Source organism: Xyrauchen texanus, chromosome 12 (assembly GCF_025860055.1).
Source record: "Xyrauchen texanus isolate HMW12.3.18 chromosome 12, RBS_HiC_50CHRs, whole genome shotgun sequence".
In the NCBI taxonomy this organism is placed as follows: Eukaryota; Metazoa; Chordata; class Actinopteri; order Cypriniformes; family Catostomidae; genus Xyrauchen; species Xyrauchen texanus.
In genome coordinates, this window is record NC_068287.1 from 12,006,146 (window position 1) to 12,078,234 (window position 72,089).

The window sequence follows — 72,089 nt, forward strand, 5'->3', positions numbered from 1 at the left end:
TTGGCCAAATTCTTTTCAAAATGACGTCCCAACCATTCTTTCTTCAATTTCGTTAAAAGTAAGTTGGAGCCTTAACCCTTAAACGCATACCTTGGGTCTTTAGAGACTCGGGACCTTATTCCACCCCCTGTAACTTATAAATTTTTTGGAGTTGTGACCTCTTTAGTATTCTTCAATCTATCTCTTCTAAATTGTGTGACACAAAAATGCCAAAAGAGCAAAACATATATTTAAGTACCAAAAGTGTCTCTAGAGACCTGAGGTATTATCTATTTAAGTTTACTATCACAGGATATCACAGGAGATCTACTTCTTTGTGTATTACAAGAGAAATTAGTATTATATTCACAATACAAATCGATGCTATATCATATTGACTTTCTGTGACATAATGAACTATCAACAATAGTGAATTATCAGTATTTTATATGCCTGTACACATACATCATATTCATGTTATTTCTTACTCAAGGTGGCACTGCTGTTTCAATGATTGACTTGATTTACATTTGACGTTGCTGTTTGATGAAGAAACAACATTGAAGTAAACTATAGGAAGTACAACACATGAAAAGTATGATTTGGCTATTGTCATTTGGGTGTACTAATGAAATAATGTACAGTAAGTTGTGCATCTATTTAGACTCAACAAGTGTCTGGGAAAATACACATAAGATACACATAAGCTACACTTAAGTTACACATACATTACACATGTGTAGATGATGTGTTATGTGTAGCTCAATATGTGTATATCAGCCAGTTGCATCTCATGAAATTTCTGTGTGAAAATAATTAACTCTGTTCTTGATTTGTCCTGATTTGTTGCATTATCGCTTTAATTTATGAAAAAAAAAACATAAAATATATTTTATTTAATTGTTTTTTAACTATCTAGGCATTTTGTAAATACATTTTTGATAGATATAAGTGTATGTAAGAGTGTTTGGGAAAATGACCAAGCATTTAAGGGTTTAAACAATCATTAGTTTTTTTTAAATGTCATGTATATGCTTTAATCTGACTGAAATTGACTTCCATGCCTAAGAGAATGTGATACACGACTGCATGACAACGAAAGTCGAACACAACAAACAAACAAGGTAGGAAAGTATTTTTGTACAAATGAGGAGAGTCGGCATTCATGTTGTTGCAGCTCAAGGAAATTTGTACATAAGAAATTCACAAAGATGTAAAGATTTTCATTTTGTGTCGGTTGTTTGGGTCTCACATTTTAGAAGCTAGATAGCTGACTTTTGCTTTTATTTTGAGCACTATAATGGTCAACAAGAAAACTTCTATGTCACTCCCTCAGCTGACGTCCTTCCTTTAAATATTCGATTGTGCATTGTGCCATGTAAACTTCAGAACAGATGGAGACTGTAGCTTGACTATTCAAAAACCCACTATAGCTCGATTGTACCAGTGCATATAAACATACTGACTGTTGCAATCTCTACTGAAGCTCCAGAGAATACATGAGATTACTAGGGTATTTTTCACAGGAGACAAACCTGAGATGCTGGAGACTTTTAAGTCTCCATTTAAACTCAAAAGTCTCCATTTAATCTCCATGTAATCTCCTTTCTGTTTAGGAGCAACGATTGAGGTTTTAAAGAGATTTCTTTTTTATGATTTTTCTTTCCTTCAGGCAAACCCCAGTCTTTGAGAGTAAACTGAGACCTTCCAAATCACACCATGACCAAAGGGGAGATGGCTTAACTCGACTGCCCACCCCATCCAACCCTAAGCTCGGCCCCTCTGCCACGGCCCCCTTCCAGAGTAACAGGCGTATAAATCACAAACATGCACCATGACGAAGCCCAGACCTCAGCGCTCCAGCCATCCCAACCATCTGTGAATCATTAGCCATGGCTTCCTGTTTGAAACTATGTCTTCAGCAAACACAAACCTATCACTGCTTCAGGCTGTCACGCGGCTGCAGAAATTGGTCTGACAGTGCCTTAGGACATAACAGTGAACCAATGAATGGTTTGGAAGGGGTCAGATTCACCCAGACTCATCTGGGCTCAGTGAAATGCTAGCTCAAATGGTGTCAATTGAGACCAGCTCTGGCCTGAAGTCCACTCGGATTACATAAAATGTTCCCTCCCATACCCAAATAACACATTCCTGCTGGTTTGACAGTACTATAAACATTGCTATCTCTTTCTAGAAATCCTATGGAATTTATTTAATCTCATTTTAGGAGGCGATGCAGCATAGATAGAAAAATGACAACAAATAGCTGATCTGAGAATGTTTTATACTCAAATTGGGTATGTTCCAATTACTCAGAAACCACCTTGACTTGGAGACCACATTGACAAATGTTTTATTCCACAGTTTTTGCAGTAAGCAGAATTCCGAAAAGTCATTTAACAATAACACAGATTTCACCAATTAAGAGAAAGTAGTTTAACACACCTAGGTTTCTCCTCGATAACGTGGCTTAATGGTAATGTTAACACATAAGCTATGTTCTGATGGATGTCTGAAGAGTGTGCATGTCTGCAATAACTAATGACATAGGATGAAGCCCAACAACAAGTCACCACAGCACAAATAATTCAACAGTCCTGGGAGTACAGTGGGAAAAGCTCATAAACTGTACCCATTTATGCACACAATGTAAAATAAATATCGACGGCCCCTCACTTTTGGATATATGCGCTAATACATTGGGGGAATCCCAGAATTTTAAGTAAGAGGTAAACCCCACTATTGCAGTGCAATTCCGCTGCAGGTCACAATGCAAAGTTAAGGAAACAAACAGCAACAACTCTGGAATTGTTTTGCCCATTGCCCTGATATTGCTCTGCATGTAAACAACTTTAAGGGTGCTCTTACTGGCTTATGCAGTGTGAACAGGGTTAGGGAGTAACTGAATACATGTAATGGCATTAGGTATTTAAAATACTTAATATTAGTAACTGTATCCCACTACAGTTACAATTTAAATAGTTGGTAATCAGAATATAGTTATATTCAAAAAGTATTTTGAGTACTGAATGAATTACTTCACAATTTATTGTCATTTGATTAATTTGATATTTAGTCTATTCGGTTGAAAAACATTTATCCATATAAATTATGCGATCTGAGGAGAGTTTGAACAGCTGTGAAACATTCATACCAGCAGACAGAGGGTGCTTTCACACTGATATGCGTGAAAAGGTGGATATGAGTTCATTGAACAACTTTCTCTTTGGAGCTTAATAGAGGAAATACAGCATGTAACTTTATGCTAAGCTAAAATGTTATTTCTAGCCATTACATGCACCTGTTACCAGGTGTGATATTATTTTCTAAAAAAATCTATCAAGAAATTCCACATTAGATCTATTTTGTTTTAGTTTTTTCTCTCTAGTAAAACCTTTGATATTAGGGCAAATATGTACAGCAAAAATCTTATTCTAAATGAGAGTTTTTGTTTTGTTTTCCTGTCAAATATCTAATAAATCCTTCCTTGAGAGCTAAACTTTATAAGGTATTTAAGCTTTTTGAGAGAATGTTTTTTTTTTTTTATTAAGTGTATAATTTTCTTCTTTTATTCTAAAGCAGAGAATAATCCAATAATTTCAAGTCTCAGGTAAATGCAGTTTTCTTGAGTTGTCAGTGATTCTGAATAAGCTGAATTTTGGTAGTTATAAGCAAATTGGTGAATAAGCATATTGGCACTAAATATTGCCCTGTGAAGTGAATTTCACAGGGAATTCATCCACTTCAAAGAAATAATTCACCCAAAAATCTACTGTAATAACTGTTATTTGCATCAGTACTTTTTACTTTTTAAGCTTTAAAGTGAGTCACAATCAACTGATGTTGAATTAAAAAAGAAGACTGTGATATTCATAAAAAATATTTATTTTAATTTTGTTTACCCATAAATTATATTATGATAGAATTTAAATTTATGGGTAAACAATTCCTTTGAGTTTCTAAATTGTAGGGAGTGTATAGTCTAAGTCTGAAGGGTACTCCAAACAGCAAAGGGAACAAATGGACATTGATATATTACATCATAGGAAGTGGATTATTGTACACATCATTTATTGCTCATTACCTCAGTACTACACAAATTTGGCTAAAATGTTGGTGGGAGTGCCATCTCCCGGCAGTCATCTTTGCATCAATTGAAATGTGTTTAGCTTTTTAAAAGTGGCGCTACTGATAGCACGTTGCATCATTAGCCTCAGAGACACATGTTCTGGTCCCACATGGAAACCAGGAAGTCATCGGGAAATTGCACTCACCTATTTAATAATAAGTGTGATTCACAGGTTGCATTTTTGCTCTGAGATTACATTTTACTCCATTGATGGTTAGGTTTAGGGTTGGGGTTTGTGTTAGGGTGTATGGTAGACAAAATATGCATTCCTTTTAACTGTATTACATCAACAATAACTAAACTGAAGCTCCAATGTGCCCATAAGTTTTACAACGCTTCCTACTTTGGCCACTGGGAGCAGTGGTTCGAATTTTGATCAAAAGATGATGAAGAACTTTCAACCTAGTGTTGCAGAATTCACAGTGATATCAGTCTGGTTACAATGCCAACATCATGCTCACATCATGGGTTATATAATAGTTAAGGAGACGCATGTAAATGATCCAAATCACATGTATTTTCAATAAATATGGGGATTTCCAAAATGGCCACTTATACTATTTTTATTCATTTAAATAGATATAACTATATTATTTATATAATAAATAAACTAGGAGGTATTATATTCATGAATATATTAAAGGTCATTTCTATTATATTATATTATTTATATTTACTTACACAAGTATATTATGTTATCATACTCAAATGAACAACCCAAATGTTTGTGACTGAAGTATTGTTTGTGTTTGATGACATTGCAGGACATTCCAACTGAGTTACTTTTGCCTAGCATAGTGAACTTTTACAAAAATCCTCGACTTAGTGTGTAGGAAGCCTTGTAAATTCCACCCTGTTGCACAGAGGCAATTGCACCTTGGAGATGAGAGCCCAGCCATTAAGAGAGGCTACGGCAGCTGTTAGCACTAACGCTCTCTGGGTTTCAAGAGGGATGGGGTCAGGACAGGTCAGACGAGAGACCTCTGTGGGAAGCATTTCCTGCATATCTAGTCTGTGTTGTCTCTGAATGTAGAGAGGTCAGGGTGTGCAGTTACCACTTCCCAGGGTGTTGCCTTGGTATGTTAAATGCGTTGACCCCAAATGCTTTTTGCCCTTAGAAAAGCAACAGAATAAGAGGAAAATAAAGAGTATAATTTCCCAAGGAATGCACATACTGATAAAATCTATATCTTGATTGTAATGTAAGTTGTTTTGTAAAATTGTCAGTCCAGTGCATGAAATCTGAATGTGCTGAAGAATGTGCTGAAATCATTACTGACTCCACGTTATTGCAGACACTTTTACATGGTGTATGTTTCTGGTATAGTCTAAGGGTGTGTTCACACTTTGCAGGTTTGGTTTGATTAAAACTAACTCTGGTTCGATTGTTCTGTTAGTGCAGTTCATTGAACAAGTGTGAACACTGTCATCCGAACCTTGGTGCGCACTAAACAAGAGGACCGAGACCACCTGAATAGTGGGTCTGGGTCCACTTCCAAACGAACTCTGGTGCGGTTCGATTGATATATGAACGCAACATGGACCAAAGATGTCTAAACGGACCAAAAACAGGAAATCATTAGCCTAATACTGACCTCAAGCATACCTGGCTGTACTCATCACAGGAGCTATGTTGCCCATTACAGTTTGGTAAAGGCGTCAACTGCCATCAGCGTCCTTGCAGCATATCTTTGTTTGTGTATGCAACAGAGGAATTCATGGCACTATTTTGACACCTATACACATTTTAAAAGCTCTTCGTTTGTTCGACTAAATGTTTCATTTTCTTCTTTGGTCCAGACCAAGAGAACCATACTACAAGTGTGAACACACCCTTAGTCACACAGTGAGCTTGGCTAGGACAATGAAAATAAGACAGGGTGTTTTCACACTGGCAGTTTAGTTCGAAACAGAGCGCGGTTCACATACAAAATTGGTAATGTGAAAGCTGTCATGTGGAGCAGGGTGCGCACCATGGTACTGAACCCGAGACTACCTGTAGAAGGTGGTCTTAGTTCGGTTACAATGGAACTGTAGCGGGATTCACGTGAATGTGAAAGCAACTTGGACTCTTTCAGGAGGCAAAGTAACCTGCGCATATAAATACTATTATAGGTTATAAATATAGGGTATAATAGGAGATGACAGTGGCTATAACTTTACCAAATGAATTCCTTGCAGTATTACACTTGTCTCCTCAAAAAATGCAGTTCGCGAGCAGCAGCAAGCCGCCTTCCCCTGGACATCTGATGAGTTACGCCATGAAGTGCACATATACACAGTTGTCGTTCACTCTGTTGTGCATAACGGCACCAAAATAACAAAACAAAAAGTATGATGAGTCGCATTGTGTTCACTATGCGTGTTTGTGATGATGTAAGATTAACGTAAATGGACCAGGGTTCGATAGAATCAAGTGAGTGTGAAACCAGACCAACGCTCGGGGTGCACTCGGAATCGGACCGCAGCAAACGTGCCCAGTGTAAAAGCCCCCTAAGCATGTTGTTTTCCTCTTACTGTGCAAGGAGATTCTATCCCATTTTTATCTTTGTCTGCATCTTCTGGGATGGAATATGTGAGCCATTGTTTGTGAACAACAGGATGATTCAGATCTTGCTTTCAGTGCTAACAGGACATTTTAGTTAATCCGTTAAGCCAGCTGTTTACAACACACATGCAAAGATGGCCCTTGTAAAACCCTGGGTTTCTAGGCCTTTAAACAAATAATATAATTTCATTTAAACTGACTGATCTCAGTTCAGGAGACTCTGTGCTGTCATTAAAGAGTTAAACTTTCGATGTGTGACAAAACAACATGGCGCTGATCACAGCGGAGGGAGAAATGCCAAAAAAACTACATCTGGTAAGAGATCTAATTCAGTTTTTACGTTGAAACCTTTTTGAGTCAAAAGAGCAGAGTCTTTCATCCGACATGCCTTTTTTTTATTTTAACTTTTATCTCGAAACGCCAAGCTGGTAAACACTATGTACATTAATTTGTATATAGAAGCCTTAATAGAAGCTTTTATTTTTGTCACACTTTATACATTTGCACATATACACTGAAATTATTATTTTTTTCATATATCCCAGGTAAGCTGGGGTCAGATCGCATAGGGTCAAGAGCCTTGCTCAAGGGCCCAACAGTGGCATCTTGGCGTTCCTCAGGCTTGAACCCCCGACCTTCTGGTCAGAGCCTTATCCGCTGAGCCACCACTGCCCAAGGTTTAGAACAAGATTTTCATTAGAAATCCTATATTTACTGTGCATTGAATGACAATATGGTGCATTTCGAACTGTTCTGAGACCAGTGCAGACAGACAGTACTGGAGGTGAAGTCATTCACTAAATAGGGAGCAAGGAAGCATGCTACAGCTGTCCTATGAAGCCAAATGGATTAAATCCAAACTTTTTATCAAAAGTTCAGTTTCACGCAGCAGATGATGTTTGGATCACTCAACATTTTTGGCAGACATGGAACAATGATAACATAGATACAGAATGTATAATGTATAATTTTATTTTAACATGGTTGGCTGTGATTGGATGATGCTGGGATTATTTTGAATCAGAATTAATTAGTATAATTTCTGATTACTAAAATGCTTCAGCACTGACTATCACTTGTTTGTTGCCAATCAAATGTGTATTATGTGTATAATGTTTTATCTGTGCTTTTCCCAGTTTACCTTGTTCCAAAGCAGCTTTACAGAAAATCAGCTGTGATGTATGTTACGTCTCAAAAACATGAACAATCAACATAAAATCAGACTTTTTTAACTTAGTATTATTAAAAATTTAGTCCCACTGTCTACATATGTGGACATCAATTGTTATGAATTGTTATTTTTTTGCATGTTTATTAAGTGCAAAATAAAAAGTATACTAAAAATGTACTAGATACAAATCAAAAAGTGAAATGGAAAATGCACACAGCAGGTTTAAGAGAGTTAAATATAATTAAGAAAGTATATTAAAGTCAATATCTGAAATTAAATGGAAATATTATTTTTTTATTTCCTGTCAAATATAAGCAAGCCTAATGGTAAACCAGCACACATGACCAGCAATCGAAACAAAACATATGCTGATGACCAGCAATAGTGGTCTTTTCTGCAGAGTGTGCTCTTAAACAGGGAAAACTTTTGTCAATAATGTAGTAATGGTGTGAAACACTCTGCTCAGTGTCTTCCTGTAGTCTTTCCTTCAGTCCCAGGGGCCAAGAGAGGAGTGACATCACCCTGTCTCCACCCTGTCCCCCTCTGCATAATCCTCTCTGCAAAACAAACTCTGCTGCTGGTGAATCATTAAGTAGTGATTAAAAGCACAACAACTTTTCCACACAGATCTTGGCAACCCACACCCAGGGTTTGACTGGTAATGTGGCATACCCGGGCATTTCCCCGGTGTGCCGACGCACTTTGGTGCCGATCAGGGGTGGACTAGCAATCAGGAGAACCGAGCGGGCCGGTGGGTCGCCCCCACCCTCAACAATTTTAGGCTAACCAACCCCCATCCACCCCCCACCCCCCGCTCCGCAGTTGGGCCAGATGCCATGTAAAATCCCTCAGTCATCCTTCTCAGTCCAGTCCAGCCCTGCCCTGCCCACACCCATAAACACAGTAAGGTGAGAGAGAGAGAGCATGAGACAATTAAGACTCACTTTTGTCTCTGCAAATACATTTGTTCTCAAGCTGCGCTGATAAAATATTTTAATGTTGATTTCGTTAAGCATTTCTGTGGAGATTAAATGTGGGGAAAGAATGTACTGGAGAATGTATTTTTCATCACCACATATTTTTCAAGGTCAAAATGAACACACCCGAGACACACCCGAGATCAACCTCCACATATGAAAATAAATGTGCCTGTTTAAACTTTTCCCCCTCTACTTTGTATTTATACTTAAACAAAGGAAGGTTTCTTGATTGAACTTGCATCCCTTCATGGTTAAATTAAGTTGAAAACATGATTTGCCTCACATGAGAGATAATCAAGAGTTAAGAGTTCACAAAATGTTTGTATTTCAGACAAAGCTCTTCATCACTGATGCATGTAAATATACACAGCAGAAATATTAAAGAGGCCATGGAAAGGATCTACAAAACAAGCCTAGATGGAAATTGTGACAGAAATCAAGTATTTTTCAGCCTAAATAAGGCTCATTTGAATTACTTCAGAAGCACGCCAATTCTTAACAATCACCAAAACGCAGAATGAGATGTTTTTGTCTGTTTCATGTGGAGTTCAAAGCTGTTCTTGATGCTGGCGTTGACACTCTGATGCGAATCATGAATGCAGCTTCATGATTGCTGTAACAAAGTGGATAGCCACAGTCTACCAGCAGATTAATATTGTGGAGGATGAGAGTTTAAAAGATTGAATGCCCTTTGCAAAATGCAAGCTATGTGGGGACTAGTTCTTTCAATTAGTCAACTTCCCAATTAGACTTTGGGAAATATTTAATGCTAATTGGTGCAATTTTTGGGTATTTCTATCTTTAAACTGTGGAAGGCTTTGTTTGGAAAATGTTAATAAAGCATAATATTGTTACATATAGTTTTTTTTTTGTTGTTTCCTAAGATGGAAAAAAATGCATTTTGACAGGAAAATTATTATATTAAGTCAAATTTCAGCACTTCCAAAATATGTGATTAATCGCAATTAACGTCAGAAAAAGGTATTAGATTAATCGCGATTAAAAAAAAAATATCGACTGACAGCACTACATTTAAAAAATATATATTTTGCATTTAAATGTTTAATTTGGGAACTATGGTGGATGGGGAGAAAGACTTGGAATGTAGAGCACACAGTCATATGGTATCTTTGTGGGGGAGAATTTTGGATTACATTCTTGTGACTACATTTTATCCGGTATGTGTTTTATGAACCCTTGAACCCTTAACTATGGTTTTTTGCATCTAGGGCTGAAACTGACAGAATGAGGAATCTAAAAGACAATCCATCTTGTTGTGTGAAATCTTGGAGCAAGGACCTGAGAAGCAGAAATAAAACAGGACAATACAAAGTCCATACTGTTCAGAGCTTAGAGAGTTGACATGAAGAAAGAAAAGAAGAAAAATTCTGTCGTCATTTTCTCACCCTCATGTTGTACCAAACCCCTTCGACTGCTTTAGGGCTTCTCATGCTTTTGCACGTAAGAAGAGTCTCAGATATAAAAACAACATCCTTTGATTTGCCCAATGGGAGGAGAGTTATGGAAAGTGTAAATTTGAACTAGCCATCCACCCATACAAAAGCCTGAGAAATGTCACATGGATCAAAGACAGAGTCGGGCAGGAATTCTTCTGTTAGGAAAGTATATAGAAAGTAGATTTTAAAAGATTAAAAAAAAAAAAAAAAAGTGGATTTATATTCAGTATTCCTTTGTTGAACACACTTTAATCCCAGAATATGACTGTCAAGTTTGATATCCAGTAGAAAACCAAGACAGGCCATATTTGTCGACAAGTATGGTTATGTTCGAAATAGCATACTAACATACTTCTTGAATTATTTATGCAGTATGTATGTTGTGCACACTATGCTGTATGTGTATTATGTACATTTTCTGTTTGCATGCAATACCCGGATGAACTTCTGTACAACATTTGCCAAAAAAAGTTTAGTATGCACCCAAAGCACACTGCACAGAATGCTGTATCCCACATACCATGCATTTAATTTGACTTTTAATTTTCTGTATACATGGAATAATTAGATGGCCTACTATATTTGTGAAAATGTGCAATACACAGCAGACAAGACTGCACAATGCACTTGACTTGACCTCAGTGTGACAGATGAACTGGAAGTGATATCAGCCTCAATTTGAACTCATTATTTGACCAGTCAGCCAAAAGTTTACAGTACACAAGATATGTTTACCCAAAACTGCTATTTCAAGCCATTTTACATGCACATGTTACCAGGCACGATCATATTTTTTAACCAGAAAATTCAAGCTGGATCATAATTTCTTTTTTCTAGTAAGACCTTTGATAATAGGGCAAAAATCATATTCTTGATACTAATTCTAAAAATATCTAATCCTTAAAACAACTGCGTCCATACTCAAGAATAAATAAAACTGATGGTGCTCGAAATGTGTTTAAAAGGAGGTGGAAGCCTGCAAGGGTAAGAGTTTAATTCATGCCAAATGCATGTGACCCCCCGTGATCCCCACTTCCTGGCCAGATCTGATCCCCTCGTCAACTTACATGCTTTTTCTACATAGGAGTATATACCACAAGCCCAGTGCTGAACAAAACCAGTGTGGGTGTTGTATATAGGAAACCATACACGTATTGGGGTGTTGCCTTTTTATTGGTGGAAACTTAAAGCTCATGAGGGAAATCTCACAAATCATAAAGTTTGCAGCAGAAAATAATCATAAATGAATGAGAAGAACATTGAAAAAGATGGTAGTGGAATAGATGGATGGATGTGCATTGAGCTCACAGTTAAGGTGTGTGTGGAGGAAGGAGGAATGAATGAAAGGGAAAGGGGAAGTATTTACTGGGCCCTATCAGCAAAATCTCTGGGAGGGGACTGATATCAATATCCAGACTGTCAAGCACATGTGCAGAGTCTGGAAATGATTTGAAAGCCAGTTTTGATTCAGTTGTCTTTAAAGATTTAAGGTTGCTTTCACATTCTGGTGTGGAACTGAATCTTTTTTAATTCAGAGTTTGGGTCATTTGTTTAATGTAAAAACAGTTTTGCATACCAGAGAGACAAGCTTGAAAAGCTAGTTTTGATGCGGTTCATGTGAGCTCTGATTCAGTTTGCAATGCGATTTATGAACACAATTCAGCCTAAGGCTTGAAACATGTTGCTTGCAAGTGTGCTGTCCCCAACATGCACTATTGAATTGGTCTGGCTGTAACACACCTCAGTACTCAAGGGGGCGATAGATTTACCTTCAAATATGCGGCCCATTAATGTTATTGTTGGTGGAATCAAACTCAGATTTGGAAAAGCAATCAAGTCAAGTGTAAAAACAGTGAACGTAGAGTATAGATAGATGGAATATGCTTTACGCAAGCTGGTCTGTCTCGCAATGATGATGCTTGCTGACTGAGAGTGTCTGCAAGGCAGTGATTAAAATATTAAATATATTTTCATTTAATAATTTTAGCAGTTTACAGTCCTGCTAAAGGGACAAATGCTCCTTGGGCGAGTGGTGGAGTTTTTGAGCAGACTCCAGTGGGCTGTGATTTATACAGGAAACTACATATTGCAACAGACTAAGACGCTTGAGAGAAAGAGACAGAGAGAATTGCAATGTGACTATAAAACCTTTGAAAGAATCCAGCAAATCTCAAATCCCAATCATCCATATCGACTGTAGACATAAAACAAGGTTTAAAGTGGGGAGATCAGAACGCCTTTTCCTCTTCTACGCTTTCACTCTGACCCACTGTGATTTTGAATTCCTTAAACGGCACCAGAAACATTCATCTGGACTAAACCGCTTATCCTACGTGTGTGTGGTCCCATGGGCCCAGGGTCAGAGGTCACTGCCAAACTGCCGTGTGTTTACATTTCCCAATCCTTCGCAGACCACAAGCTTGAGTTCTCCATCGTTGAGAGTGGCAGCACTCTCAGCTAAAATACTTTTGGAAAATGCTTGATGGAAAAAGCAGTTGTTGCTGTTAAATGAGTTTCAAGCATAGCCATTGCAGAAGTATTTTTTCCATTTGGGTTTTATTATCTTTTTTTTTTTTTTTAAATACACTTTCCGAAAGGCTGTAAAATTCAAGGCCCTTTGCTCATAGTGGTTAAATCTGCAAATGGAGACCAAAACAAATAAAGGACAAGAATAAAATAGTGTCTGCGGTGGTGGTTATCATGACCTAGCCCCCCTGCTCAGATATTATGGAATAAAATGTGTACATTCAGCCCAGTATATTTCACCAGGAACATAATGTTTTGTAGACAGGAGTCAAAAAGTTTAGACTGATATCTGTTTTTATAGCAGATCTACAAATAATAAATGTTGAACAATGTTTTGGTTAGGATTGCCAACATTTCACCACATGAATATGGGATGCTTGAGCATTTTGCCGCTTCAATGCAGGATACAACTATTTTAATATGCAATGTTTTGCTGTCCAACTGGGGTGGGCATTTGGGGGTGCCCCCTTCAAATGTCTCGCCGCTAAAATACGGGACAGTTGGGAACCCTTGTTTTGGTGAGGGAGTGGACCAGCGAATACTGATTCTACGGTTTTACCTTTTGTATTATATGATATATATTTGTATTTATACTATAACTTAATAAAGGTGGAGCAGTGGTTCTCAACCTGGTTTTGCTTCGTGACGTAGACTTTTCCATGGGACATCAAGCATCGACCCAACATAGTCAAATTGTCAACAAGAATCTCCTGTCAATCAAATATCGAAAAGTATTAATATTACCATGAACTGCAAAGAACAACAATATGCTAAATTATTCAAATCTAGGCTGATTAGAAAAAATTTAAATTTTGTAAATGCATAAACTACAACAGAAGTGTGATTCTAACACATCAAACAAACACTAGGCCAAATATTGTACCATTTGACAGATACATTTGTGCCAAAATACTGTATACTGTGCTGTTTCCATAGACCACAGTAGGTCTCCTCCCTTTTAAAAGTTTATAAGTCTAGATGCAGTAATAAAATTGCATGCATTTCATGGTTTGCAGTTAGCATTGTTTTTTCCTTCTCACCATGACACAATCAAAACAGATATGCAACATGTTTTTTTGGTTGCAACCTACTTGATGAGAACCACTGGGCTAAATGAATCTTGTGGTCATTGTTTTTTTGTTTTTTTCTCCCCAAATTGGAATGCCCAATTCCCATTGTGCTCTAAGTACTCGTGGTGGCGTAGTGACTTGCCTCAATCTGGGTTGTGGCGGACGAATCTCAGTTTCCTCCGCATCTGAGACCATCAATCCGCACATCACGTGGCTTGTTGAGCGCATTATGACGGAGACATAGCGTGTGTTAAGGCTCATGCTATACTCCACGTCATCCACGTACAATTCACCACACGCCCCACTCACTCAGCACGCTCTGGATTCAAAATCGCAACTCCAGTGGTGGTAGTCAGCGTCTTTACTCGCTGAGCTACCCAGGCCCCCTGTCATTGGTTTTTAACAGTATGGTATTGTATAGGACCAGAGAAGATACAACCATCCTCTTCATCTCAAATGTTTTATTGCTCCAGACATGTGTTGCACTATGAATGCGGGCATTATTCTGTTTCAGGCTGAAAGGACAAACTGTCTGTCAACTCTTTTCCTTAAGTGTGTATGGTGCTGTCTATCAATGATAATGACATTATGGTGGACCACATCTGCAGTGCATGGACGAGTTTCCCTCCAGTCCTTTTACAGCCATGTACCCCCCTTCTAGCATGCTAGCGAGTGATGAATCCTGTGACAAACTAGTTTAGCACAGTCAAAGGAAAACCCCTTCATGTGCTGTTAGGAGATATAGGAAACAATTATGAGAGGGGTCACACTGGAATCCAAAGGAGGCTGAAGTGTGTGTGTGTGTGTGTGTGTGTGTGTGTAGAAGGGGAAACGTTGAGGAAAAAGAAATTGATCATGCATTCTGTTCCACTCCCAACTTTAACCCATCCCCCTTCTCCCCCTCTCTTCCTCTTGCTCTCTTTCAAATTTGTGCTCTAGCAGGTTGCTTAATGGTTTCCAGATTTCTTCATGCTGGTTTCCTCCTGGAAGCCTTGAGTCCTGTCATGAGATTCAGCAGCAGAGGTCGCAGTCCTAACAGCTCACAACGGTTACGCATAATGTGTTGATCAGCAGCGACCTCATCTGGCCAAATAGTGCAACAGCAGGATACTATTTACAGGAAAGGACTAATTATTAGCATAGGCCTATATGTTGGTAGAGAATTATCTAAATATAACAACAAAAAGTACACGCCAAGGTGTACACACATGGGCCTACCCATTTTTTATTAGGACTATTTTCCACATTTAAGAAAAACAGCCATGTCGTCCAATCATAGTTTGGACTGTCCAAACTATGATTGAGCACAAATTGAATTATGGAAATTATATAGTCTAAATACGTTAACCACATGTAGCCAACCCTCTCAAGTGGGCATTGACACAACCAACTTCATAGGGTACCACCTGGATGTTGTTGAAAGATAATTGTGTTCCTATGTTGCTGAGCACATGTTAGAAGGGTTTCCTGCACTATCCTGTTTAATAAATGCTAAATGCTAAAAAGCATTGTAATTATAAAACATAATGATTTAGTGCCATCAAGGTAGTTTGGCAGTCTAGCAGGTTTTAGTTGTCATGTTTGGCAAATACCATGGTAATACCTGAGTATTCGTTGAGATATAGTAGTCTATCATGTCAATACTATACCACTGTTTCACAGTGCGTTATTTTATAGCTAGTTGCATGATGGCAGTTGACGCTGTGCGTGTAACTGGCCACTAGGTGGCGGTACATAACCACATTTTAAACATAATTGGCTTGAATAGGAGGAGATTAAATAATGGATTTTTTAAAGGTAAGACTTGTGAAAATGTATTTTATCAGCACTGAACTTACACTAATACTTTAAAGAAGTTTGGAGGGCAACACAGAGATGAATCGAACCATTTTGAGTTTAACACCCAAATCGATCCCATATTCATTGAGCTGAGAATAGTGGGGCTTTAGATAGATTTGCCTGTAGACTGCACACATCTAAGATGTAAGAACAGATTTATTAATTTATAGATCTGAGACCAGTTTAAATGAAAGTGTGTGTGAGTCCCTTATGCTCACATGAAACTTTAATGCAAGTATGCAGTTGGAATACAGACAGATTGAGAGAGCTGCATGTGGTCTGTCAGTCATGGAGGAGGAGGTCTATTTCCATTAACAGCATGGTTTCAGTTGAGCATTTACAAATAATGAGCTCCCTTGAGTCTGTCTTTAGTCATTCAGCCACTACCAAGGTGCTTTTAAACCGTTCCTGGTGCCCAGTACTGCACATTTTGGATAGAACAACTACAGATGTTTTTTTGTTTTTGTAATTAACTGCTCGGACCAGTTCATCCCAGTCAACAGCTCTCGAGTCAACAACAATCTGTGGCCTGTTCCATGAAGCTAGTTGAACAAACTCAGAGTTTCAGAGTAAGTTTCAGGCTGTGCTGAGTGACTCCAGCCAGGTCTCCTAAGCAACCAAATTGGCCCATTTGCTAGGGAGTGTAGAGTAACATGGAGTTACTCCTTGTGGTCGTGATTAGTGATTCTCGCTCTCAATGGGGTGCTTGGTAAGTTGCGTGTGGATCGCGGAGAATAGCATGAGCCTTCACATGCTGTGAGTCTCAGCAGTGTCATGTACAGCGAGCCACGAGATAAGATGCAACTGAGACTTGTCCTCTGCCACCCGAATTGAGGTGAGTAACCTCGCCACCACGAGGACCTAGTAAGTAGTGGTAATTGGGCATACCATATTGGGGAGAAAAGTAAATAAAAAATTCAAATAAAAGAAGCGTGCACATATGATTGAGTGACCTATGAACAGTCAATGTGTGAATCTTGAAGAGTCAATTTACATCTCCACTAAACATCAAGAGATCATTATGAAAATATGAAGAACATTAACATTTACACAGCATGAAGAAACATTGCTGCTGCCACGAAAAGAAAAAAAAAACTGAATATAATGTGTAATGTAACTGATCTGTAGGTTCACGATAAGACCAAAATCTCTCAATATAAAATTTAAAAGCTTTTAAATGAATTTAAATTAAAAGCCAATTATAATTTAATTAAGTGCAAGCAACAGGGGCGTAGATTCCAGGGGGGTCCCAATATTTATTAATGATCAATGGAAATGGAAATTCCTCACATTTACATGCACACAAATACGGTGATTACTCCCAAAAAACTGCTTAATTAAAAAATCTGACAAAGCAAGAAAATCATGTTTACATGAGAGCATGTTCTTAACATTCTTTAGTAGTTTCTTTATCTTTTAAGAATTTTTGAATTTTTCGAATTCTTTAACTTAAGCAGTTTTTCAACCGGTTCATTAAAACAAAATGTTTGAAACCAGTTAGTGGAAATGATTCACACTTCCCATCACCACAAAACGTACAGTGCAGGGGAGGCTCAACAAATGGTTTGCTGGCACCAAGGCCTATGAACTTATTCACAGTAGCGCCATCTTTGATTTTTAACAGGAATGCAAACGAGGCTGTGAAGGATAGGCTTACCGTCTCTTCAATTACACGTAGTACGGTACAACGGAACTAAAGGCAGACCTTAAGGAAAATTTGCTTTTTTCTGGTCACAAATTGTCTCAAGATTTAAGAATACCTTTATTTTTTATTAAATATTGATGGAGCTATTTTTCTTTTTAAAGGTGGCGAGGGAGCCTTTTAACCCACGCTTGAGGTAAAACGCCCCCAGGGCAGTTATATTGATGTAGTGTACTTATTTGTCATCTTATACAAATACTTCTGTGACAAAAAGATGCTTTTTTTTTTTTTTCCAAATTAAGATAATACTTTTTCAAAATAACCACTTCAGAACAGGGTACACAATTTCCTGTTAATTTCAAACACATTTGGCCTTTCATGACATCTTATGTTATAAATGATAAATATGGTCTGCACTTATATAGAGCCTTTTTAACCTTAACGGTATTCAAAGCGCTTTACACTGTGACTCATTCACCCATTCACACACACATTCATACACCAATGACGGCAGAGCTGCCATGCAAGATGCTAGCCTGCCATTGAGAGCAACTTGGGGTTCAGTATCTTGCTTAAGGACACTTCGGCATGTCGAGTCGTGTGGGCCAGGATTCGAACCACCAACCCTGCGATTAGTGGCCGACCCGCTCCACCAACTGAGCCCAATAAAAAAGTAATCTCCATTGTGATCAGATCAGTCAATGTGGCCCACAATGAGTTTAATAGAGGACTTGATTGAGGAAGATGATGAGAGCAGGATCTAAGAGCAGCTACATTAATGAAGATACAATAAAATACAAAACAGGATGCAAAAGTAAACAAACAGGACTGGAACCAGCGCATGAACAGGGGAGAAACATTAACAACCGACAAAGGTGAACAGACATCAGGACAATATATACACAAGGGATAATTATGTAAATGAAACACAGGTGAAAACAATAGGGAACAGTTGGTAATGAGCAGGGCAGGGAATCATGGGAAATGTAGTCCAGGGGGAAACACAGGGCAAACTACAGAGCATCATGACACAGGGGGGCTTTTTACCCAAAATACCATCAATTATTGATCTTTTTTTTTTTTTTTTATAATCATCTAATCAGCTTGTACAAATTGAAAATGACAAATAAGTATTTTGTTTAAATATAAATGTGATAATTTTCAGAATATTAATGAACTTCATACTGTACATTTACAATATGTAAAAAAATAAAATAATTATATTCGATAAAATTGACTCAAAATAAACCTTTAGACATCACATGCATTGATCTCATGGAACAGTAAAAATGTGCAGTTCATAGTGACATAGTAAAGCTCCCAGATCACATCTCATTTTCCACAACTCATGTTGTCTGGAGTTTTTTTTCTTGGAAATCGATTTTTTTAATGTTTCATCTGCGGAAAGATCCAAAACACTTTAAACAACTGTACAACCCATTGAAGAGTCTGTACATCTATCCCTCACAACCTCGTTGACATTCCTATTAAAATTCAAAGATGGCGCTTCTGTGAATAAGGTCCGCAATAGTGCCCACTCACCTTTTCAGCCGTCTGGGTTCCGGAAGTATTTTTCCCATAGGGATTTAATAAAACCTTTCATAAAGAGTGCTGCACGAACCAAACTATGATGGGTTTTTGGACTAAAACCTGAACAGCTCTAATAAAGTCAAAATCCCACTCATCCATCCCCACAACTGACACACGTACAGGAAGTAATCCTCTTAATTATATTAGAAAATCTTTTTATCATCAATGTCAATCAAGTAAAATGTCCATGTTTTTTCACCTTTATAAATTTACTTGGACAATAAACACAATCTCTATTGATTAAAGGAGACAACACTGTAAAATGAGAAACACTTTTGCTGACAACTTCTTTTATTTAAAAATAACGCAGTTATAGCCTTTTTAGCAAAGATAAGCGAGACAAGTTTTACAAACGGCGAAAAGGCAAAGATAAACATAGCTAAATCCACCTCACACATAAAGCCTTACAGTTTCAGGAATAAACAGATTTCCAACATCTTTTTTGCTTATTTTTATCTTCCCACATTTAAAAATGACTGCAAGAACAAGGCTATGCAAATTTTTGTGAATTGCTAACAGCATGTTTTTCTCTTTCTCGCTCTCTGTGTGGATCATATGAAAGCAAATTAGATACATTTTTGCTAAGCATATTTGCCCACAGTAATCAAATTATGATGGATCTTTTGGCACTACATCTGAAATAGAAAATGAAGGCAAATTCTGTCACCTTGTGTTAAATGATACTCAGAAGTCAGGCTAGGCAGTACATGCTATTTGGCACTTATATATTTTCTGCTTAAGGCTGAAGTGACCCTTAGTGTGAAGCAGTTGAGAATTCCCCATAAATCTTGTCAGATGTAACATTAAAGTCCAAAGGTGGACAACAAAAAACTTGTCTTCACGATGCCTGACACTTAAGTTAATTCAGAAACAAAAAGCTTGCAGACTACTGCAGTTAACTCACATACAGAGTGGTTACACAAAAAGCAAAAAAGGGTTCTGTAATAAAAGCCTAATTTTAGTTTATGCATGGTCATCTGCAACATATGTAGACCTATATGTACAGTACATCCTGCAAATTTCAAAATATGCAAACAGAATCAATGTAGATTAGTGTCTTTGCGCAACAGTGCATCACACCACCCCATTGAACTTCCTGAGGAGCAATGCCAGTGTAATAAGTCAATGCCAGAATTACTAGAACTGAATTACATGTTTACTAGAACATATGATCAACCATAACTGGCTTCTTAGTTTAATTTGACAATTTTGTTGAACACAATTGTTTAAATGATTCATTGTCAGTGACACAGCCAAACTTATCAAAACTCCAGTGAGAAACAGAGCTAGGTGCCTTCCCTTGCATGCCATGAAGAGCAGGAAGGAAGTGGTGAGATATGCAAAATACTGCACAGACAGCTACAATGCAAAACAAGTATGGACTGAAAAATGCTATTTGATGAAAGGACACCTGTTGCCATTCTTCCCGATAGTTGATCATGACCAGCCTATGGAGAATGAAGTTGTTCTCCAACATCTGCCACTTTCAATCATCTCCATTCCAGCTCTGACGGCTGCAGTTTGTGACCTCCATCACAAGAACATTTAAGAATCATAGTAGCTCTCATAATCACAGCATCTTACCAGATGTATGACTAAATTGTATGTAAACTAGAGATATGTTATTTGTAGGGCTTAAAAAAAAAAGCCAAACCCCAGCATGTTTATGACAAAACAGAACTCAGCCTTTTCGACCATCCCTTGCCACGAGAGTTACCTGCATGCACAGCATTTCCATATAGGCAATGGCAGAGTGCTGGTTTTTATTTGAAAATATACATCACTTTTATGCACAAGGTTAACATACACAGGGCCACAGAGCAAATTATATGTTTTACTTTAATGCACTAGTGCTCCAAATACAAAAAGAACCAATATCTTTAGGCACCATTACATGGGACTGTGGAGAACGGAAGAATGGCTTATAAATGCATTCGCTTGAGCAAGTAAAGTTTACAGTTTCAGTGACATTTCAGTTTACAGTTTCAGTGAGCTATCAGTGGAACAAACAAAGCGTTCCTTTTGGACTGATCTTCTGTCTGAATGTAAACACATCCAGCTGTGCTTCTTACAGTTGGTAAGTAGTGTGACAGATGGCTTTGGTTTCTGAGCTGAAGCAGTCTCCCCAACTTCTCTCTACAGTCACAAAGGAGACTGAGGCATCTGTCCAGCTTTGACGTCTTGCACCTACACCCCTACTTCACAATTAGAACCCAGCAGGAATTCTAATAGTTTCTTTTATACAATGTCAGAAGACTCAAATTTGGTGTCTCCATCCCCATAAATGTTTCCTTATTGTAGTGTTCATACTCTGATCTCATCGTCCTCATCCTCTATGAAGGAAGAGAAGGCTGGTTCATTGTCCAGGTGGCCGGCGTTGTCTGTACTACCCATGTCTTCTTCATAAGCCTGACAGGTTGGTTTCTCCTCCATGGCAGCAGAACCTGAGCTGGAGACTGAGCAGCTGTCAGCATGATGCAGGTGTTTGTGGTATGGTTCTGGAGTGCTGGTGCCTTCACTCTGGATCTCAAGGTCAACGGAACTGGGAGCCCTCATGGGTTCCTCATCGTGAACCACAAACTCCTCAGGTATTTCTTGTTTGACTACATCCTCCCTCATCTCCTCATCCTCTTCCACTCCTCCATGATTGCTGGGAAGGGGTGAAGCATGTCCTTCACTGCTCTTTCCTTCCTCGAACCCTTGGTCATCCTCTTCCTTCTCCATAACCCCTAGGATGTCGCCTAGCATAGAGGGCCCAAGGTCAATATGGAATGACATCACAGATTCAGCCTTCTTCATACCTCCCCCATTGTAAGATGGTGAAGGACGTAGTTCTGTCAACACCCCAAAGTGCTTCTCATGGAGCTCCAGGTCCAATGCATTAGCAGAAGCTCCATTGGAGGGGCTGGAATTCAAGCTCTTGAGCATCCTGCCATCTCCATCTTGTCCCTCTTCATTGTTGAGGAAGGGCAGGGACATGGCATTTTTTACACAGTTAGGTGACCCACTAGGAGAAAGGAGGGTGCTCTCATGCTGGTCTACTCTGGTGATGGACTGCGAGCGCTTGCTGCTCCGGAAGGTACGAGAGAGCAGTCCCGGTTTTGGAGAGCGAGGATAGGTGTGGCCCTCTTGCGATGGCTCTCCAGATCGAGTGCTGAGGAAAGAGGTGTCCCCAAAAGCTTCCCCACTGCGTCCTACGTGCATGGTGTGCCGGAAGTCCCCCAAGGGAGCGCTGATCATCTCAGTAGTGAGGTCCATACGAGAGCGCCGCTTAGTCTGAGATGAGCCTGATACCAACTGCTTTAAGATGGGCATCTTTGTCTCTACAACTTGCAAACCCAGTTGTACAATCTGCTTGAGTGACGGTGATGTGTATTAATAAGAAAGTTGCTTTCTTTTAACAAGTCCAAAAAGCTTTCTGGTTCATTTAGATTCTCCTCTGCCCAGTTTGATGCAAACTTGATTCAAGTGTTCAGACAGAAGAAAATCAATCTGCAATTAGAAAAAACAAAAACAAGATCAGATTATATACTTTATTGGAGATGCAATCTTGGCACAAAGCAAAACCACCAGAGGATGCATTGTCATTCTTTTCTCTGAACTAGACTGCACACGTTTTTTGTCATTCAGTTGAGATAAGGTTCAGGGTTTTTTCAGTCAGGTAGGTTGAACTTTAACCATTAATAAGATAAGCAGAGGCTGATGACAAAACTTGTTGGAGAGTGGAACAAATTAATGCAAGTCTCATTATGGTGTTATTAGTAATATATGGGGTGAATCAAACAAACCCCATCAAGAATATGTCAGGGTCATATCTCCCAGAATCAAAAGAAAAAAATAAGAATAATGAAAAGAAGGCTAGGGCTGCCTGATTTGGACAAAAAGTCTTAAGAGATTATTTTGAAAAATAATCCGATTTAAACTGCGATATGAGAAACAAAGTTTGGTAATATTTTGCCCATGTTCTAATGGCAATAAAAAGGCTACTCTTTGGGGTTCACACTTCAGTCATCTTAAAAAGAACAAAAATTGGACCTTTCAATTAGACCACAAACAACATAATAAATAAAACAGTGAAACAGAGAGAGAGAGAGAGAGAGAGAGAGAGAGAGACTGTCTTACTCGTATTTACAGTGATCCCATTTATGTCCACTTTGTGATTGGGTCTCAGCCCACTATTCATCATCATTCTATTTGGAACCCAGTCAACTTGAGTATTATATAATTGTAATATTATAATAGTACTTTAATTATGAATTTTATTCTTATTATTATACAATAGTAATATATATGTCTAATATTATGTAGTATTACTGTTATAAAATCGTAACTTGCATTGCTTTGCAGTACAGGTAAACCAATAAGTTCTAAACCGCCAAGCTTTTATTTTGGCGACATCTGTATGAAGAGTCTGTGTTCACATAGGCAACAGCTGTATAATCAGTGTTAACAACTATCCGTCTCTCCAGTTGATATATAAGGCACACTTCTTAGAAAGGCACAAAAGATAGTAGCTGATCCTTCTTATATTCTCCATAATGAATTTCAGTAACTTCCATCGGGGTGAAGATTTAGAGTGCCCTGGTGCAGACTATTTTACCTGTGATATTTGTGTGCATGTTTTTTGTTACACGAGGGTCCAATAAGAATTTCCCAGTGATGGGACAAATAAAGTATGATCTAATCTCCTCCTCAGTCCAAAAATACCCAGTGCCATGGGGTGTATTATCTGTATTTGCTTATTAACATGTAGCGGCCAAACATGTAATTACACAAGTGAAATTAAAGTTAACGTAGAGCACTTCAAATGTAAATTAACAAAGGGAATCATAACTCAGAGCACATCTGTTATTCTGAACACGAGATGGAATTGTGGAGCAAAGAACCGCTCTGAAATCACTGAAAACTGTAATACTGCACTAACACAATACAGACAGAACCGAATAGCGCACACACATATTGAAGCGAACAACGCTAGCAGACTTCTTGCAGTCTCAGTATTGTAGAGTGGGAAAATCATGTTCTCATTACTGTAATCTGAGAAAACATTACAGTAAATTTTATTTAGTTGATTTAAATTTGGCTTATTTTAATTTCAATTAAAAAAAATAATAATAATTTTGGATGTCTTTTTAACCGTATCAAAGTATGTTCTTAGTAGAGCACAACAGCCAGGTTTAGCAGGTAAATAAACCTTTAAAAGACAAATCTATATTGAAATCAGAGGTTGTTAATCAATGGAATATACTTCTGATACCGGCATCAGTCTGTGTTTTAACTTAAAACATTTAAAAAATATATTAAAATTTAATTTGTTGTGAATAACTACAACACCCATGATCTTACAGGTAGAAGTCCACCAATCTGAGAATTGCGCCAAACAAACCGTGGCAAAAGAGCTCTTTAGCAACCACCCATTATTTGACACAATCAAGTTGGTCTCCCTTCACTCTCAAACTGCTTATGCATTTGTAGATATCAGAATTTTTTGATTAAGCATTAATTGATTCCATACTTATAACTAAATCAATGGAGTTATATTTTTTCTTTGTTTTTAATTTGATTACACCATTCGTGATGCTTCATGAGATTGTAGTTCAAGTACTATGTCAAATACATTTTTGCTTTAATTCAAAGTTTGTAATTTTGTTGGCTGGGTTCAATTTTTTATTTTCCGATGCATCTTGATCTTCATTTGTCTAAAAATGTATATGATTAGATACAATTATTTATAATTGAATAATACCCTAATAGCATGTGAATTGGAATCGAATTGGGTAATCTGTGTCAATACCCAGCCCTAATTTTGTGATTCACCTCAGAGCTGGTTGGGTTGGTTCATGGCTTAGTACTCTTTTATGAAGTACTTTATGAGATACCTATGGGAAATGTCAGTGCAGCATAGTTCTAGCAGGAAGACTAGCAGGCGTACATCATTACACCATTAGCTAGGTAACCGCTAGCCAATCACATGTAAGCCATTGCTTTATAACATTACATTTATGCATTTGGCAGACGCTTTTATCCAAAGCGACTTACAGTGCACTTATTACAGGGACAATGTTAAGCGACTTACAGTGCACTTATTACAGGGACAATCCCCCCGGAGCAACTTGGATTAAGTGTCTTGCTCAAGGACACAATGGTGGTGGTTGTGGGGATCGAACCACCGACCTTCTGATTAACAGTCATGTGCTTTAGTCCCCTACGCCACCACCACTCTTATAAGTCTGCTCAGTGAGGCAACCTCCACCAACCCACCACCACCAGTTGAGTCCCATCCTGTGGGGTAGGCTCCTCGCCCCTGCCTTCTATCTCCGGCAGGATATGACGGTTCAGAGTACTACAACTTTGGACTGCCAGACGGGGTTTACGCCAAAGAGAGACATTACATTTCTGTTTTACATTCATCAAATAAATGTCATCTTATTTCACTCAGTCTGCGGGTCTTCCTGATAGAAAAATACTTCCGGAGCCAAGACGGCAAAAAAAAAACAAAACAAAAGTGGGCAGTTACTATATTTTCATTAAAAAAATATATATATATAATTCACAATACAAAATAATCATAATAGTCAAAAAAACAATAGGGGAATAACATCGGAGACCGTGATCAACTGCTACTGATACTACTCAAACAGCATTACACTGCAGTAGAGATGAGACTGTATTTGCAAGTGAAACTACATCTTCTGCAATCAGCCACGACTGTATAAATAGGAAAGACAGATGAACAGAGCAAGTCAAAACCCTGTTTAATGGCTCTAGACTAATACACTATTTCACAAGGCTCTAAACTTAAGTGGCTATTCAGGGACAACAACAATTAAGATAAAATTAAGCACAAACCCATTTACACATAGACAAGCAAGCACAAGCCTCAGACTCAGTCATAATAGATTACATTTATGGTGCTTTTTTTTTTTTGACAGTCCCAGTCCTGATTCACATTCATTATATGGAAAAGAGTGGCCAGTATATTCTTCAAAATTTCCTCAGAAGAAAGCTATTTGTAATGATGCGAGTAAATGACAGAATTGTAATTTTTTTGGTAAACAATTTTTGTAGAGTGGTGGTGGCGTAGTTGGCTAAAGCACATAACTGTTAATCAGAAGGTTGCTGGTTCGATCCCCACAGCCACCACCATTGTGTCCTTGAGCAAGGCACTTAACTCCAGGTTGCTCTGGGGAATTGTCCCTGTAATAAGTGCACTAAGTCGCTTTGGATAAAAGTGTCTGCCAAATGCATAAAGGTAAATGAAAATATAAACCATTTTAAACCCTTTAAATAGGGGGTTTCAAAGTCTTAAACTCCAGTATGGTTTCTCCCACAATATACCATGTCTACAGGGGCAGAATAGAATTTATCTTCACAATACACTTTAATTGTTTTTATTTATCTTTTTATTTTACTTGGTGAATTTATTCACCATGCCTCCCAGTTTGAAAACTGTGGCTTTACAAAAAAGCTCACTTTGACTGAATATCAAGCAGTGAGACAGGCCAAATGCTTGGAAGGCAACAGGTTTTTCCTGGCTCTGATTTCAAAGATGAAATATTTGCTTTGGTGAACAACAACTGCAGCAGTTAATTCAAGTGAGAAGCCTGAAATTCATGACCTCTTTCTGGCTCCTTCTTCCACCACCAGCTTCATCTGAACTTCCTGATCAGGTCCTTACCTGCCTGGTTCTCTATAGCAACACCAACACCTCTGCACGCAGATGTAAGCACTTCCTGTCAGCATGCATTTTTCCCCTTTTAACACTAGCGAAGACCTTTCTCTCAAACCAAAAAAATATTTTGAGGTCATTAGACAATTAGTCGACGTTATCAACAACATTGACAATATAAAATTGTCGGCAAAAACATAATTGTCGAATAGTCATTTGATCTCAATTAACGTAACATGACATCATATTAAACTCTAATGATGGTGGCCAAAACTGGCATTTCTGTGCGGTCAGCGCTTCTAAGAGTTGTGTGAAGTGTCCCGATCTAAGGGGGGAGACTGAAACTGCACCCAGCTGATGCACACTCAGTCGCGGACACACTCTTCTCTCGAGCCTGCACTTGCTGCAGCTAGATTATAACGTGATGACTCACAACTTATTGCATCATAATACAGTATATGTGTCACTGTGCATTTCTCATCGTGAAGAAAATTGGAAATATGCAGCTTTATTAATACGAATATTATAAAGAAATAATAAAAATAATATATATATTTTTTGTTTTTGAGTTAACGATGGATTGAAGTGAACAGAAAAGGTGAGAGAGGGAAGTCTTCGCCCCATTATACACTACAACAAAATATGATGTTTTTGATTTGTTTTTAATTTCCAATATAAATATCTAAAAACAATGTACATTTTCTTTAGCAACTATTCTGCAGAAGATGAAAAATTTTGTTTGAGAATGTTGAATATAATACACAGAATATTCTTATTTAAGATACATTCTCTTAAAGCAAGTCTAAATATCTTACATTTACTTGAGAAGCTACAAATATCTTTTTTTAAGGATTTTTAGACCATGAAAAACACTTGATAACAAAAGGATTAGTTATGCAGTGAATTTCTTTACTGAATAAAACGTTTTAATGGCAAAAAGTTGTTGAGCGGGATGGGGTGGGGGGTTCATTTTCATTGTTGATGGGTTTTCATGTAAGGGTTTGCCAAACTGGATTGCGCAACCTTAAAGCCCAGGGCCCCCCGGGCAGTCAAGTGTCCCTGGGCACTGGCCCCATTGGCCCGGTTATTAATCCATCCCTGTGAAAGTGTATTGTTTCTGGTTCATGTACATCTGCCAAACCTTAAATAGTAGCAGTTAAGAGTTTCCAAGATGAGTAGCTTTTAATTAATTAATTGGCAGTTCCAGGTTGAAAGATACATTTAAAAATAATAAATAAAACAAAAAAAGGTTAATTATCGTATCGGCTCATGAATTCCATATCAGTGCATCCCTAACCAATAACAGTATGCGCAGATAATTACAACCATATTCACATGCTTAATGACTAAATTAAGAAACTAAAATATCCACCATGACTTGAATGTAAATATCCATTGAATGACTAGAATTGCATAAATCACTTAGAATAGCATTATCAGGCATTGAAGATGAATTCACAAATCAAAAATTACATACCATGTCTCAGAACCACTGGATATCAGAACTCAATGTTTGGAAAAGATAAATGGACCTTCTATTGTCTCTTCTGTTAGAGAGTGACTGAAAATATGCAGCCAGCACAGCCCCCAAAGGCAAGAGTGTGTGTGGATTCGGCTCAGCCAATGACTGAAAGAGTCTTGGGCTCTACTCTGCACATAACCGTTTCCATGACATCATTTCATTGATGCTCAAAGCAGAGTAAAACAAGCCCACCTGAAAAGAAGGCGCATCCTCCAAAATGATGCTTAGGTATTCATTATATATTACAATAACTTGTAGATTTATAAAAAAAATGTTTAGCCATAACAAAAATAACTGTTTATCAGCAGGGGCATAGGAACAGTTCATGACTTATGAATATTAATGTTGTGACAAACTTTTATCTGATTTGTGAAAGGCATGTAAGGGGTCGCTAGTCATATCAGCATTACCACTTGCAGTCCTTTTTTAGGGGTTCAAGCCCGAAGGGCTGAAACCCTATTGAACTTATTCTGCCCTAAAACTGATCGTGCAGACCAAACCGTAACACCAGATGCGACGCCACACCACGAGATAAAAGGTATCTTTTTCATGTTAATCAGAGTTTTTGTCCTAACCAGCCATGACACACAACGGGTTACAGTGATAGGGCTTTCTATTGTTGAAATGGTTTCCATTTCTGCAATGTCACGCCAACAGTCACCAAATGGGTCTTTAATATACTGCAAAAAGAATAATCAAAGTCGACATCTCACTAGCTGGTTCAGAACAACTTGATTTTGTACATGAGACATACAGGCTCACGTGGAGATCAGCGAAATAACAACAGGAGTACTGCGTGAACATAAACAATTGTAACAGTCTGAATAAGAATCCCATTAATAAAGTGACTTTTCCCTGTATATGTGTGTGATTGTGTATTTATCCCCTCTAGGCTTGCTGTAGAAAGCGAATGCCCATCCGGAGCTTTAGTGAGAAAATGAGTTTCATTCTATAAACAGACTGTCTGAGATTGTCTGAGATTGCTCTGTTTTCTGCATTTTATTGTCAATTATCCTAATTTTAGTGTATGAATATTGTGGTGTTGCGTAGTGTGGACAGACAGACAGCTTGTCCCTGGAATCTAATCGCATTGCATCTGGTTAGGATGAGGTTTAAGGCCTAGAGACTTGAAACTTTGGGGAACTGTAGTGCTCCGGCTGGCTAGCCATATGCATGGAATCAGCCTGATCGGTATAGGTGGCGCTATAGAGAAAAAACAAAACAAAGAAAAGTTACTTTTTGGGCCATAACTCTTAAACCGTAAGTGCTAGAAACAAAATTATTGTTTCCTTGCTTCATGATGAATAGTTTTGTCAACTGTTAAATTTTTGCCCCGCCCTTTCATTTTTCTGCTATTTTGGATTGTTTAAAAAAATAATAATATTCCTACACCGTTCACCAGATCAAAAACGAACGAGTAGAGAAAGATTCAGCAGAATCTCAATATGAAAAGTCAAAGGAATTTTAACTTTTGTTTTATTGTCAAACATTAAGCCAAAATGTACATAGTAGGCGTGGCCACTTTTACTAAAATGGTTATAACTCATGAACAAAATTAGATAATCACCAAATTTGGTACACATATGTATGGGGTCCTTCGGAGGACACCCTCTAAAATGTGCATGTCTTTACCTGTTGGTGGCACTATAATAATTAAAAATAAAAAAATGGCTTCAACTATTGAAACGTTGGTCCAATCGACTTAAAATTTTGCATACAGTGTCTTTATCCAAGGTGCCATCAAAATTTATGAGATTGCATTTCCTCTATCTAAAATTTTTGCAACTGTTAGATAGGGTTAGAAAAGGCAATTGGAATGATATGTGGTAGACACACGTTATTCATACCATGTGATCGATCTCTTTATTCTGAACAACTTTGCCTCAAGAACCATTGGTGTGAATGACATCTTTTGTTAAGTATTTAAGATTATTTACCATTTTATCTACTTTTTCAAACTACTTTTAGGCCGTTTGCCCAAACGGTGCACCAAAACGTACTTGGCGGGAGTGGTGACTTTTGCTTAAATGGTTATAACTCATGAACGGAATGAGATCACCAAATCAAAGCCATCTGAAGTCACATGAAAACAAATTGTGCACCTTTGCCTCTTTGTGGCGCTATAACAGTCAGGAATGTGAAAAATGCCACATCTCCAGGCTACCTAACCTGATGATTCTGAAAATGTAGGCACTTTATCATTGTTTTAGGTGCATATGGACTGTTTAATTGATACTTTATATCAGGTGGATATGTACTTAAAGGCTCTTAATGCTTTAACCCTGTTAATTGCTGCTTGCAGTTATATTTTAACATTGTTTTTGCTCCATGGACAAGCAAAACAAAACTTTTTCGTTTTAAAATAAAATTATCATCTCCCAAAGAGTGGGGGGGATATGTTTGAACGTCAATTTAAACTCATCCAATAATTTGAAAACACAGACAATTATACAGTATAATACAGACAGATATTTACAAATAGAAAAATGGAAGTCAAATGAGATTAGCAAACTACTACTCGTAAAAAGGAGGGGGGTACAGCTGTGTGATAACGGAAAGCACAAATAAAAGGACATTGAATAATTAACATGCAAAACATTTCTACTAGTGACACAAATTACAATGCTGAACAATGGTTCACAGATGTCTGGACAAAGACAGCAGTCTGTGCATGTGGTGTTGCTACTGGGTGGCATAAGCAGAAAGAAAAACAAGCAGTGGATGAAACATGTAAAACCCTGAATCCCCAAGCCACTCCACTTATGATCTTTCCCACACTGAGGCCTGAAACATACTCTACAGAAGTGTGTTGAAGCAGCCTCCTCAATGCAAGCTTGATTTCATGTGCAGCTGGACTCTGGAATGTCAGAACACAATTTATAACCCAACGTAGTTAAGCAATACACTCACAACATTGGCGCAAAAGGGCACTATAGCAGGCATTTAGGCTGAAAAATACTCAACGCGGGTATGTAATTGCAGATGCTTCTAGCTACGCAAGCTCAAATTTGTGCATTGTTGCAGTCCAAAATGTATCAGATGGCAACTCAAAACACAATACAGGGATGCGTTGCATTCAACAACACTGCCGCAAGGGCCTATATAGCAGACAATAGTGTAAAATTGTCTACTTCTATGAGTTTTCTCTTTGAAGTCAACTACTGCCATGGCAGAGCAACAGATTGAAGAGAATAATGTCAAACAAGTAAGTTAGTCAATACATTTATAGCAACTTACCTTAATAATAACACATCCAGTTTAATGGCTAAGACATTTGAAGGTAACTCTTATCACCCTATTGAGTACTGAGGTTTTGTTACTGCCACAATACCATAAAATGCACGTCAAGTATGTTCAACCAAACCATGTTCAAGTGCTCGCATCTGCATACAATAGTACACGTACTGATGTAAAGTATTTTTCGGGCCTGGGTGTAAACTGTCTGCGTCTATACTCTGTCACGACCTGATAGAGAAAACTGAGCAACAGTTTGAAGAGAATCTTGCTCAGCAAGATAGATCTTCTTAATGGTCACTGAAAGTTTGCCAAGTAGAATGTTTTCCTGAATTACCACTTGTATTGGTCCAGGAACAACCTTCCTATATTTCTATTCCTCCAAACCAATCAGATTTTTGAAGAACATCAACCTAACACTATAGTAATGCAAGAATGCAAATGATGAAAAAAGTTGTTAAGTCAGCCTAACCCCTCTGCAGAGATCTAATGTAATATCTCAGACATTGTTATCTAAATCGGCCTCTCAAGCACTCTACTATGCTCCATTAAAGCATTTTTGGCAAAGGCTAATGACCTTGGCTAATAACGGTCCATGTGCATCTCTGGACCAGTTTATCCAATGTGCCTGGAGGAGTGGAGCTTTATTTATAGCCATGTACAACTATGAAGCATGGGAAGGCAGTGTGGGAAACTAAAGGCCTCAGAGGGGGTTAGCGACTTTCCAAATACCATCTCACAACATCAATGTTAGCAACACAGTTCATGGAGAGCATGCACAAAGCACACTTTACAGACTAAACATACCTCTCTCTCTCTCCCGCTATCCTCAGTTTCACTTCTACAGCCCTACGACCCTATACATACTAACCTTTGAACCATGTGTGAGTTTAAGAGGCTTAGCAAATCTCATAGAAAAATATACACACAAGAGTCGCACACACAATGCTCTTGGGGAGGCACCAGTATCAACAACGATGTCTGATGGGACTCAAAAATCCTGATTTTGTCTTCAACAAGTCATAAGCCAGAGATTGCATCTCAGAAATGTTGTTGCATATTCCACAAGCGAAAGGGTTTATTTTTGTGCCACTAAACAGAATAGCAAAAATGTACTTTTTCAAACAAGTTTCGTACATTGTTCTTACAAACATGTACTCCTACCCCAAACTGACCCAATGTTTCGCCAAGGAGGTCTGTGATAATACAGAGAGAAAGCTATTCCATTAGCATTCCCATTCTTCTGGACAATGCTGATTGTCTAATAGCACAACAAGAATGTGTATAGTCCCAAGCCCTTCACAAGGGCCTATTCCTGAGCTGTGACTTCAAAGGCAGTAGACATGGTTAAATATAAATCCATTTCACACTTTTAAGAGTCCTCCGAAAAACCAGTGTCTTTCAAAACATCTACAGTAATAACTGAATATTTGTGATTTATCTGTCGCTTGCAAAAAATATAAATGTCATCAGCATATGCAGCTACGTTTGAATAGCTGTCTCTGGGGAAAGATGCTTTTTGTCCCCCACACATTATAGTATACGGTAAAACTTGACCCCTTAGGTTGAGCCAATGTTCTTAATGTCCAGCCCAGTCAGCCAGAATATTGTAATACTATTTGGTGCCTCTAGTTGCACAAAAATAGCAGGTTAGACACGAAGAATGGGTGAATTATTGTCAGTTAATGACGACACCATGACATTAAAACAAGTCATTTAAAGCTGAAGCACACTCGCATGTCACATGCACTTCCAAAAGAATATTTGGTCCTTGCGGTCCAGATCTACTGTTGATCTGTGGAACTCAAGAGCATGGCTCACATGGTTCTGGGGGGGCTAGCATCTTTACTAGCCCTCCTGAACCATGTGAGCCGTGCTCTTGAATTATATGTCTCGACCATAAATAATAATCACATGCATTCTATTCAATACCAGAGCCCTTAAATCTGGCTTAAAAAAGAACAGCACTACAGGCAGCAGAAACAAAACAAAAAAGTCTTTCTTTAATGAAATTATGATGTTATTACACCAGGAAAAGTCCGAAACTTGAAAGAGTCATTGCCTTGCATCTCCTTGCAGTGGCAAATGGAATTAACCGCAAGTCACGCACATTGTTCAATTATTGAGTGAATAGATTTCTACTCTTGATAAGTGGTTCCTAGTGGAAATAAATCAGCCTGTGTTCAGCACTCAAACCAGCAATGTGATGTGATGTGATGAGGTGTGTGTACCCAGCTGAGACAGATCCATCTGGCTGGGTCTGTTAGGAACTACTGACCTGAAAGGGGGTCTCAATGACCTCAGGGCAACACAAAGGGAGACCCATATGGTGAAAACCAGGTTACATTACTAGAGCGCTTTAAACAGCAGGGGACATTAAGACAGTTTTAAGTGATTTGTAAAGTAGTTAATTGTACTTAAACCCTTTAAATGTATTTAAACCCTTTATCCCTTTAATGCAACAACTATTAAATCAAAACTATGTATTTTTTTAATTAAAAACTAGAATACATTCATACCAATTATTTTTAATAAATGATGTATTACGAGAGGGTTATATACCTGTCCATTACAATAGAAGATTATGGTACTTGGTGCGAACATAGTGCATCACCACTTTCGTCAGCCATGTTAAATTTATGTTGTCAAGCATACAAAATACAATTACATAAAAAGGTCATATAGCATTATCGGTAAGAGTCAAAGGTCATCACTCATGCTAGATTGGATGCAACATCACAACCTGCATTTTTAAAAATGCCTGTTTTGTGCACTGTAGTGGACCCAATACAGCAGAAGGTAAAAGGCCTGTTCCCACAAAGGACGAAACAAAAGAGTAGAACAAATCACTGTCCAAATGTCCATTCACACCAAAAGTGAAATGAAAGCACTTGAGTGCTTTAATGTAATATAGAAATATCATGTGTTTGTGTTATGCAATATACAATCGAATGGATAGTCCAATGGACCTTAGGTTAGATGCTGAATTTGACAAAAATGAAAAGGTTGTGAGGGATAGACATACAAAAGGTTGTGCAGACATACATTTTCGCAACATATGCAAGTTTTTGTCCACTGGAATGCTTCTGGTAAGTGACCTGGATGAAAACCCATTTAACTTGCTTTAAAGCCAAACAGAAAAATCAACAAAAATAATTTCTGTGGACAAAGATTTCACCAATAATAATAAAAAAAAGGGCAATTCTCCAAAAAACCTTGTTTTGTCATCGGGTAAATCTCATTCCCTGTGACTAGGTTAATATGAATTCATTGTTTGTGTTCAAGGTGAATATTTGCTTTATTACATTACAATACAGCTACATGGTCTGTGCTTGTTTTTTTTTTTTTTTCCCTTCATTGATAAGGGCCAACCATTCAGGAAAAACTTTACATTTATGCTTCTAGAAATAGGTGAAACATTTAATTCGGAGAGTGGACATTGAGACATTGAAATTAAATTATCCTTAAAGCTCCCTCACCAAGGCAGAGTGATTAAGCACCTACATCATCTTCTCAGCCCATTTTTTCTCATAGATGCTGATAACCCCACAGACCAAATTAACCATGCTCTGAAAAGCCAGCTAATCTAGTACTGCTGCTCAAACTGACCTGAGATAATGCTAAACCTGCCATTGTTTGTGGAGATTAGATTAGAATTGTCAGGTAAATATAATTCACCTGAGATAAGATTATCTTCACACCCGCGGTCCCTCGTTAACCTCTTTTCCTTCCCTCACACAACATTACGCAACCCCTCAGAATGACAACCCCCCTCTCCAAGGTGTCATCAGCATTTGCTTACAAAAGGCCACTGGCTGAAAAGTTACACCTCTTACACAGTGCTAAACAAGCATAACAATAGTCAGAATGAGGCTTTCATTTATTCATTTCGCAGACACTTAACCATAGCAAATTTTCTTTATTTAAATGTAATGTATGTTGATATCATTAATACTATAGATGTTCTGTGACGTTTTGTGCATATACGTATAGCCAATTTATGGGCTCTTCCATTTATTTATTTATTTTTAAGTATAGCTTTAGCTTAGATGAATGGTCTTTTTCGACAGGGTGTTTGGAGAGTAGGTGGTCCTTTGTTGTTATCTGAGATGCATCAGAACACATTAGCATTTACACTCAAATGCAACTGTAGTCACATGCATTTTTGACTACCTCTGACTGTGTTTTAGTAACTGTAGCACAAATAATTTTAAACCCTGTTTATACATGTAGCAGTATTTAAAGGAATGTTTCAGGTTCAATAGAAGTTAAGCTCTATCAACATAATTTGTGGCATAATGTTAACCACCGGAGACCCGAGCATGACTGCTGTGTGCATTTTCAATTTCACATTTTGATTTGTAACTTGTAGCACCTAATAAACAAGCAAATAGTTGATGTTGTTTTTTAAATCTATGTCCACATACTCTATAGAGTTTATATGGACTGTGGGACTAAGTTGTGACATTTTAAATAACACAAGCTATAGAAAGTCTGATTTTTTTTATTTTATTCAGTATGTTTTTAGTAGTGTTGGTAATTCATGTTTTTGAGATGTTAATTAATTCTGATTTAAAGTAATGGTCAGCATCATCCAATCAATGCAAACTGTATTAAAATAAAATTATACATTCTGAATCTATGTACTGATTATCATTGTTCCATGTCTGCCAAACATGTTGAGTGATCCAAACATCATCTGCAGCATGAATCTGAACTTTTGATATTAAGTTGGATTTAATCCCTTGCTCCCTATTTAGTGCATGACTTAACCTCCAGAGTGCTGTCTGTCTGCACTGGTCTCAGAGCAGTTCCAAATGAGACTTATTTTCATCATAACTCAAAAGCTTTTGAATGAACTCTCAATGTGAAAATGCTAAAACTAATGTTAATAAATAGAACCGTATTTTACAGAGATAACAAAATAAAATATAAAAAAAATTGATACATAAAATGAAGTGAAATGACCCTACAGATGTGTTCATGTTGAAAGTAATTAATAATAACTAACATGTGTTTTCATCTTTTGGAAGAAATATTGTTCCAAAATCCACGTATGTGGACTTAATGGTTATCAGCACAATTTTTTTGTTTTATTTATTTATTTTTATTAAATAAAAAGGAGCATATCAAATGATATTAGAGATGCTACTCTTTAAACCCAAACAGGGTCAATGAAGAAACTTAGATAGGTTTCTTACTCGAGTATCTTTTGTTAGCTCTGCACCTGTAGAAGTGCTTCACGGAAATCGACGTCATGTCGTGTCACGTGACTCTGTGCGGCAGAAGTTTAACACTTAAATGACAGTCTAGGGTCTTGTGAACATTCTACAGTCAGTTTAAATTCATTTAAATGATGTGTTGTGTATAGCAAAGCCAAAATACAACATCCACATGTGGACGCGTGGTTGCAGGAGGTTATTTACCACAAACATTTTTTTTACTCAGCCCTTGTTTACTAAAAAAAGAAAAGTTGTGGTAATGAATGGGGCCATTCCATTATCATTCAAATACACTTTTTCAAAAGTATAGCCACACGATGTAAACATTATACATGTTAACATGATTTAGTGTGATAAAATTGAGTACCAACCTCATCTGTGTAATGTTATATCTATTATACTATGACTTTGTTGTCATGACTATGTAACATAGGTAAACGCTGTATGTCATGACAACACTTAATACATTTAGGACTTGTGGCTATATTTTAGAAAAAATGTGTTTTTTAACGTTTACAGATTGGCCCCATTCACTTCCATTGTAATTGCCTCACTGTAACTGCAAATCAAATATTTGTTATGGAAATAAACATTATTTCAATGTTTTCATTATATAACAAATGCTGACAATTGAGCTTAACTTGCTACCCGATCTCACACAAATTTGTACATATTTTACAAGTTGGCTATTTCAGATGATTTCATATGATTTTGTACGATTTCATCAAATGCCCAAATGTATAATGCAGAAGAAAGCGCATCCTTGCAAGGTGTCAAGGACATACTTATTAATATTATGCCCTTACCCAAACCCAATCGATCAGTAGAGTGTGTAAACATGATGGGAAGCTGTAGTGTTTGACAGGATCATGTAATTTCATGTATTAGATGAAAACGATGTCCAGCGACATCATTAGCTGTAGTGAAAGCAGTACGAATTCAGTTCAGAGTGCAGTTGTATGATATCAAACTAATTTGCCAAATTTAAAAAGAAAATATGAATCCGTACAATTTTGTTGTGTGTGTTGTGCAACATGTATTGAACCCAGAATATTCTTTTACACTTTGCGCACTTGAAAACGGATCGCCCAACCATACAATTACCCCAAACCGATGCTACAATTATCCCTGTCTACACCACAGAGTAGCTATTTCTTGCATATTAAATTGCAAGCAAAAACCAAGCACTTGATTCAAAAGGTATGTGTACTGCGATCCTAAATGCTATACTGAAAAAAGCTATGCAACAACTGCATAACTACAGCAAAACTATGTATTTTGGGGCCAATTTTCATTGTACAAGAAACAAAAAACACAATGTCCAGGAAATTAGGCAATGTAGTACAAAGAACAATAAACCCATCTACAGGATTATTCACACACTTGCTTAACACACAATTCATTGTTATCAGAGGGGAATAATCAGGTCAGCACATCTATATTCATTTGGCTCCAAAGCAAAATATTTTCCTAGTTGCATGTTTATGGAGGACAGCACACTGACAGCGCTACCAAAACACCAGTTACAAGACAGACACAGGGCTCACATAAATGATGGCAACAAAAATGGAAAATTAACTAGCCAGAGCAACAAAGACTGGTTTCTAACAAAAGAGATGTAGCAGATGTTTGCAGCCGTAAATACCTGCATTGAAAAAACAAAAAAATATTAAAATAAAATGACAAGAATGAACAGTAGTCAACAACCATGATTCATTAATTACAGATTAGTTCATGCTTTTCAGAGCCGGTTGACTAAAAATCCAACCAACATTAAAAACATTTCAGTGAACATTAGTCTCTTTTGTATGCTCGTCCACATTACAACTTATCCTGGCAAAGACCCGAAGTAAAAAAATGAAAATAAAGCCAGCCAATCAGAATAGAGCTTGCCAGATCATGAAAGTGCTTTCTAGTTTTCTGTTTAAGGTGTACTCAGAAACTTGTGTCTTTGTGTCATCTTAGAACTCAATTACACTGGGCTTTGATCCCGGGATATGGGCGGGATCAATGCTGAAGAGCCTTCTGTGTGAACGCAAGCCGGTGCCGGAAATCCAGAAAATTTGATCCCAGGATCAGACCCAACTAACATTGCCGGGGTCAATCCTGGGACGTGTCTGTGTGAACAAAAGCAGAGCCGATGCCGAGAAGGGTGTGTGTCGTAGTGATGATGCATTTATCATGCGAAGGAGAACAAACCAACCAAATTGGCTCGGTTGCTAGGAAGGGTACCATCACATGGGGTAACCTCCTCGTGGTCGCGATTAGGGGTTCTCGCTCTCAATGGGGCGTGTGGTAAATTGTGCGATTGTGGAGAGAAGCATGAGCCTCCACATACTGGGTGTCTCTGCGGTGTCATGCACAACGAGCTTGCGGATTGACTGTCTCAGAAGCGGAAGCAATTGAGACTTGTCCTCTGCCACCCGGATGGAGGTGATTAACTGTGCCACCACGAGGACCTACTAAGTAGTGGGAATTGGGCATTAAAAATTGAGCAAAAGAAGATAAAAAAAGACTATTATTGACATCATAGTTTAGATTATCTTCTATTTATTTATCAGATACAGTTGTTAGAGGGGGATTTTACGCTGTTACAATGTGTCCCGCAACTGGCAAGTTGTAATATTTCACTCTCCTTTTTTCCAGGCAGACGGGGAAAAGATTACATGCTGTATTCATAAAACAAGACCACATATTTGTCCCAGACATGTGTCAAAATTATAAAAAAAATTACAAATACTTTGGACCCCAAATGTACTTACACAAACTTAAGAAAACCAAAAAGTGTTTGTTTGTGCCCCGCTCTCCCCTACAATCTCCGTGAACATATTCCACAGAATTTGAGAAGATGAAAATCCGTAGTGATTATATGGTAGGTATAGGCTAAAGACCCCCTTACATAAGAAACAAGTAGCCAGATACAGTAGCTTTTTCCAGTTTTAAAATGACTCGATTGCTTTTTAGGTGACTAACTCGCCATAGCGCTTGCAAACCTCTGACAGACCAACTGTTTGTTCATACATTTATTTTTTTAACCCTATAAAAGGGCAAGAACATTTATTTATTATTTATTGGTTCCAAAAAAAACATTTCTGTTTTTCTTAAAAAAAAAAAATTATTTTCAATTTTACAGCTTGTAGAAATCATGATCGAAAAGATGGCATATGCCTCGATACTTCCCAATGATTTAATCGCAGCACAACAGTTAGCATAAAATGTGTATATTACTAATACATTTTATTTGTAAAGTTTAAAAAGTGCTTACGCAATACAGAAAAAAATGGCAATGTTAGTCCAAAAAAAAGAAAAAACAACAAATAAACAGTAAATTAATAATCAATATTGATTGTAATAAACACTAATGTCTGAAGAGTAAAAAAAGGATAGTTTTACCTTGTCGGTGTAAGCTAGGAAGGTAGGCCTGTTGAGAATCAAAATAAATTACAAACAAGATAACTGAATCGAATGCACAAATGAACTGTTGCAGTTTTTTTTTTAAGTATATTTTTTTCTATTATTTAATATGAATAATACTGCAATGCACCTTAATTATGTGATTTATTTATTTTTTGTTGGTTGGTTTTGTTTTATTTATTGACAGTTATCCAATCACTTTCACTTTTAATCTTTGTTGTCCTTGGGCATTTCAGTTGTTAGACAGCAGCCAATAACACAAAAACAATTAACATTGAACAAAACAAAAATGATCTTATGAGCCATTTATAAATGTACGACTAATCATACAGGGCCCAGGGAGAAACTCACCATCAACGCAGACAATTAATTTAACTGTCAGTTTCATTGTACCATATGCAGTTTATTTGTTTATAAGATGAATTAATGATGAAAAAAGAAAATCAGTGCAACTTTAAATATACCTCTAACAGTTGATGCACGGCTGTTGGCATGCCGCCCAAGTCTTATTCTAGTGACAAAGAACAACAGGAGTAACTGGCAAAATGTTTAACTTGATTTGTTTTAATTGTCATTAAAGCCAGGGTGTGATTGTATTTAGACAGAATAGGTGTGTTTCTATCTATACACAGATCTGTTAAGATTAAGTGATCTTTAATAGTCAATTACTAAACAATTAAAGTCAAAATGTTAGGGAGGATCCCATTTGAATTTACCTAGGAGCAGTTAGTTGAAAAATTAATGGGTCTTGACCTACCATAAACCATTCTTTTAAAAACTAGAAGAATGATATATTAATTCCTGGTTCAAAGACAGAGAGATAGAGAATTTGTAGATGAGGGTTTTGGACAGGAAAGGCAAAGCAATCGCACCCTCCCATCACAACAGAAATCAACTCCCTGCCCTTCCGTAAGAGCATAAACACACCACAAACTCAATTCCCCATCCCACTAAACAAATAAACAGCAGTCTGCCTCTGTGGCCATGGCTGTTATTGCTTTTCAAGCTCATGATGAGCTACTAGAACTTAATGTCTATAATGCATCAAAATAAACTAGCCTGTTTAGGTTCTTTGCAACTGTTAGCATTATCAATGCCTGTATTTCCAAGTTGTATCAACACATCTTTTAAAATAACTGTAAATCTAGAACAAATTAAAGTTAAGTCAACATTACACAGGATTTGCAAACCATTTTATTTCCATAATCTTATACATTACCAAGTGAAACAGGATGTTCACAGAGAGAAAAAAAAAAAAAAAACATGTAGGAAAGGACTTGAATTTGTCCATCAGAAATTGATTGGATTGTAAAGTGGTCTGTATATGGCAGATGGTTGAATCACATTTCTACACTTTTTATATGTCTTGTTTCCTGTTGAAATGAACACAAGATGCTCTAAAACAACTATGACTTGTATTTCCTTTGACACAAACCACAAGTAAAATGTCAGATTTTCACTTTATAAACACTTACTTTCTCACATAGCTATCTTATGATATTTAAACACTTTTACTAGTGCATGACTTGTAAGGTGATATATTGAATGTTTTCAAATAACCAACTACATTTATAAGCTTGTTCAAGCACAACCCTATTGTTGATGGAGTGTTGCACTTACGACGCAAAGTACGAGTCCTAAGATTATGCAAGTCGACACGAGCTGAAATAGTCTCTGCAGAACAAAAATGGGCAATTCCCAATCATTGAGCATTTTCAAACCTTGATGGGTGATTTTCAACTGCTTTACACAACTTTTGAGACTCCTGACTTAGTTGAGAAATGCCCATCCTGGTTTGGAATGTTCACTGATTACTACATTGATATTGCCTACTTTCATTGGATAGTTGAAAAACGTACATCCTGGTTTGAAAATGCCCACAGACTGGGATATGCCAATTATTGTTGTTCCGCAGAGACCTATACTTCACAAAATGATGCGGTTGCTTCAGCAATTGTGTTTTTCATCTAACATTTGCTTTTAATGACACTATCGGTTAGGTTTAGGGTAGGGAGGACAGATTTATCCATTTAAAACTCAGAGCTTTAAACGTATAAAAACTAATCTGTAGGGGCCTGGGTAGCTCAGTGAGTATTGGCACGACTACCACCCCTGGAGTCACGAGTTCGAATCCAGGGTGTGCTGAGTGACTCCAGCCAGATCTCCTAGGCAACCAAATTGGCCCGGTTGCTAGGGAGGGTAGAGTCACATGGGGTAACCTCCTGGTGGTCGCTATAATGTGGTTCTCGCTTCCGGTGGGGCATGTGGTTAGTTGTGCGTAGATGCCATGTGGAATAGCGTGAAGCCTCCACACGTGCGGTCTCAGCAGCAACACGCTCAACGGGCCATGTGATAAGATGCGCGGATTGACGGTCTCAGAGGCAACTGAGATTCGTCCTCCGCCACACGGATTGAGGCGAGTCACTACGGCACCATGAGGACTTAGAGTGCATTGGGAATTTGGGCATTTCAAATTGGGGAGAAAATAAATAAATAAATAAAACATCTGTTTGGAAGAAAAAGTAATGCTCAAAACAAAGAGCGATTTTGGATAGCACCACAGAGCTTCACTTTGAGGAAATCAACTAAGTAATGTCTTCTGTTTCTCAAAGTATTATTAAGATGGGATAAATGAAAATATTTTAGCATCGAAAACACATGACACCACCTTTAAGAGCACTTAATTCCTTTATAGAGTCTATTCCATCTATATACAGGTTTGACAAATTGCCTGCCTCACCATTACCCCACTGTGAACATTACAACCACTTACAGACTCAACTTCACATGGTGTGAGATGTAACTGTGGGGCCACGAAAAAGATGGACAACAAAGTTTCTTAAACACATTCCGCATTCACAAACATGTCCGGAATATTGTCAGTGACGAGATCCATGAAAGGCATCATGCTAAATTGTTGAAATGCCAAGTTGACACTCATGAAGTTTATCTGAGCTTTTTTGCATTAGTGTTGATGCATCATGAACAAGAGAAGACTATGTGTGACAAAAAGAGACAAAGATATGCCAACAATGTCTTATACAATGAAACTAAATTGGAAGTTTTCCTTGGAAATTAGAATACAAATAATAAAATTGCCTCTTGATATCAAGTAGCCATACAGTACTCACAACAGACATCCAATGTACCAATGTATGATATTCAATGGAATTATGGGTTTGTTCAAATCCCTAAACCCCAAGTAAATCTATATTAAAAGTGGAACTTGCATTAGCAACTGTTTAAACAGTAAGTAGAGGAGTCAAATGTTTCAGTGTTTGTTCTGACAGAGGTTACATATAGTTTAAGGTGGTTAGTAAATTGTCAGTGGATCAAAGGGTGTTTGAGTTTGTACAAGGTTGAATTCCCATTGCTTTGCCCAAGCTTAACGTTTAACGTTAACTAAATCTCATTTGAGATCTCAATGTGCAATATATTTGATTAATCCTCTTTTTTTTAGTGTTTGTATTTGTTTTATGATTCCATGCTACACACTGATGCTCTTTCAGCCATTTTTTAGTCTATAGCACATTAGAATTACTTCCTGTGCTCTGTTCCGTGGGAAAATGATGTTTATGTGTTATTTCCTGGAACATAAAAAGGCTGGAGACACATTTAGCCACACACAAGCATAACCTCTGAGGTTGAGGCCGGTGACATGCTTTAGCAAAGCACTCTCTAAAACAATTTATAAATTCATACCACTATTAAAAAAAAAAAAAAAAAGTGTGGTCTTGTGTGCTATTACTTGAGAGCTATTATCATCCATTTAAGACCAGTTGTTCTTATTTTCCCACAATTAAATAAACAGAAATTAGTTCGATCCTAACTGAAAAATATTCTTCTAGAGCTGGGGTTCTTAACTGATGGGTCATGATCTGTTCTGATAAGGCAGGTGATAACAGCAGAACAAAACAATGCTAAATAAAAATAATAAAATGCAACTAACCATATAGGATACCAAAGTATCAACTATTAAAAAGGAGGATAATTTGCTTCCGCCCTGCGATGGACTGGCGACCTGTCCAGGGTGTCCCCCACTTTTGGCCCATTGTTAGCTGGGATAGGCTCCAGCCCCCCGCGACCCTGTACACAGGATAAGCGGTTGCCGATGGATGGATGGATGGATAATTTGCTTCCCTACTGTTGGCGTCAAAGTATGTGCATCTAACAAACTCTACGGTGTTTTGGCCAAACTCATCTGTCTTAGTAGAGGTTGTCAAAATCAATAAGATGCCAACATGGACCAGTTGTGTGACATGTCCTCATCTTTAAAAACTATGCAAGTTAAAAGAAAATACGACCCAGACTACATTTAATACAGATTCACATGCAAGGTGGTCATGGTTTTTGCCAGCCACAATGCATGTATATACAAGAGCAAGAAACCATTAAAATTACATTTTCTAAGTTAAACAATTTTGGTACTTGGGTCCAAAAACTATTTTTGAGCTGGGTCGCCACTTGACATCCATTGTAAAATCTGGGTCCTGAAGCCAAAACCAATTCAGAACCACTGCTCTAGACATCAATCCATTAAAAAACAAAAATCCCACAACAGAGAGCTGTGAACAAGGAAAATATAGTTCTATACATTTTATCTATGAATTTATTAAAATATACTTGTTGATAAGGCATGTTCGACACTGAACCAACAATGTACATGTAGTAAAAGCTCTAGAGGCTGATAAATAAAAATCTCCTAATTAAGACACTTTTGAAAAAGGCACAAGGCAGCTGTTGAACTGTTGTAATGGCAGCACATTCAAATTTTAGATGTGTGCAAAGCACTGATAATGACTTAAAGGCCTTTCAGGCCAATCGCATTCTCTAGAACAGATGCAGCACAACAAATAAAACAGAACGCGGGTGTTTAGAGAAGTGTTTACATTTTTTATTTCCTTTTAACCGGACACAGCATCTAATAAAATGCAGAACTCCTGCACGAAAGACTGAAAAAATAGAGAGGCAGCGCAACGTTCAAAGGCGTCCGTCTAGCGTACATGTTCGGAGTGAACCACCTCTTGGGTGGAGGTCTTTGGCCGTTGTGTCTCTCTCTCCAATTAGCGTCTCGCTGTATAAGTATTAGGTACCTACATACAACTGTATCAAATAAAAACACTGTGGTACCACTGGTATTATGAAGTGGTGGTTCTGTGGCACTGGTATAGGCTACAGTGCAATTTTAAGTTGACATATAACCATCTAATGAAGCATTTCTTATCTCATTTGACTTTTTTACTTAAGATTTGAAAATATGAACTGGATGAATCTTTTGACTTTATCATTTCAGGCATTTTTGTTAACAGCCAGATATAAATAATAGCTAAAAGCTATAACATGGTGCTGTTTGGTTCATTTTGATTCAATGCACCATCTTGTGGATGTAAGAGAAAACATTGGTTTAAAAATCAGATGTCTTTTCACCTGCCTGAAATTATGTATTTTTTTTCCCTCCCCAATTTGGAATGCCCGATTCCCAATGCACTCCAAGTCCTTGTGGTGGCATAGTGACTCCCCTCAATCCGGGTGGCGGAGGAAAAATCTCAGTTGCCTCCATGTCTGAGACCGTCAATCCGCACATCTTATCACGTGGCTTGTTGTGTGAGTTACCGTGGAGACATAGCGAGTGCGGAGGCTTTACACTATCCTCCGCGTCATCCACGCACAACTTACCACACACTCCACCAAGAGCGAACCACATTATAAGACATTATACCCCATGTGACTCTACCCTCCCTAGCAACCGGGCCAATTTGGTTGTTTAGGAAACCTGGCTGGAGTCACTTAGCATGCCCTGGGATTCCAACTTGGGGTGGTAGTCAGCGTCAATACTTGCTGAGCTACACAAGTCCCTTATGTCTTTAAAATGAGAATTTAATCAGAATTTTTTATATATTTAGGTGAAAAATGTGTATTTCGTTTTTCAGCCCTTCTGACAGCTCTAGTGCAAATTCGAAAACTAATACGCATTACAGAAAACAGAGCTGTCTTTCAGAGGCAAAAACTGGCAGTCACACATTACTGATAATTTTGACAAGGTCCTTATTGGCGAAGTGGGAACTTTTCTAAACCACTAGAGTCGCCAAATGTAATTGTAAAAATAATCATTGTTTTCAAACAGGTTACCCAAACAATCCATCTATCTACCATTGGTTGAATAAACAGGTAGTCATGCCCCAAACTGATGCCATTGGTTAAATCAATGTTGCTATATCAGGCTTGTCAGGCTGCTCAAACAAACGGCAATGTTAAAACCGCCACAAAGCGGTTTACACTTCTTGTGAAACCTCAACCACCGAAAAGCTAACTTGTAGTTTTCTGTACACAAACTGTCATAGGAAAAGGTATTTTAATATCAAAACAATTACATCAATTTAAAAAATGCTAGTCAAAGAGGGATTTCTTTCACCTAACAGTTTATTTATCTGAATGACGTGCTGTCTTATCATCATCAAATTTAGGATAAGCAGAAATAAATCAAGTAAATCAAAACCAGAAAGAAAACATTTCAGAATAGTAAGTACATAAACTCCCACATCTGCTCCTGGTGGTCTGTTTACTGTGGGGGGAGTAATGAAGTGGAAAATGGGAAAGCACATTAAACTGAGTACCAGGACAATCAGCAGGTGCTGAACTGAACAAACAGGAGAACATCTGTCAACCGATACACATGTGGACACACACACGTAGCTCCATATCATGATTTTATATGGTGATTAGATCCCTTACAAAACTTTTACAATAGTAACCACAGTTTCCATTAAAACACCATAGTTACTATTATGGGATCTTACAACAAGTTTCATTGTACCACAGTTGCATTAGGCCTAACTATTGTATTTGGGCAGATATTATGGTTTCCTTGGAAGCTAATCTTATGATTCTGTTGAAATTTGTTTACAAGTTTCAACCCCTTAATGAATATTTCATATGTTGAAGCCTCCTGAGACTCACTTTGGTCTTACAAAGAAGGTCTGGACATTCAAGTTCACCTCACTCATCCGTTGCCATGAGCACTATTCCCATTTCCTTTGTGATGAATCTGGCAGTCCTAGTCTCTTAAACTCATTCACAAACACAATCATTCTAAAGCCATAACAAAGACTTTTTATGGTGTAAATGACGACACTTACTACGACAATACGAACAGTTATTCATGTAGGCATTGGCACAGATAACATGTAGCGACACAGGAACAAGGGTTTCGCAAGGGCTGTGGCTACAAATCTGACCACTTCATCGGGAAAAAGAGGGTGCATATAAACATGTAAAACCATTTGACTTCAAAACGTAAAAGCGCAACTCGCGACAGATACAGCTTCATGATGGATCTTCGTATAAATAAACAATTAATGCACTGCATGGAAGCGCTTACGTTAACTGAATGGACACATCTGAATGCAGATGCGAGTACAATGCAGGGGTATGGCAGTTTTGTATTATTTGATTCATTGTTGGGAACAGAAACATAAGATGATGAGCTGCTTTCCACGGAGAGACAGTGACACTCCCTTTTATACCATGTGTTTGAAGACTGATGGAAGTCTGGTTAAGGAGGTGTAGTACTAACATCTAATATGTTATCCTCCGCGATTTAAACCACAATGGGTCACCTACCTAACCCAATACTAGCAATGCATGATGAAGGTTCAAATGGATTTACATCCCACATATGTAACAACAGCACTTAAATTAGTAGAATTCATACTGGTTGTATGATGTATTATGACTATTATAATATTCCTGTCTCCGTAGAGTGAATTTCAAACTTACTGTATAAAATCATGTGATCCACGCACTGGGAAGCTGGTGAGTGTATCTCCCCGGTGGTTTTAAAAAGGGTTGCTGTTTGTGCTCTTTCATGTAAAAATGTTTTCCCGTGCTCCTCTGTGATGGTTCTTTAAAAAGACGTAAATTTCTCATTTGCTACCAGGCACACGGCGAACGAGTAAGCACGCATCCTTCCTGTTTCTAGCTCTGCTGCAAACGCACCGGCTCTGTGCAATCATTCAGTTAACTCCGCCCATTTGCTTGTTAAACACGCCTTCTGCACGTTGCGCTTAAAAAGACAGTACACTTAATGCAAGTAGCTGCAGGAAGGAGAATTCCAAATGGGGGCGAAATCTCCAAAAGAGGGCGGGGTTACTCCAAAATGAGGTTGATCGAATTCACGGTTAGGGAAAGGGTTAGGCAAGGGGCTCACAATATATTTGCTGGTGGTTTGGAGCTCCCACCCTTTTTTGGAGCTCTGTCTTCAACTATATCCTTCTCACCAAAGGCGGGAATCCTAACTAACCCCTTCCCTAACCGTGACGCCCTCTTTTGAAGTATGCACGCCTCTCCGGGGTAACACCGCCCACTTATGGAGATTCCGTGCCCATTTGGATGCCTCCTACTTGGGAGCTTCTGTCACTTAAAGGAATAGTGCACCCAAAAATGAAAATTCTCTCATCATTTACTCACATTTATGCCATCCCACGTGTATGACCTTCTTTCTTCAACAAAGATTTTTTAGAAGAATATTTCAGCTCTGTATAATGAAAGTGAATGTTGCCCAACACTTTAAAGCTACAAAAAGCACATAAAGGCAGCATAAAAGTAATCCTTAAGAATCCAGTGGTTTAATCCATGTCTCCTTAAGCGATCTAAACGATTCTGGGTGAGAACAGAACAAAATGTAATTTAAAATCTAAAATATGTGCCATTGGTGTTTAGGGTGTTTCTGTTCAGACCCTCCCAGTGGCCCTCCCTTTGTCTTTGTACATTTCTTTGAAATGCAGTTAACTTGACAGGGATCTTGCAGTGAACAATTGTTAGTCATCACGCCATTGAAAGTCTAGTCAGTACCCACAGGGTTCAAACTGTTGTTTGTGTATTCACATAAATCAATTTGCAAAAGGCCATTATGTGTAATTTGCACCTCTGACATGAGCCTAAAGAGGAGTATCCTCTTGCAATTCAAGGCCTTTGGCATGTGTGCTCAGATGAAAGGCATGTTTGAACAGTGAGATCACTATCTGTGCTTAAATGTCAAGCAGTAAGGTCATTTATTATTTTACACATCTTTTTTTTTTTTTTTTTTTTTTTTAAGATAGCCCCACAACCAGAACTGTCAGTGGCTTGGAATGACTTTTATACAGTGGGTCAAGACCCCAAAAAGGCTACAGATCATCCCAAGAGCCATTCATATTCAAGAGACATTAAGAGAGAGAAAAGGTGCATTAAAAAGTTTTTTTATTCCAAGTTATTTTAATATATATATATATATATATATATATATATATATATATATATATATATATATTGTTGTATTTTTCACTTTTGAAAGATAAACAGTTTTGGTACTGTCCAATGTAAAATCAGGGTCATCAAGCAAAACCAGCCATGCCACTGCTATAAAAGATGCAGTCATCTCCATGATAAGCTGATGTGAATGGAGCACATTATTTCCTACAATCTTTCATGGTCATAATTAGATTAATTTAGTGTGACAGACAGTGCATTGAGGAAGTCTTTGAGTCACAATTAAAAGTCATTTCCCCCATTTGGCTCCGTTCCCAGGTTTTTATTTATCCATTAACTGTAATGCAAGTGCTGTCTTTAATGTGTTAATGTATGTTATCTCAGAATAATTAGTTTTTGTACAGAGAGATAACACTATGTCCTATATGGTTTGTAGGTATGTGTATACATGTTTTTGCCTTTAAGGAACACACTGTAAGCATGACCCCTCCTCCTCACTTGGTTATTATTTCTCATCTCTCGTGACATCTCTGGTTGGACCCCCTGACGTCCAGATCGATGCTTTCCGGCCTGGAATAAAGAGATTATCTCCAGGCGAACTCTCCCACTTTGGATTTTAGTTTCTTTGGTTGAACAGACACTTTTCATCTGGCCCAAATTTTGCTCTGCTGTAATGTAGTTGCAAGGAAACGAGTCAAGAGCTGCACAAGCATCTATCTTCTTCATGGCAAGGTCAAAACAAGCAGAGACATTTAAATTTAATAAGGCTATTTAGGATGAGATGGTATAAAACTTGAATAGAAAAATGAATAGAACAGTTTGGTTCCTGAAGTAAAAATTCATTCATATTCTCTATAGAGAAACTACATTTACCATAACATATAAACCTTTCATAAGTATATAAAACATATAAAATACAGATACATGTCCATGAGCTCCAAGACTATTTCGCAATGAGAAATGCTTCTGTAGAAGTCATAAAATTTAAACTTAATTCAAAACAAACTTTAAACACTGTTTAATTGCCAACTTCCCAGTGAAGAACTACACTACCCACAATCCTGAAGAGAGATCCACCAACCAGAGAAATTGCTGTCACTAAAGTTAAATTGCACTGCAAATTAAGTAATTATCCAAACATTCTTACACTACTTTTATATTTGTATATATTTTAATATTTTGCGAAACATTTAAAAATATATCCCATTTTAAACTCACAGTCAATAGAATTAATCTCAGCTGGGGTTTTTTCCCTTCAGATTTTTAAAGGATTTGTTTGCTTCAAATCAAAGGTTAACATGTTGTAATTTATCTTGGAGCTGGTTAGCTTGGCTTTTGAAATCCCCATGGAGAAAATAAATAGGAACATTTTCTTTTATAAACCAGATTGCTGAAAAAGTGTGCGCTATAACGTCCAATTTCAACAATGCTATGTAGGTTTGATGCTTTTTTTAAAGAGAAAGTTCTGAATGTGAATTCTTTCATCATTCACTCACCCTCATGCCATCCCGGATGTGTATGACTTTCTGTCTTCTGCTGAACACAAACAAAGATTTTTAGAAGAATCTCAGATCCAAAAACACATAAAAGCAGCATAAAAGTAATCCATACAACTCCAGTGGTTAAATCTATTTCTTTTTAAATGATATGATCATTTGGGTGAGAATGTCCTTTTTAACTATAAATTCTCCTCTAGTACATGGTGATTTGCACAAAAAAAATGAAATTTATAGTGAAAAAGGACTTAAATATTGATCTGCTTCTCATTTACACCTATCATATCACTTCTGAAGACATGGATTTATCCACTGGAGTTGTATGGATTACTTTTATGCTGCCTTTATGTGCTTTTTGACAACGTTCTGACAACCATTCGCTTGCATTGTTTGGCCCTACAGAGCTGAGATCTTTGTGTTCCTTCCCTTGAAAAGCCGAAGCAAGAGAGATCGTCAAAAACACTGAAAAATAGAGTAATTTATTTTCGATATGAACCATGCCTTGGTCCAATATAATTCATCAAGTATTGTACAGTGATAGTTACCTCACAGAGAACAAGACAGAGATATTGTAAATCATGTTCATCATATTGTCCTTTAAAGTCCTTTAAAATAGTTTCCACATAAGACTGCTGTTGCTCTTCTTAAGTTAAGAAAAACCAATTGATTATAAATAAATTAAGCATATTTGCTGACATACACATAAGCATACTGGATGTATACACTGTCAAACTGTGAACTGTAAAAACACATTCTACAATATATTCAGAGAAATACATACAATGTCTTTTGAAATAGTAGACATTTTTATCAATCTTTTTGGGATATGAATGGAACCCCGAACATGACTGAATCGGTGACGTTTGTGACTTGTCTGTACAAATCAATGGACACAGTGTAATATCACCTGCTCTCCTAGTGTGAACTGCAAGTCCATGTACTGTAGTTCATTTTCTATGTGTTGACCTTCTAATGCCCAGTACCTTTGGATGATATTGACCCACACAATCATTTTTACTCAGCCTTATACATTTTCTCATATGAGCTCACATGAAATGGCTGCTGGAGTAATAATGCTATGATTGTTGGGTTATAAATTTGATCAGAATGTACTTCCAGGGCAACATATCCCAGCGAAACAACTGCCATTGAGATGAATGTGAATGCATGGATAATTCACATGATGTCATTGTTTGGCAACCCAGACCTTTCCAAGAAAACCCATTGGCAGAATAGCACCGGCTAGCTCCTAAAACTGCAAACAAATATGCCCTTTGTTCTCTTACCATTATGACATGACAAACAACAGACAGGAAATGATAGTAGTGCCTGCAGCTTCTTCCTTTGTAATGTCTCTTTCGCTTACATGGTTGATTTGACACAGATAATAAGCAAAAAATACATAAAGGTGGAACTGGCCATGTACTGAATCTGAGAGAAATTAAATTCTTCTATACTCCCTTTTCCTCAGTGTTAAAGTTATGTTATCTAAGGAGCAGAACATTTCCCTCAGTTTCAAGAACTTCCCATTGGTACAAATTCACACTTGTTATGAGTTTTGAAAATATTCTGTCAATTATGTTAATTTGAGTGTCCGAATACATCAGAGCAATTTCACACAAATAGAGTTTGACAATCCTCTGAGAAATGACGATAGCTTTGGAAATCTGTAGCATTCAATGCAATGTCAAAAGCAATTTGTTCTTACTCTTTCATCACTTTTAAACATCAGCAGTGTGGTCCAAAGTCTGAGGTCACAGTGAAAATATTTCTATTTTGCATTCTTTTAATATTTTCAATGTTCATATTTTTTATAAAAAAAATATTATCATCATAACAATGAGTGAAAAGGTGAATTGAAAAATGTGCATGAAGTTCAGAATTTCATAGTATGTTGGCAATCAAATCAGCATGATTTGAGAATGTTCCAAAGAGCATCTGGTGCAGAAAGCTTACCTTTTGTACAAATAAGTTAAAATGGTCAATGTCACAAATTTGCATAATGACCTAAAATTGGGCAGAATCTCATAATTCTTCAATTTATATGTATCTTTTTTTCCCCAGATTTTCAGTGAGGTCTCAGACTTTTGGCCCCCACTATATATAGTGTATTTGTCACTTTGCAATCACATTTTTAGTTTTGAAAAATATTTTTTCAACATATATTTCTGTTTATCCACTAATCTCTTCGAAGTGAATAAGTAAACCTTTTCAAGCAACAAATGATTCCCTCAGAATGATTGTCTGTTTCAATGCTCTTGCACACATATACACACCAAAAGTACACCTGCACACCCACTTAAGTGGCCAAATAAAATCCAAATACAGCACAGGATGTCCAACAAAGTGCAATTCCTCTTTAAATAAAGAAGAAAATACAGTCAAAAAGAAAAAAATCAGACCAACAACAATGCTGGAGTCCCACCCAAGTGTGTTGTCAGTGGAATGAGAGTCTGGTATCAAACGAATGAGGAGAATCCTGTGGCTGGGACCTGGGTGGAGGCGCCCAGGCTGCTCGGGGGCCTGTACAGGGTGTGCTGGCTGTGGTTGACAGAGGACAGCAGTGATGGGGTGGGAGTCCGGCTGCCTTTAGGCCTGAACAAGGTGGCTTGACCCTGGGGCTGCGGGGAGGGATTGCTGTGGGGTTGTAGAGGTGGCAATGGTGGCAGTGGAGGAGGGTGGGGTCGGGACTCCTGTTCCGCCACTGTGTCGGGCTGGGCGTAGCCATACGCCGGAGGGCGAGAGACGCCCTTCTGTTGCCGCCGCCAGGAATTATAGTAGGTGGGGTCACTGATGTAGTGGTTGACGAAGGAATGGGTCTTCTGCCGGTTTGGATCCAACTCATATTCGCTGTCACTGCCCTGTAATTAAATGAGAATTTCTGTTACAGCTTCATCACCTTTTCTGCTGTGTTTTGATAGCCTGTGAGTTTGACAGCCAAGTGTCATTGTACGGAAAAGAATGGTTTATGCTTCACAAAACCAATAACAACATATAGGGCTCTATATTTGTGAGTGCGCAAAGCGCAGCAGGTCTGACAGGACCGTGGCATCATCGTCTCATGTCTGTATTGTGTTTAATGGTCTGTCTTTGTGTGAGTGTGTGGTTTCGGTTGTATGTCACCTTGGCAGCATGCACTCGTGTCAATAGTTTGTCTTGCTCACGGGAATGCGTGTGTGCCTTGCATCACGCGCGTGTTGCATGCCCGGGTCGCGAGCTGTGTTCATGTTGTGCTGATGTTCAGTCACTTCAGTCTAAGGTGTCAGTTGTGTGTGTGGCACAGGTTTCCTGTCTAGTTTTTGTCGCCTGTTGCGTGTGGCATTTGCCTCACGATGTATGACCATGTTACATTTAGTCTGAGAATGCGTAAAATCGCTTTGTTTGCCGTTGCTACACATTCTCTCGTCTTGTTTGTCGCTTGGCATGGGTGTAAATTGCCTCATTGTCTTAGTGATGTGCACTCATGCCATTTGGGTGTTTTGTTGTCTTGTAAGAACATGTGGCTTTGTTTTGTTTCTGTATCACTGCGTGACTCTCTGTTTTACGCTATACCCCGCCTCCTCGTTTGCCCATTATTAGTTCATTTGTTACACTTGCCCTGCATCAACCTGTTTGATTTCCTTCCCTATTTTAGTCTCCTTGTGTGTGCTGTCCAGTGCCAGTTCGTCTTGTGTGATTGTGCATTCGTCCAGTCTATTGGTTTGTTCCAGTCGGTTTTGTGTGTTGGTTCTGTTTTTGATTCACCCATCCCTCTTCGGTGTGGTTGATCCTGGTGCCCCGTTACCCTCTGCCCCAGATTGGATTACATTTTCCCCCTTGTGGGAGTTTTATGTTGGATTTTGTGTTTTATTTTTTGTATTAAATAAACCTTTATTTTTCACTCTATGTTTGGGTCCTGAGCCTCATCATTCCCTCTGATTGTGACATTATGAACTGGCCAAGATGGACCCAGCAGTTTTTATTATTCATCTGGTTCTCCTGCTCTACAGCATGCAGAGCATGACAAGAGGCAGGAGGACAAGTCTGTGTGGGGATGTGCTCTAGAGTTTTTGTCATTGTCCTCAGGTCTGGGCTACAATCAGACCTACCAAATTGATCTTTAATGGGCCGGTCTGAATGACCCTATTAAGTCTTGTGTTCCAGAACGGAGTGAGGATGAATAATTTCTGAGGCAGTCAGGCAAGCCCTTAAATGGGAGGAAGTTATCACAGCCGGTGCCTCAGGAGACTTCTCTCGTCCTCAGGTTGGGATGAGGATGGGCACACCTCACATGGAGGTGGATCCCTCGGCCATTGCCCCCGCACCTCAAAGGAGGAAGTGGAGAGGGAATCCCAGCTCATCAGCCGAGCCCACCACTGCTAACCACCTGGAGGTGGTGGTCATTCCCTCTGCTGACCACCTGGAGGTGGTGGTTGTTCCCCCTGCTGACCTCCTGGAGGTGGAGGCTGTTACAGCAGCAGTACTTCCTCTGTCCAGATGAGGAGGAGGAGGAGGGACCTACTTCCCTGCCACTGCCAGCGTCCACGGCCAAGCAGGCCATTCCCGTCGCTGCCAGCGCTCCTGGCCACAGAGGCCGCTCTCCAGTTGCTACCCATGCTACCGACCACAGAGGCCATTCCCTTGTCTCTGCCAGTGCTACCAGCGACAGAGGCCGTTCTCCAGTCGCTGCCAGCATTCCCAGCCACAGAGGCCATTCCCCAGTTATTGCCAGCGTTCCTGGCCACGGAGGCCGTTCTCCTGTCGCTGCCAGCGCTCCCAGCAATGGAGGTTGTTCCCCAGTTTCTGCCGGTGTTCACGGCCAAGGAGACAGTTCCCCCAGTTTCTGCCGGTGTTCACGGCCACAGAGGCCATTCCTCAGTTGTGGCCAGTGCCCGAGCCTTCCACGGCTCCGCCCAGTATTCTGTCACCTCTGCCCTGAGGCCGCCTCCCATGCCACCAGGCCCCACATTTGCCCTGAGTCCTCCTCCCAGGCCGTCGGACCCCGTCCCTTTCCTTAGGTTCCCTCCCTTCCCTCCCTTTAAGTGGTGTTTTCTGTTTTATGTAAGTGCTCATTTTGTCTTTCTTGTGTATTTTTTTTACGTTACCGTTTTGGGATGCCGGGAGCACGGTGTCTGGATCCTGACTTCTTGTCTGGTTCGGTGTAGATCATTATTGGGATCCGGACACTCATGCTCCATGTCTGTCTGTTATTGACAAGGGTGCATCGTGATTATGTCAACTTGGCAGCATGCACTTCCATCAATAGTTTGTCTGGCTCTTGCGAATATGGATGCACCTTGCATCACGCTCGCGTTGAGCACCCGGGTTGCGAGCTCTCTTCATGTTCTGCTGAGGTTCGCTCGCTTCAGTCTAAGGTGTTGGGTGTGTGTGTGGCCGAATTCTCGCACAGGTGTCCTGTCTTGTTTTTGTCGCCTGTTGTGTGCATTGAATGGCGTTTGCCTCGCGATGTACACTCAGGATTTTTTTAGTCTGAGAATGCGTGACATCGCTTTGTTTGGGGTTACTACGTATTCTCTCATCTTGTTTGTTGGTTGGCATGGGCGTGTATTGCCTCATTGTCTTGTTGATGTGCATTCATGCCATTCGGGTGTTTTGTTGTCTTGTGGGAGCACATGGCTTTGTTTTTGTTTCCACGTATCTCTCTGTCTTATGTCATATTCTGTCTCCTTGTTTGCCAATTAATAGTTCATTTGTTACACCTGCCTGCATTAACCTGTTTGATATCCTTCCCTATTTTAGTCTCCTCATGTGTGCTATCCAGTGCCAGTTCATCTTGTGTGCTTGTGTATTTGGTCAGTCTGTGATTCTCCCATCCTTCTTCGGTCCTGTCGGTCCTGGTTTCCGTTACCCTCTGCCCCAGCCCATATTACAGTTTCCCCTACAGGGTATTCTGTGTTTGTTTTTCCCACTTGTGGGAGTTTTATGTTTGTGTTTTATTTTTTGTATTTGCTATTTTCCTTAGAAATAGGTAACTGTGCTAAGACGTTTCAAAAGCAGGTTTAATCTCAGTCTAAAATCCGTTCCCGAATTTGCAGTTTGGAGATTTCCACCAACAGATGTTAATAAAGTGTATGTCCAAACAATGTCCCTGACAATCACTGTTGTGAATGTAAACAATCTATTATTCAAGGTTTATTTTTCAATTGTAATTAATTCAATTGTTAATGCACAAAAGAATGCAAGTCCATATTTCTATTATTCTAATTAATTGCATAGAGTCCATTTACACTACCAACTTCCTATGAATGTGCTGTCTTTGTTTAAATCGCTGGTGCTTGAGAGGGAATTGAAAATGCAGACAGTGCCAGAGAAGAACCTCAGATTCAAATTGCACTTGACCCAACCCATTAATGCTTTGCGCATGCAATTTTGTCAAACTCACTTGTGCCCAGACTTAGTGTATACTTGCACGAATATATCAAAACTTCCCATTACTTTGCGTGTATGACTTATGGTGTAGCGCTTAGCGCTCTTAAAATAGGGCCCTTAGAGTAAATAATGACAGAATTTACATTTATCAGTGAACTGTTTCTTTGATCAGAATTATCTGAAGGATCAAAACTTTGAGGAGTAGATATTTTTTAAGAAAAAAATAATCAACTCCTAAAAAAGGGGATAACATTATTTAGAGAGCCACATAGATGACAAAACAAGGAAGTTTAATGATGAGGGTTGAGATTGGACAAAAGCTCTACAGACTGACTGGATTTGTCTACCAGCTGTCCTCTGTAAGAAAAGGTCTGAATCAATAACTTGTATTACTGCTTATTAAACTTTGCCAAAGTGTTTGCCATGTGTTTGCCCAAAATCAACAATATAAAAAATCCTCCATGCTTCAGCAGCATGTAGAGGCAAAACTGAAGCATATCTATCTATTTACACAAGTGTTGGGAAAAAAATAAATAATAAAAAATAATAAAAAGGTAGAGATTACTTTTTCTAAGGAGAAAAATCTGAGAGGCAGGAGATTTAGGCAAACATCTCCATTTGCTCTCCATTTAATCTCATTGATGCCTTGGACAAACAATTGAGATTTTGTGATTTTTCTTTCCAGTGGGGGATTGACCTTTAGAATTTTGTGTGTGTTTAATGAATAAAACACTTCATTTACATGTTAAATGATGTCCATAAAATCTACAGATGGAAAAAGAAACCGTGAGTGATATACGCTCACTTAGCACTTTATTAGAAAACTATGGTCGACGTAGTCTTCTGCTGTTGTAGACCACCCGCCTCAAGATTTGATTGTGTTGTGCATTCTGAGATGCTGTTCTGCTCACTACATTTGTACAGAGTGGTTATCTGAGTTACCATAGCCTTTCTGTCAGCTCGAACCAGTCTGGCCATTCTGACCTCTCTCGTTAACAAGGCATTTCTGTCTGCAGAACTGCCGCTCACTGGATGTTTTTTGTTTTTGGCACCATTCTGAGTAAACTATAGATACTGCTGTACGTGAACATCCAGTAGTTTCAGAAATACTCAAACCAGCCCATCTGGCACCAACAATCATGGCATGGTCAAAATCACTGAGATAATTTTTTTTCCCCATTTTGATGGTTGATGTGAACATTAATCGAAGCTCCAGACACGTATCTGCATGTTTTTATGCACTACACTGCTGCCATACAACTGGCTGATTAGATAATTGCCTGAATAAGTAAGTTTCCATTTTACCGTAATTTCTGATTGTAACAAGATTTTCAACAAGAAATAAAGTAGAGCAGAACTCGATGCTATCCTTCCATAATTGATTTGATCATGAAAAGTGACCGTTTCGCACCAGAATGGAGCCAGGTGTTGGAGGGGAGGCGAAGAAAAAGTAGTGATTTGTGATGTCAGGCCAAGCAAGTTCTTACATTTTGAAAACAGATTACAAAGACAAGCATATTTTAATTTGGAATACCATGAAACGATGCACTGAGCACAATATGAACATATGTGTATTAAGAAAATGAATGGGGCCCATTTGAATTTTTATGTTGACTTTACATATGAGACAACATTAGGAAACATGAACTGTTCTTAGAAATGAATTTGTCCTGTCAGGGGTGAATCACCTGAGAGTCAGACACTTCTGAGGGCTTCTCGTTCAGGCTACTGCTCTCAGCTGGGACCAGGTCATTGTACTTAATACTGACATCTTCATCAGAGTAGTGCAGACTGCCGGGACTGGGCCGTGGTGGAGATCTAGTGGAAGAAGAAAGAGAAAGTGGGAAAAAAGAGAGAGGCTTTACTATGCTGTACAATATTAATATAAATTAAGCCTTAAGTTGGTTCCTCTACAAGAGCAATTATGTGGTATTCATGCGTTGCAAGACGCGTTTGCGTTCACATACTTGAGTAGAGTTTGTTTCTGCCCTTATACTGCAAACACCAAAAAGGACATATAACCACCAATGTATTACAAAAGGTGTTCATGCTAATCTATATATGCTATATTTCAAATAATCTGAAGCCATACAATAACTTTCACTGAGAAATAAACTAATTGAATGATTACTCATAATCTTCACCTATTGTATGCTGTAGCCCTAAAATCTCATATGCAGTTTGTATTTGCCTCGTCGAGAACAATCTCCAATGGCGTTTGACACCAATGAAGTCAAACCTGACATAATGCATCTAATTTTGGTTTTCATGGGAGAAACATAGAAAATAATTTGGGGTCAGAACAACACTTAATTTTGGGGTGAATTATCCCTTTAAAACAGACAGAAAACTAAACAACACGGGTTTTAAAATCATCACGAGAAACACATAACGCTTTTGATTGGATGAATAAATTTGCAGAAACCGAAAGCTACATGCTCCAGGAAAAACGTTGAGCATTCTCACGAGAAAGAATAGCAAATTTGCCCTTTAAAGACAGATTCAGGGGCTATGAATCACATTGCATTGTAATTCTTTGAAACAGTCTGCTTGTTTATTAAAAATGATGGCTAAGGGGTTGTCGCATGGCAAGGTGAGTTTACTTGATTTGCCATAATGAGGCCTGCTAAGCTCAAAGCCAAGGTCACTGGAGACATTAGCTTTTGAACTGCGGCTGCTAAGCTTCCCTGGTTCAGTACTTTACTTTAGTCGGCTTAGAAAATGAAACAAGCTGAAATAGCTCACATAGGAAAGAGACTTTAAAGAGCTATGCAGGGCGCTAATAAGTTAATACATGTTTGATATTTGGAGAGCCACCAAGCCCTAATAAGGATGCAAGAGGGTTTCTGAAAAACATGGCAACCACCAGCCAAGTGCATCAATGGTGAAATGCACAATGCTTTGTTCAAACTGAAAATGAACAAGAGGACCATGCACGAGTTGTGTACTTATAGAAAGCCCTGGTGGTGGAGGGGTTGTTCCAGCAAAAATAGGCCCCTTGAGATAAAAGCAAGGAACTGGGGGGAGGGGAAGGTTATGACATTTTATCTGTTTAAAATTCAAAGGAGGCAGAGGTTTGAGAAGGGTTGAAACAGAGGGGCGGAGCAATGTCAAACAGACGCCAACACCCCCACAGCAGCCAGAGAGGGCTTTCCGTTATTCACGAGCACTATATCCTTCAACTCCTTATTCATCCTAATCTATTCTGTCTCATACCCAACCCTTTCCTTTTCTACCTTCATTAAAGATATCTCTTGTGGCTCCATCTAGACCTCAGCTTATTAGCAGGACTGCATCCAAGTGGAAGTTCTCCACTGCCTAGTCCCCTTTGATCCACATCCCAGGCCTTTGCAACTGGGCAGAAAACCAGCACAACCCCCCCCCCCCAGGTCATTCCACCATAATAGGCCAGAGCGGCTTCTCCAATTACCACCAGAGGAAGCTCAGAAAGCCAACCCATCCCTTCATTCAATCAAGCTAAGTAGCCCAAAAACTTATTGACGAAGAGATCTGAGAACAAACTTCTGATCACTGCAATTAGAATAATGAGAATGCCGTAGAGCCATTTTGTATACTATTCATGTTTATCCAAGGAAAGCCAAAATTAAATGTCTTCTGCAGTTTAAGTCTTGAAGCAGGTGCAAATATAGGGGGGTTTGGGTGAAGGCCAAAGTATACTTTTTCAGTGTGCTATTATGTGTTCTATGGCATTTATTTCAGTGATATCTGACACTTAATAATTTTAATGGGAAAGGGCCATTTGACGGTGATTAATCTCTCATATTCATGACATCTTTGATGTACAAAGGTCTTTTGGCACCAAGGCAGCAATTCAGCTGCTTATTTTTTCAGATGTTTTAAAACAAAAGGTTGTGGGGGGTTTAGATAGTAGAGGATTTTAACATTTCAGTAGTCACAAAATGTTTTTATTATAAGTTAGTCAGATGGGTCACATATTGTTACCTAAGAAGGTACTACAGCAACGGTATACTGCTCAAGCACTTTCCAGTACCCCGTGCCCTAACCAGCCTGAAACATGAAAATTGATAGAAAATTGTTGTTCGCTTCCATTTGTATTTTTGAGCCATTGTGCACAGTGAAATCTTATTGGTCTCATTGACTGTGATTGTGTTGCATCACAACGCTTTTTTGCTTTCAGTGTGAACTGTCAAATAACTTATCGCTAAAAACACGTTGTGTCATGCATGTTAGGATACAGTGTTAGATCAGTATTGAACTGTCTCAAGTATTTCACAAGAAATTAAGAACATAATTAATTTGTTAAAAAGAAGTCTAAAAATTGACATTTGTCTATTTGTGCTAGGGCCGACAAAAGACTCTAAAGTCCGTGACAAACCTCAAATGACTACAGCCCAAAACTTTCCTGTAGAAATTTGAATCCCCTGAAATCATTGTAGAATTTCCTCACTCTCCTGAAGAACACTCTTTCTTAGTCCTTATCCTACAGAGGACACAGTATGTTCATCATCAATATGGTCAATATTTCTATATGGAGTATCTTCATGCATGTTGAGAAAGACGTTGTGTTGAAGGCGCTTACGTAAGTGGATACTTTCAACAGAATGCAGTATGAATGCAAATAAGACATGAAGGAGGGGGTTCTTAGTGGTCTAACCTCTACAGTCTGCTGTGTTCTTTTCAGCTGACAGATTGCAGTTGGAAATTTGTAAGAAGCATCTGTCATTAGAACCCATGCCAACTCAATCCATTTAAAGGATGCCTGAAGTAAAATTTAAATCAATGGCCGGGCCAAAGCACTGTGTGTGGAGAGAATACATGCCACTCTGACTCTTTGTTTGTAGCCATTTGGGAATGAAATCCATTGTGCAAATAATGTCCTGATCAGCACACAGTACTTTACCACACAAAAAAACTGCCAGAAAAAACTCCCCATTATATTAGCTTAAAAAAAAAACTATTCTATTACATATTTATGGTCTAGTGCTTATATTGAGCTGTGTAAAGTTATATCACCAAACATGCTTATAACAAATCTCAATCAGAAATCATGCAGATCTATACTGACCTGGTGTAGATTCCGTTCTTGCGGCAGAAGGAATTTTTGACAGAAAGTCGACGGTTGTTGAGTTCTAGAGCGGGGAAGCGTCCTTCATCCAGCCGCACCATCTCTCCATGTGAGAGGGGCAGTGATGTACAGTTCGAGTGGGACTCTATATAGAGATATAAGAAGATACTCTGAGGATTTGATTTGATCTGTCTGTCTGTCTGTCTGTCATCCATCTGTCTGTCCATCCTTCCGTCTCTCTATCAATCTGTCTGTCTATCTATCTGTCTGTCTATCTACCTATCTATGTATATGTCTATCTATCTGTCTGTCCATCGGTATGTCTGTCTGTCTGTCTATCCATCTGTCTGTCTGTCTGTCTGTCCATCGGCCTGTCCATCTGCCTGCCTGTCTGTCTGTCTGTCTATCTATCTATCTTAGATAATTCAGCATGCATCGTTTTAAGTCAGAAAACCTCTGATCTCAAAAGCTAAGATCTCCATTTGCCACCCTCTTGTTTTATTGACACACTCACAAACTCTGAACTCAGGTGAGTAATGCAGTGACCTCTCAGCCTATATGGATGGTGTTATCAATAAACTTGCTGGACTTTTGGCCTCTCTGGACTTCAGTAAAACAAGCTGGCACTGTTAGATCAGCACCAAACAGAACTAGGTGGGGCCGACCTTGAGAGAAGCCCTTTGTGTCCCACACAAACATTTGCCTTGTACTGCCTCACTCATCCACAGCCCTGTGCACAGACCCTGGCCCTGACAGAGCACTAACTCTCCCAAAACAAACCCACATGCAGCCACGTGAGAACTCCTCACACGCCCACATTTGCTTATATTTCATGGTGTGGACTGTTCTATTGTTTTGATACTGAGCTAATGATTCTAGAGTTTCTATCCCATAACCCTACCGGTAGAACTAACCCTCACACAAACAGTTTTGCATTTTCATTCAGACATTGTTCAGTGTTCAATTTTTAATGTTTTACTATTCTTGTGGTGACAGTTAGGGAATGAGACCCACTGAGTGTTGTGACACTCAGAAATCAGACTCAAAAATTGCAGTCTCTTGACAAAAAGGTCTTGCTTTCCAAGCTGACACAAGACCTGAGATAATAAGTGATGTGATTTTGGTTAGGTATCAGACTGCTACCCTCCGAGGCAGCTAAATGAGTCAGCAATTAAGTTAATAGTAATGACCAATACCAACTGAAGCAAAAAGAAGCTGCTATTGATTCCCTAAGTCTCTCGCAAGTGGAAAATCACTTTTCCCCCATAGTGCTATGACAATACCCGCAGAGAAAAATTGGAGGTGAATGTTTGAGTCCATCTCATTTTAGCCACATCAGTAAGCAGAGCAGAACAGGCAATCAGGGTAACTATCAGACATTATGGATCTACAGTATTTTCTGTATTTTTGGCTAATTGACTCACCTGAGTCTGTTTTCTTGGTGTATTTTTTACTCTGGCCACGTATGATAAGGATGAATACGAGTAGTAGGATAAAGATGAGGCCCACAAGAGCGATCACCACCAGAAACCACCATTCCTCATAAAAGGGGGAGACCTTTTGGGCTGGTAATGGAGAAAGGAAGGTTGTGTAAATTACTTTTATTAATATTATACTCTACACAGCATGTAATAGTAAGGAAAGTTTGGCAACCCTTTTCCATATAATAACAGTGAATGGGGACTGGCACTGTTAAGCTCCAAAATGACAAAACAAAAGCACCATAAAAGTAGTCCATACAACTCATGCACTATTCCAAGTCTTCTGAAGACATATGATAGCTTTGTGTGACAAACAGACACAAATTTAAGTTGTTATTCACTGAAAATCTTCCCTTTCACTGTAGCTCTAAAATCAAATACAGCTGAAGTCAGAGTTTACATACACCTTAGCCAAATGCATTTAAACTCAGTTTTTCACAATTCCTGACATTTAATTGTAGAAAACATCCCCTGTCTTAGGTAAGTTAGGATCACTACTTGTCAGAAATGTCAGAATAATACATGTAATAATAATGCTGCCACCCCCATGCTTCAATTTGTGATGGTATTCTTTGGCTTGCAAGCCTCAGCTTTTTTCCTCCTAACATAATGATGGTCATTATGGCAAAACAGTTACATTTTGTTTCATCAGACGAAAGTAAGATCCAAAAGTTAGATCTTTGTCCCCATGTGCACTTGCAAACTGTAGTCTGGCTTTTTTATGGTGGTTTTGGAGCAGTGGTTTCTTTCTTGCTGAGCAGCCTTTCAGGTTATGTTGATGTAAGACTCGTTTTACTGTGGATATAGATACTTGTCTACCTGTTTCCTCCAGCATCTTCACAAGGTCCTTTGTTGTGGTTCTGGGATTGATTTGCACTTTTTACACCAAACTACGTTCATCTCTAGGAGACAGAATGCATCTCCTTCCTGAGCGGTATGATGGCTGCATAGTCCCATGGTGTTTATACTTGCGTATTATTGTTTGTATAGATGAATGTGGTACCTTCAGGCATTTGGAAATTGATCCCAAGCACGAACCAGACTTGTGGAGGTCCACAATTGTTTCTCTGAGGTCTGATTACTTTTGATTTTCCCATGATGTCAAGGAATGAGGCACTGAGTTTGAAGGTAGGCCTTAAAATACATCCACAGGTACACATCCAATTCAGTACACTTCCTATCAGAAGCTAATTGGCTTATTGTCTAAAGGCAGGAATTTTCCAAGCTGCTTAAATGCACAGTTAACTTGGTGTATGTAAACTTCTGACCCACTAGAATTGTGATTTAGTCAATTAAAAGTGAAACAATCTGTCTGTAAACAATTGTTGGAAAAATGACTTGTGATATGCACAAAGTAGATTTATGCACAACGACTTGCCAAAACAATAGTTTGCAAATATTAAATTTGTTGTGTGGTTAACAAATGAGTTTAATGACTTCTGACTTCAACTGTATAGCGTCATTGACGTCAATGACATTTGGTAATGAAACTTTTACATGAAAATTTACATGAGAACCAATGTCTTTTGAATTAAAATAGTATCACTGCGTCATTATTGTAGTCCACAAGACTTTCACGTTCAATTTCAGAGCTTCGGTGGAGTTTAAGATTATCAGTTAATAATGACTTAAATCATGATCTGTTCCTCACACAAAACCTAATAAATGGCTTCAGAAGACTTGAATACAGCATACAAGTCATATGGATTTCATGATACTTCTAAGGTGCTTTCTTCACATTTTGCAGTTTAACAGACCCAGTCCCCAATTACTTTTTAAATAGAACAGAGCGGATAGGATATTATTTTACAAAATCAACTTTTATATTTTAAAATAAATTAAGTCATATAAACATGAGGGTAAATAATGCCATATTTTTTGGGGGGTGAACTATTCCTTTAAACTTCCTCAACTTTTTCAAGTTTACTCACCTGATATTGAAGGAGATGGAGCACTTGGAGACCCATAGCCATAATCATTCACTGCAATAACACGAAAGTCATAGGTGACCCCTTCTCTGAGCATATCCAGGTTGAGAGTGTATGATGTCACCTCTTTAGGAATATCTTTGATGAGAATATCCCACAATCCTTCATCTGTTGGCAATAAGATACATTGATTCCTCACAATTTTATAAAAACCTTTAACAAAATTGCACAGTTTCTGTGGTTTTTCTTTAACTCACCAGATGGCCTGGCCTCTATGACATAGCGTGTGATGGGGGCACGGCCAGGATCACCGCTGGACCAGTGGAGGGTGAGGGCAGAGCCATAACGGGAGATAAATGGCTCACCTGGAGGCCCAGGAGCACCTGTATCACAAATGTAGCAATAAAGCAACAGTCTGCAAAAAGACTAACAACACAGCAATAAATTCTGCAAACAGAACCTCAGTAGTAGAGTTTTTAAAGTGACATAACAAATAAAAAATGTATTGCCTTTGAAAAGCATTAAACATGTATTTAAAAGTGATTTAGTAAATTTCAGCCATTATGCTAACTTCCACCACATCTCTTTCTCCAAAAATAAAAAAAAACTAAAAAAAATGTTAGCAAACCCAATCCCTTACTTAAATCGAGAGTTCATGGAAAAATTGCTGCAAAATTAGTTTAGATTTTTGTAAGGAATGTCAGCAATGTCTGGCATGGTAAATCTTAGAATGTTTTTTCATGCAAGCTATATATGACATACCATGATATAACCAAATCAACAGATGGTCAAATTAAAGTTCTCATTGTACATGTCAGCATGCTAAACGATTAGCATGCCATGCTAACATTCCATATTGCATTACCTATGGTTCAATTATCCTGCTTGGCTAACATTTTCAAGTACTTCAAGTAATTATATCATTATGTTGAATTTAGTCCAATATGGTAAATGAATAGTTTAATAGTTTAAGTACTGACTGTATTTACTTGATCAGCTTTAGCAGGAATTAGTAACAGACATTTTTGTTTAGGCATTACAAACAACTACCCAAGGGGGTCAGGATTTCTTTGAGGGACTTAAATCTTAATGAAAATGTCCCGCTGAATGTTTTTTTTTTGTTTGTTTGTTTACAGAACCAAGGGATGTCAAAGTACCAGGTGTGATTTCTCAGGACACCTTTTCAGTGAGCTTGTTTGCATGGACACCAGAAACCGGTTTATTGCAAGAAAGCTCCTTAAGACTCGAAAGCGGCGTGCGCGTTTACATGCACTGTGTTATTGGCTTTCTCTTTGATCCTAAATACATGCGGCTAGGTCAATAAGTAGCTTTCTGGAATAAATAACAAACATGGTGTCTTATAGCTATGTTTCTTTTCTGTTGCTTCGCTTTATTTCCAGATGAAGACATAGATTTCCTTCTTATGTCAAAGTCTGGGATTCCCCCAATGTACTTGAGCGCATATACATGGATGTGAGGGACAGTAGTCGATACTTTAAATTGATGTGTAAAATTTGTTATAGTTTAAAGTGTGTGTGTGATTTTCTCTTTTCCTACTGTACTCCCAAAGGTGTTGAATTATTTCTGCTGTGTTGACTTATTGATACTTGTAATATTAGTTATCTGGTCTCTACACATATGTGCACTCTTCAAAAACATAGGTGTGTTAAACAGTTTTCTCTTAATCACTTAAATGGTGTAAGATAAATGGCATTCACATTTATATCACGTTGCAGAATGCTGCTTTCTGTAAAACCCTGAAAAGAAAAATGCTTTCTTATTTGCAAGTATTCAGCGATGTTTGTCATGTATGAAATTTTATTTGAGCTTACCGCCCTTTAATATATATAGCTAAATATGAGCAAAAATCAGGCAACAAGACCTTCTCCTGGGCCAGTGGTGATGTTGGCCTCGATCTCTGGTCCATAGGTAAGGGTCTTGGCACGAATGCGGAAGTTGTAGGTAACTCCGTCTGCAAGATCCTTGATTTTCATCCACAATGGGGCACTGCCTTTCACATCCACAGTGACAATCTTACTAACACCTGAAGTGTGAGGAGAGGAGTCTGTAGAAGAAACACTCAAACTCTAGATACCATGCTACAGTGAGATAATTTACCCTAACACTAACAAATTACCTTTGCTAAACTCTGCTATTCTTGTTTACTGTTGCTTTTTTCAGAATACCCATTAATATGCAGCAATGTGATTAAAACTATCCAAACACACACAACTTCCATAGACTCAAGCTTATCTGTTAATATGGTGAACAGCAACAGTTTTTAAAGGATTAGTTCACCCAAAATACGGGTTTGAGGGTGATGTTGACATGAGTAAATAATGACAAAAAGTTTCATTTTTGGGTGAACTATCCCATTATGGTAGGATTGGTCAGTAATGTTTATAAAGCAGGGCTTGGAAGGGTCAATGACACATACAAATACACATTATTTTACATTTATATTCATATATGTGTAAACATTACACAAAGTCATGCTCTATGTATTAAACTAATAGAAAAGTTGGGTCTTTGCCATTGAGGAGTCTCCTCCAGATTTTGAGAATGGCTCCTCAGTAAACAGCAACCCAATACATCTGGTTTCCCCACAGTTCTGGCCACTCTGGTGTCATTAAGAGGACAGCATGGGCCCACAGTAATCTTTAAACTCCATTTCCTCTCTGATCCCAATTACGGTGGAATTTGGCCAATGCAGCACACTTTGAAATGTTTTAACCATGCATTGCTCAATGACAGGGCAAAGGTGGGGAAACTTTACAGAGGGATGCCATTCATTACATGCCAAAAGAAGCCTCATCTTTAACATATTTTGAATGCAAATATGTAAGCTAAAAAGAGCATGACAGCCCTAAATGGGTGTAAATCAGCTGCTGACTGAATGTTACCTCAATAATTTGCTCTGTGAAAGCTTTTAGTGTGGTGTAGTTTCTCACCATCCACTGGTGAGCAGGGCTCGTACACCATGCGGTATCCCTCTACGATGCCGTTGGGCTGCTTGGGCTCACCCCAGGACATGTTGACTGAGGTGGTGGTGAGTTCACTGAAGTGGATAAAACTGGGAGCACTGGGAGCTGTGAAGGATGAGAAACTCTAATTAAATCATGATAGACTGATTTCTATACATCCAAGGTCTAAAATGAATATCCAAGTAAAAATGGACTTTGGTGAATAAACAAGTTTGCACTTTATTAGGTACTTAGCACATGCAGTTACAAATTGTGGCAAAAATGTGTGGATTTAAAATATGATGGTATTAAATATATTACTATTAATATTTAAATATATGGTTATATTTAATAAAGAATTTATTAAAATATATAAAGAACAATATTATCTTAAATTATATGACATACAGTATATGATAAATATAATTGTTTAATTATTTTGGGAAAATATATAATTTTTAATTTGTTGAAGGGTTTATATTTTAGTTTATAGTATCATTTTTACTGTTTTTTTTCCTTCTTCTTTTTCAGTATATTAAAATATGTACCTTTTATACAGTTATAAAGTGAATGGGGCCAGTCTTTAAACATTAAAATACCCACTGTTTCAAAAATATATCCACAATATGTAAACATACCTGTACATGTTAACATGTTCTATTTGTTTTTAGTGTGATAAAATGATTACCAGGTTTACCGGTGATCTGTCTTCATGGCAATGAAGTCTTATCACTTCATACCTTATCACGTGGCTTGATAACCACGGCATCCACCGCGGCATCCACGCTCAACTCACCACGCGCCCCACCGATGACCACGAAGAGGTTACCCCATGTGACTCTACCCTCGCTAGCAACCTGGCCAATTTGGTTGCTTAGGACACCTGGCTGGAGTCACTCAGCACGCCCTGGGATTCGAACCAGTGCACTCCATGGGTGGTAGCCAGCATCTTTTACCGGGAGATTTTTTTAACCGGGAATGATTCAAGACACTGGATATTGCTAGATGCAAAAAGTCTTGCTCTACATCCACATTGCGATACAACATTCAGAGTGTGATAACACTACTTTTCAGTCCATTCATATTTAAACACTTTTGTGTTATGAGAGCATAGATTAATCTTGTAGTAATGTAAGATGCTTGCCCTCCGGAAGTTTGGCAAGGGGGCTTGCATTGGCTCATCTCCCAGCGTCTTGGTGCAAGCTATGTCAAGAGTCTTGCCTTAACTGTTCTCATTGTTACATCCACTCTATACTGTCACTCTATTCAAGACAGTGGAAAAAGGCAGAATTAACTATTGTAAATCACACAGCTCTCCTCATGCTAAAAGGCCAAAAACTTCCGCTACATGTGGCCCATTTTCTCAAATCCGGTTCCCAGCTCCCAGTCAAAAACGAACTATTATGGGCTTCCGTTCCCATGGACAACCGCCGAAAACTCAAAGACATCTCCTTCATAACATAATACCACAGCCCTCATGCATTCTGCATGATGTGATCTTTCTCTCCAATTCAAAATTAATAACCTTCTCAGCAAGGAGCTTTGGGGAAACAGTGGGCTCAAAGCCCTAGAATATTCAAGCTGTTACAGATTGGACGGTTTAAGAATGATGATCACTTCACTGGTTGTTGATTGATGTAATTTGCATTGACTTTTGGATCACCTGCTTGCTGAGTACGCCCTCTGGTGGGCAAAGAGCGTGGGCCATCGCCTGCAGCGTTGAAGGCAGCCACGTTGATCATGTAAGTGGTGTAGCCAGTCAGGTTCTTTAACTTCACGCTCAGCTCAGGCAGGAACAGAGTGCGGAGTCTCTCAGTCTCATTCTGTAGCTGAAACTCCCAATAATAAATCTAGAAAGACACATCACAAATACATCTGGAATATGGTAGACTTAGTCACCTAGTTATTATTCGAACAGAATAGTAAACTGTTTGTTCCACACACTGTTGACGTAAGAATGTGGGCTGTAAGTCATTTGTATGGTGATTTTCCCAAAAAGTGTAAACTGTGATTCTGTGGTGTTATCAAATCATTGCTCTTGTTTGTTTGAGCGGCCCAACATAACAACATTGGCTTAACCAATGACATGAGTTTGGGGTGGGACTATCTGTTTGGACCAGTGGAAGACAGGTAGAGTGTTTTAACAGTCACATTTTTTTGCTGTTCGTTTGGTGACGCTGGCACAAAAATGCACACTTAACAATGAACTTGTATTGAACCTGGAGCATTCCTTTAGGTGTACTTGGAATTGTGTGGTGAACCATCATAGGGCGATCAAAGTATCATAGTTGGAGGGCCACTGTTTTAAAATACAGGTAAGGTCTTTTAAAAGTTTTTACCTTATAGCCTTGAATATCTCCATTCTGGGCCTCCACTGGGGGAGGGTCCCATGTGACATCAAGCTGAGTGGCTGTCGAGGACTGGATAACGACGTTCTGAGGCGGGGCGGTGGGCACTGATGATAACACAGAGAAATAATGAAGTTCCACCTTAGCAATAGCAAAAACCTAGACAGTCTGAGCTACTTTTTGTTTTTTAGACTTTAAAGGTGAATCTCAAGAACCCTGTCAAGAAGATGTTTGGGTCATATTTCACCCAAAAATCAGAAGAAAGAACTACAATATTACATTTTGCTTAAAGAATACAATGCCTTTTTTTTAGTACCATTAAGATATTTTGCATTGTGATTTTTCTTCATGACAATTGAAAAACATGCCCCCCAATCCAAATTCATATTACCGTAATGCAAAAAAACTAAAACAATTGTAAAGCATCAATACGTCATGCTAGTATTTGTTGTACTACTTTTAATTTATGCTCATTTTAATCAATCATTCTATTATTGTACTTTTCTAATAATGTTTATATATATATATATATATATATATATATATATATATATATATAAAAAACTAAAAACTAATATAGTAAAACATGACTGTATAATAGTAATGAGAATCAAATAAGAATAACGATTGAGAATAACATACATATACTCGTGAGTGGGTGCGAGCAATGCGTTGCGTTTGGGCTTTCACATTGGCCGCGTCTCTTTTCTAGGTTCCCACGGCAATGGTGGGCTGTCACTTGCACTTGTTTATCACCATACTTGGTCGTGATTGATTAATATATATACTGCAAGTCCCTTTCAAGGCAAGTCAGTCCACTCTGCGGTCATTTTTGGAAAGATCTCAGGCAGGCTGGTCAGCTTTTTCTTTGTAAACAATCGGCATAAACGTACAACTCCTATCTACTTGAATGGGGAAAGACTGAAATTTCCACAACGGTTGGTCATGATTATGATCAAAGAACATATTTAAAGTCAGCAGTAAAATCTGACAACAATAGTATAATTTTGTTTTTTTTAAATGTTCAGGCTGGATCAGCTAATGCGCATTCACATTCTTGAGTTGATTGACAGGTGATGTCTTTATCTGGCTCTTTTCCTGTAAGGCGGGCATTCCAATTTCTCCCATTCGTTTTAATACCAGTGGTCCATCTCTTCTAAATGACCTCTGTATATATACACAACACGGCAAAAGTTTATTGATTTATTAATCGTTT

At 38.4% G+C, this 72,089-nt stretch overlaps 2 protein-coding genes across 2 annotated transcripts in view; both read right to left on the bottom strand.

Moving 5' to 3' along the window:
• Positions 1-19,215: 19,215 nt before the first annotated feature.
• On the bottom strand, positions 19,216-47,958 carry LOC127653120 (cdc42 effector protein 4-like). The gene is made up of 2 exons (XM_052139655.1): positions 47,772-47,958; positions 19,216-22,426 (listed from the first exon to the last, which is right to left on the bottom strand). The coding sequence occupies exon 2, from the start codon at positions 22,247-22,249 to the stop codon at positions 21,239-21,241; it is 1,011 nt and encodes a 336-aa protein (XP_051995615.1). The 5' UTR covers positions 22,250-22,426; positions 47,772-47,958; the 3' UTR covers positions 19,216-21,238.
• A 3,377-nt stretch (positions 47,959-51,335) lies between these two features.
• LOC127652825 (protein sidekick-2-like) overlaps positions 51,336-72,089 on the bottom strand; it is a 225,093-nt gene continuing 204,339 nt past the window's right edge. The window contains exons 36-45 of the mRNA XM_052139227.1: positions 70,865-70,980; positions 70,189-70,375; positions 68,514-68,651; positions 67,445-67,606; positions 65,820-65,945; positions 65,566-65,730; positions 63,578-63,718; positions 62,154-62,298; positions 58,795-58,924; positions 51,336-53,598 (exon numbers count right to left, since the gene is read on the bottom strand). Of these exons, the coding sequence (XP_051995187.1) occupies positions 53,197-53,598; positions 58,795-58,924; positions 62,154-62,298; positions 63,578-63,718; positions 65,566-65,730; positions 65,820-65,945; positions 67,445-67,606; positions 68,514-68,651; positions 70,189-70,375; positions 70,865-70,980 (1,712 nt within the window). The 3' untranslated portion in view covers positions 51,336-53,196. The remainder of the gene's footprint in view (positions 53,599-58,794; positions 58,925-62,153; positions 62,299-63,577; positions 63,719-65,565; positions 65,731-65,819; positions 65,946-67,444; positions 67,607-68,513; positions 68,652-70,188; positions 70,376-70,864; positions 70,981-72,089) is intronic.

Bases quoted from the DNA above. Each gene is read 5' to 3' on its own strand.
- LOC127653120 (XM_052139655.1), bottom strand. From the start codon at position 22,249: ATGCCCATCTTAAAGCAGTTGGTATCAGGCTCATCTCAGACTAAGCGG.